General features: G+C 40.5%; 2 protein-coding genes and 1 non-coding gene across 4 annotated transcripts; 1 reads left to right on the top strand and 2 right to left on the bottom strand.

Annotated features, from left to right (window-relative positions):
- Window positions 1–12,265: 12,265 nt before the first annotated feature.
- Window positions 12,266–14,088, top strand: LOC131248426 (growth-regulating factor 10). Of its 2 annotated transcripts, none has more exons than XM_058248705.1 (3): window positions 12,266–12,544; window positions 12,677–12,913; window positions 13,458–14,088. In XM_058248705.1, exons 1-3 carry the CDS (start codon window positions 12,496–12,498, stop codon window positions 13,877–13,879), a joined length of 708 nt encoding a protein of 235 aa, XP_058104688.1. In that variant the 5' UTR covers window positions 12,266–12,495; the 3' UTR covers window positions 13,880–14,088. The 2 variants fall into 2 exon arrangements, with proteins under 2 accessions (XP_058104688.1, XP_058104689.1); XM_058248706.1 differs by having other exon boundaries at window positions 12,677–12,981; window positions 13,458–13,920.
- An 11,606-nt stretch (window positions 14,089–25,694) lies between these two features.
- Window positions 25,695–25,801, bottom strand: LOC131250225 (small nucleolar RNA R71). Its single transcript, XR_009173151.1, has one exon. It is a non-coding gene; the product is annotated as a small nucleolar RNA R71 (small nucleolar RNA).
- Window positions 25,802–51,403: 25,602 nt separating this feature from the next.
- On the bottom strand, window positions 51,404–60,782 carry LOC131248425 (protein TPX2). The gene is made up of 18 exons (XM_058248704.1): window positions 60,347–60,782; window positions 59,346–59,489; window positions 58,739–58,894; window positions 58,234–58,393; window positions 57,636–57,744; window positions 56,378–56,428; window positions 56,118–56,212; window positions 55,935–56,013; window positions 55,752–55,814; window positions 55,516–55,602; window positions 55,262–55,359; window positions 54,905–54,983; window positions 54,756–54,821; window positions 54,584–54,646; window positions 54,357–54,437; window positions 54,165–54,206; window positions 53,867–53,973; window positions 51,404–51,859 (listed from the first exon to the last, which is right to left on the bottom strand). The coding sequence occupies exons 1-18, from the start codon at window positions 60,519–60,521 to the stop codon at window positions 51,841–51,843; spliced, it is 1,674 nt and encodes a 557-aa protein (XP_058104687.1). The 5' UTR covers window positions 60,522–60,782; the 3' UTR covers window positions 51,404–51,840.
- Window positions 60,783–72,089: the final 11,307 nt, after the last annotated feature.

Below are 72,089 nucleotides of genomic sequence, written 5' to 3'. Positions count from 1 at the left end.
CCATATCATCCAGTTCCAACAAAAGATAAGACATGATTTTGGATAGATTTTGAAGTACACCGCATTGGTAAGCCCTAAGTTGGTGCATGTGTTTTATCCATGCCATCCACCCATTTGCATCCTTTAAAAGTAACAATTGAATTGCACGTGTGTACAGTTGATCAAGGCATCCGATCCATTGATTACAATTTCAAGGTCCAGTAGATGTAAGTTTAATCCCAAAGGTCGAATGGACGGCCAAAATACCATTGTATTTCCTGACATATAACCATTGTGTGATTGATGGTGTTCTTACCAACTATTCTTTAGAACCAGACACGGATCATAGAACCTTTAATAAATGGCTTTCAATCCACTCTGCAGGGCGAGTGGTACGGATAATAAAATAAAGGTCTGTACATGTGTAAAACCACGATCTAAATCTTTCGATTTAAGTCAATGGATAGACTGTTGAGAAAAGAAAAAGATAGCAATAGTGGTAAATAGGTCGAATTGGACGGCCAAAATACCATTGTGTTTCCTAACATATATCCATTGTGTGATTGATGGTGTTTTACCAACTATTCTTTAGAACCAGACACGAATCATAGCACCTTTAATAAATGGCTTTCAATCCACTCTGCAGGGCGAGTGGTACGGATAATAAAATAGAGGTCTGTACATGTGTAACACCACGATCTAAATCTTTCGATTTTAGTCAATGGATAGACTGTTGAGAAAAGAAAAAGATAGCAATAGTGGTAAATAGGACCTTTCAATGTAGGAGATGCTTCGGTCATACTCCATCCAAAATAGGATCCAACGAACCAACGGTCTGGATATCATTAAGCGGTCCACATTTTTGAGAATTAAAAATGCATGTGTACCGTACAAAGATGTGGAACACACACACATATACAACTACAGTAAGTATATGTGCGAGTCACATGCGATGTTACCCATAGGGGATCGTCCAAGCTGCATCTGCATCGGGGCTAGATATTTTCGCCCATTTTTTTATTATTTGGATTTTTTTTTTTTCAGAAATTTACTTTTTTTTTTCTTTTTAATAAAATAAAAGAAAATATCTGACAGTGATGGGGCGAGTACAGCGAGAGCGGCTACGGTGAAACAGACTGGGGCTTGTCAGAAGGGAATCTCGAATGCCGTGTGATATATAAAAAGCCGGTGATAGTTCTCCACCATTTATAAATAGTTATTATTCATTCTCTAAGACGACAGATATCAGAGCCGTTCAAATTTGTGGGGGCCACTGCTGATGGAGCATATCTCTAAAATTAGATTTATCAAAGTAGAAATTCTATGGTTATTATTAGTGAACGGATTAAATTCGATGAGTAAATTATTTTTTTTTGTTGCGTTACATGCGCGGTTGAATCTGCGACCTTTGACGGCGTGTAAATGATTTAAACTGTCCAGTGCGCGTGGGCAGAGCAGTAATCATACTTTAAATGGTGGAAAACTAATACTGGAATTTATGTCAAAAGCTGCTGCTTATTTTACTGACTCTCCATTGTTTGTCTGTTTGCTGAGGAAGCGGATTGGCTGGTGAATCACACACCACTGACCAGACTGGTGTGGGTACGTGTCGCGCGAAGATGAGTACTTACGCTCCGAGTTGTACGAACGGTTCAAAGGAGATCAAAGTTACATGGCCCCACAATTATATATTTATTATATCCATACCGTTCATCCATTTACGGCCCGTTTGGCCGTAATGATGGTGTTGTCATTATCTTGATATCCATGGGGTCGCTATATCCCTGGATTGCTATATCCAGTCTGTTTGGCACGCCGGGCCAATTCCGGGATTAAACCTTCCCATCCCTTCCAATCCTACGAACCAAATTTGAACGGATTAGAGTGGATTGATTTAAAGGTAATAATGGTACTGTCAGTGGGTTGTCTTAAGATCCATGGGTTTGGGATCAGATCACGGACTCTGTTTGGCACGCTCGGCTAATCCCAGGATTTAACTTCCAATCCCTTCCAAACCATCCAGTCCCTTCCAATCCGACCGGCCAAACGGGCCCTTAGCAAGATCATTATATAATATAATCCCAAAAATGAGTCATATCTAAAGCTCAAGTAGATCACAATACAAATAGTTGTGGGACATTGATTTTCGCTGTTAAAATATTCGTAGAGCCAACTATAAAGTTTATGTTCCTTCTGTTTATGAGGTCACAATGATTTAGATGAAGAGGAAAAAAATTTATCATATTAATCCAAAACGTTCGTGACTCCAAAACCATTTCAATGGTAGATGTTTAATCCTCACTGCATTTTTCATTGTGGTCCACTAGTATTATTTTTCGGCCTTATGACAAGGTCACTAAATGGACGGACGGTTTACATAGAATAAATACGTTATGAAGGAGCCCACAGAAGTTGGTGAGGTAAAGACACCTGTTAAGTCGGTGGTGTGTGATTCACCACCCAATCCGCTTCCGTTCGGTCAGGGAAGCTGATTGCCAGTCTCCCCGGGTAGAGATTTACCTGTCCCTGGGGCTGTGTGCGGCTGTGTACAGATGTTTTTGATGAATCAATTCCGTCCATCTATTTTGAAAGATTAAAATAGGAAGTTTTATAGAAAATCAGGCAGATGCGAAACTTAGGTGGACCACACCAATGAAACAGTGGGAACGGAAACGTCCACCGTTGAAACAGACCATGATGCATGCGGAAGCGGATTGGCTGGTGCACCACACACCAAATGGATGAACGGTGTGGATATAATAAATACATCATTTTGGGCCCATGTAACTGGAAACGGATTGGCTACTCCGCCAACACCACCCGGTGGCTGGTGGTCGGTGCTCAGTGGGCATGGTGTATTTGTTTCATCCATTTTTAAAGACCATTTTAGGGCTTTATAACGAAAATGATATGGATATAATCTCAGGCGGCCCACACCAAGGAAACAATAGTGACTGGATATCTATCATTTAAATCCTCCTAAAGCCTGTATTGTTTATTTGACATACAATCTTTTTATTAGGTCATAGATACCCAGATGTAGAGAAAAAGCAAAGATCAGCTTGATCCAATACTTTTATGGCCCCCAAAAAAGTTTTTAATGATTGACGTTCATTCAACACCGTTTCCTGCAATGTGGTCCACTTGAGAGTGTTATATTCACTATATTTTGCATAATAGTATAAGATGATCTAGAAAAATAGATGGACGGCATAGATGAAACACATACATCATGGTGGAGTCCACAGAGCACCGACCACCAGACATTGGCTGGTGGCAGGGGGAGTAGCCAATCTGTTTCCCACAACTTTGATCTCCTTTCCACTGCTCCGGTCGTCTTTGCACGTAATGTACCCACACCAGCGAGATCGGCAGTGTCTAATACACCAGCCAATCCGCTTCCTTTATATGCCATCCAAACCGTTCATAGAGTTATAAACACTCGAGTAAACACTAGGTACAAGTATCATCCTGATATAACACTTCCGTCATCCCCGGCGTTCAATCCCCACCGTTTATTGTGCTATGGCCCGCATGAGTTTTGGATCTGCTTAATTTCTAGAATTCTGTCTTACCGTGTTCTCGATAAAACATAGACATCACGTTGGGCCCACAGATTCTTGTCACCACGGTGGAAGTTGGTGAGCGCCTAACTATACAATCCGCGCCTATTTGATACATGGCTTTTATGGGATTGTCTCACGAGCGGCTGGTATATTGCACACGTGTTCATCACTTCCAATGTGCGTGCAGGGTCGGGATTTTCATAATTACGTGCCGTCAATGCATGTTTCCTGTTGATGTCAACATGGACTTCCCTCCACTCGATAGGGTAAACCTATAGAGAAATCTGGTCCTGCACAGAGAATAAACAAATGAGTCCTGGTCTAAGTTGGAAGACCCTCCGATGTCTAAGTCCAGATTTTGACGTCAACATTTTTCACCCTAAAATTTAAGAAGTGAATGATACACCTGTCTTTAATATAGGTAGTTAAATACAATTTATTTACTTGTCCATTTTCTAATACATGTGTGGCCCACCTGAAATTTCAGGCAGTGGTTCTTACTAAAAATACATTTCTAAGAACAGAGGTTGTAGGCAACAGCGTGCGGGCCGTGCCCCACCTGTCCCAAGTTCACCACAGCCTGGGGTTCCGAGGGGCCACCTTAAATGTACAGGGCCGTCCATTTGTCTATATCAAGGATATAATCCAAAATATGAGGCATATCTAAGTCTAAAGTGGACCACACACTGGTTACTTCTTTGGGAGAGTAGTAAGCAATGGACGAAAATACCTACAACAGTTATAGTAGGGCTGTAACAATAAGCGTTGTGAGGCCTACAGGAGCGACTGTAGCGGTGGAACATGAATTGCCTACTGTTGTTGTTACTTGGTGCTGTACATGAACCAAGTCAGCTTGAATTAAAATTTTGATTTGACTCCACGTGACTTACAATAGTGGCATTGGATGTCCACCGATGAATCCACACCCGTTGTTTGTGATACACCATGATGTTTTTAAGAATACAATCTGTCCAAAATTTAAGTGAGCTTGAAACAGTGTTAATAAACCCCGCAATGCTGACAGAGGAACTCAAAAAAACGGAAGTGTCTCATCACGATGGTTTTGAGAAATCCACCATTTTGATACCTCGTTTCAACTTGAGGTCTTACTGTCATCCCTAGTGGGGGTGGCTAACATGGAGTGTGTGAACTGACATGGGTGTGTTCTAACAAAATTAAAAAAATAATTTAAAAAAAAAGGTTAGTTGAGGTGACAAATGTATTTAGGACCTAACTTCATATATGTTTTGTATACTAATGCTTTTCTAACTATTTTGCCAACTCATTTTATGAAATTAGCCTAAAAACGAAATAGATTTAAATCTATTGAGACCACGCCACAAGAAATATGGTGACCATCAAAAACTTCTTGGGGGTAGAAAAGTTTTGGATTAATCAAGTATTTGTGTTTTCCTTCATCCTGGTCTATATGACTTTATCAAGAGGTTGGATGGCAAATAAACATTACATAGGGTGTTCTATCATAGTTGTTTTCCGTGGTGTGGTCCACCTTAGATGTTGATCTTATTCTTTATTTACCAAGCTAAAAAATGATACGACAAGTGGATGGACAAAGTAGATATTTGATTTTCAAAACTCCCACTAAATGGGGTATATATACATATATAGACACACGCTGCAGTGCTCACGATGCCTAATTTGGCACCTACTTTTTTACAGCTAGAAGGGAGGACAGTACAAAATATATGTGAGACCCACCATAATCTATGTGGCTTATCCACACCGTCCATTCATTATGCCAGCTGAATCTAGGACAAGAGCAAAAAAATGAGAAAGATCTAAATCTCAAGTGGACCACACCACAGGGAAAAGGAAATCAAACACCTATCGTTACAAACTTCTTGGAGCCACTATTTCCTTTGGTGTGGGCCACTTGAGTGTTGGATCTGCCTCATTTTTCGGCTCATGAGTGGAAATGTTCAGTTGAAACAGATGGACGGAGCGGGTATATCATATATATCATGGTGGGGCCACAAATTTAAACAAGTCCTTTTGGACCGGTTTTTGAAGCAGTACCTGCTTCCTTTGCATCGGGAGAAAAAGTAATAATTACTTATTTACTTCGTATTTACGGACGATTTTGAAAATCAAACGGCCCCTTGAGTAGGCCCCATGGTTACAGTGTCATCAGACCGGGGTAGGGCTCACAGAACTTTTCCACATCAACATTTAAGTAGGCCCATGATTGTGTGATGGTCCCTTGTTGATGTGGAAAAGTTCCGTAGGCCCCACAATTATGTATGTGCTATATTTACATTGTTCATCGATTTTGAAAGAACGTTACAGGGCATGAGCCCAAAAATGAGGTAGATCCAGGGTGCTAAAGCAGCAGGGATTGAATGCCTATCATTGAAAACGTCTTTGTTGCCACGGAAGTTTTTGATCAAGTTGATATATTAGATATTTGTGTTTTTCTTTCATCCAGGTTTGCGTGACGTTATTAATAGGTTGGATGACAAATAAACACTAAGGCGGGCACTAGGAAGTTTCAACAGTGAGCTTCATTGTCCCCACTTTATCCTATGGTTATGGCTCGCTCAAGCTTTGGGTCTGCTCATTTTTGAGCTCATGTTCCAAAATGATATTGCAAAATGGATAGACAGCGGCCACGTAACACATACATCATGGTGGGGCCATAGAACTTTACCACATCCACACACCACCCACGTGGACCATGTAATACCCGTCGTAGCTAGGGCTGTCAATGGGATGGCCTGGGCAGGTCTTTTTGAACCGTTTAGATCAGGCCATCAGCCCGGCCCATTGCCACCCCTAGTCCCGGGAAATAGGGGGCACCCTGAGGTGTGTGGGATCCCTGATCATCGGCCCCACCGTCATATATGTATCTCATATCCACCTTGTCCATTTGTTTTCAGACCTTATTTTAGTATACAATTTTAAAAATAAAACAAATCCAAATCTCACGTTAACCATAATATAAGAACAGTGGTAATTGGCCATTAAAACTTTCTTATGAGCCACATAAGTTTTCGATCAGGCTGACTTTTAGTTGGTCTCTTTGTCCAAGTCTCTGTGACCTTATTAACAGGTTGAATAGAAAATAAACACTTAGGTGAACCATGAAGTTTTTGACGGCGGGGAATCAATCAAAATTGTTTCTTATGGTTTGGTCTATCTAAGATTTGAATTACTTTATTTCTTGGACATTTATTTTTTAAATCACGACATAAAATGAGCTATCAAAATTGGTGGACCGTGTGTAACATACATCAAGAAGGACCCAAGGTTAGGGTCCACCCAAACCACGCACCTATAAGAGGGGCTACCCGCAACTCGCTTTCCCAGAGCGAGCCATTTTGAGCCCTTAGTACGTGGCGGCTTTCAACGTGTGTCACAATTCGGGCTGACAAGGATGCTCTGACCCGTTTGAACGCCTTTTCTAAGAATAAGAATAGGCTGATTTGGTCAGGACGTGGAACACGGGACGTTTGGCTAGTGACCCCAACACCTAACCAGCTAGCTGCTGTCAAAACCCTGCCGGCCCACCATGATGTATTTGTTTTATCACACCCTTCATCTATTTTGTCACGTCATTTTAGGGAATGGTTCCAAAAATGAGGCTGATCCAAACCTTAGGTGGTCACTAGCCAAACTGTGTCCGGTCTTAAAGGGGCGTGGTTTGGGTGGATCCTCGTATCCACATAGGTCAGTGGATTCCTAGCTATGGGCCACTGTGATGTATGTTCCTTACATCCACACCGTCCATCTATTTTGATAGCTTATTGTAGGCTGTGATCTAAAAAATGAAGCAAATCCAAATCTTAGGTGGACAATACTGCACAAAATAGCTGTGATTGAATCTATACCGTTAAAAACTTTGTGGGGCCACTGGAATGATTATTTGCTATCTAACCTCTTGATAAGGTTAAGAGGACCTAGATGAAGATACATACAAATATCAACTTGATCCAAAACTTTTTGTAGCTCATGAAAAGTTTTTAATGGTTGTTTATCCATGTTTCTTGATTTGCCATCAAATGCTCCAATAACTTGGATGCGGAGGCAACATAAATATCAGCTTTATTCAAAACTTTTATGGTTACAACGTTTGTAACGGTTGTTTACCATTGTTTTCTATATTACCATTTACTCGCGATTTGGATCTGCTTCATTTTTGAGATTTATAGACACCTTACTTTAAATGAGATTTAAACCTACTATTGCCCGTATATAGGTATCTAGTATGGGTATTACTAGATCCGATGAACTTCGGATCTGAGCCTCCACATTCCATCACTCGAATTAATTGAGCATACAATATTCTAAGTTTACAAAGACAAATGTTCCGTGACTTGCTGGGTATCTTGATCTTGTTACATTAGAAATCTAAGTAGATTCTAATCTTATATCTATCACTACGGTCCACACACATATACACATATCCATCATTCAACTTATGCAGCCATCAGACGGTCCAACCCGAACCCCTAATGGGCAATTCGGGGGAAAGTTTTACTGGACGTTTACAATATGTATAACTAAAACTGTTCCCTTGAAGACAACTATTGGGTTTGATTTTACCCTACCGAGACATATAGGTAGCATGCAGAGTGAATGCTTTTAATCTCTGGTACACCATGGGATGGCTGGTTTTATGTAAAATCAACCATCGACTGGTAGGCTTCGATTATAGTTGGTATGCTGGACCGATCATTTCATTTTGTTTCATTCAAACCTGATCTTTTTTCGAAGTTAGTAGGTTCGAGGCCTTACATGTTGCCTTTCACGTAATTTATTTCTTTTAAACCTAGTCTTATTTTTTTAATTTATTTACATTAGTAGGTTCGGAGCAGTCCGAAGCTATCAGTTTACCCTTACATGTCCCCCTACTAAATGCTTATTAAAAGGCACCCTTGTACTAAAAAAATAAAAAAAAGTAAAAGAAGAAGAAGAAGAATAGAGAGCAAAGAGGGCTAGAGGCATAGCATAAAGAAAAAATGAAAGAAAGAAAGAAAGAAAAGTTAAGGGAGAGACCAAGACGAGGAGAAAAAAGAAACATTTGGGTAGGGTAAGAGGCGGAAATCGAGAAAGTGCAAGAAGTAACTATGCCAATCTAGAGGCGGTAACAACAAGTCAAGGAAAACCAAGACACTGCAAGAAGATAATTTCAAGTCAACAGAGTAGGGTTATGATGGAGGATATGTGACTCTTCCTTTTGTAAAAAAAGGATGTTGGGTCTCTCATTTTTCTTCTCACGTGTCAATCAACTTGCATTTCAGTGTACATATTCACTTTTTTATTTCCATTTTACTTATACAATCCTCTTTCCTATATATTTTATTTTTATTTATGCAATAATGTTGAAATTTTGTCAAATCCCCTCAAAAACTGAAAAATCCCATAAAAAAGGTACCGTGTATTACATGAGCGCATTCACTTTTTTATTTTCATTTTACGTATGCGATCCACCTTCCTATATATTTTCTTTTTATTTATACAATAATGTTGAAATTATGTCGAATCTCCTGAAAAACTGTAAAATCCCGCAAAAGAGATACTGTGCATTACTTGAGTAAAAATGGTTTCCAACCCATTCATTTTCTGTAACTGAAGCCTTTACTCAGAATCCATAACACAAATCAACTCAGGAGTTACTGGAATCGAAAACTCTTCAAATTTCTCACTTTTCATATGATTTTACCGATTCTGCCCAACCGTAAATTATAAAGTCTTATTTTAACTAGCGGCAACTTTCAAAGTGCCCGAATACCGGTATAATCCATTATGTTAACATTGAGAAATGTATTGCACCGCATAAAGAAAACGAGCGGAGGTGCATGTAATGCTTTCCATCCGCAACCCATATTTGCTAGCTTTCCATTGGGTCTGGTATCAGTAATTTGCCAAGATTCCATATCCCGTAATTTAGATACTCCTTGAATGCATGTTACGTAACTCGCCGGTATTTCAAATCCTCTCACATCACGCCCAGCCACAAACAGTCTGATAGAGACATGTGGACACCTATTTTTCAACATTCATGGAATCTTATTCTAAAATGAGTTTTTCGAAATGATTGAATTGTCTGAATATAAGGCACATACATCATACTTGGCCTCAGGGTTAGGGATACCACTCACCTTGTTAGACTGGGTGTCCACTTAAGCCCCACGCGGTCCTGCAATCACAAATGCCGTTGTAACTGTGGCTTGGCTATTCCCACCGAGACCTAGCTAGAGACGGACGACCATGTCGTGATCTGTATGTTTCATCAATGCTGTCCATTTATTTTGATAGTATATTTAGGGCATGAGCCCAAAGGAGTCAGATCCAAGGCTCAAGCGGACCACACCACATGAGGCAGCTGATTGAAATCTCACGGTTGAAAACATTCAAGGCCCCACCCAGATGTTAACCTTCTATCCAACCTGTTCATAAGGTCACATGGACCTGTACAAAGGGCAAATATAAATATCAGCTTGATCCTAAACTTCTGTGGTCCCCAAGAAGTTTCCAACCGTAGGCTTAAAATCCCCCCTGCGTCATATGATGTGGTCCACTTGAGACTTCCATCTGCCTACTTTTAAGGCTCATCCCCTAAAATGATCCGGCAAAACAGATAAAGGGCGTGGATTAAACATATGGATCACTGTGGGCCCTACAGAGCCCCTGACATGACCATCCGACTCTAACTTCCTGGTGGAGGTAGTACCCAATCCGCGCCGGAAAGGGATTGGCTAGTGGTCGGTGCTCCTTGGGCCCCACTATGATGTATGTGTTTTATCCATGCCGTCCACTCATTCTTCCAGATAATTTTATGGTATGATCCGAAAAATGATGCTGATCCAAATCTAAAATGGACCACACAGTGTTAATTGAACGTTCACCATTAAAAACTTCTTGGTGGACACAAAAGTTTTAAATCAAGCTGATATACATTTTTTCCCTTCATCCAAGTCTGTATGACCTAATCAACAGGTTAGATGTCAAATAACCATTATAATGGGACCTAGGAGGTTTTTAATGGTGGAAATTCATTCACAACTGTTTTCCCATGGTGTGGTCCACCTGAGATTTAAATCTACCTCATTTTTGGCATTAAGCACTAGAATTATCTTTAAAACTGGATGGACGGCGTGGATATAACACATACATCATGGTGAGGTCCACATAGCACCGACCACTAGCCACCTGGATGGTGGCAGGCTGGCAGCCTCACTAGCCAAACCGCGTCCACGATCCCTCCATACGGTGGTTTCAGCCAACGAGCGGGTTATATCTCCCAAGCGTGCGAAAAACTGACAAGTACGAGGCAACTGAGACCTCTCATCAGTTTTACGAAATTTGAAAAGTCATAATGACTCATCCTTACAGTCATGTGACAGGCAATCCTGACCATCCAAATCTGAAAAAACGGAACATATCTTTAAAATCGAGCCTATCAAGCAATCCCACCCATCCAATTTACGGTCACAAAGTTACCGGTTAATACTAAAATACTAAGTAGCTCAGATTAAAAGTGAAAAATCAGATTGTGAATCCGATCTTCTCGATGCGCTTTACGTTGGCTTCATCTCCGGTTGGGTAGGCGATATGAACGGTCTGGATTGCTGCAAAATTTAGAACAATGCCAAGTGTACGGTTAAACAGTGTCTGTCATTTTAAATTGGTGTAAAACTAGCATTGGAGACCGGTCATGTTAATTTTTGTGGGTCCCATTACTAGACAGAGGAGTGACGTGTACCTCTAGTAAAATAGGCATTTTTCTCTGCATTCTCTGCCATGATAAAAAGCTGAGACATGTCAGATGACCCTTCCCCACTTAAATGCAACCCCCCACCACTGTACGAATGCTTTCTTCCTCTGGGGAAGATTGTAATGCAATACAGCCGGAGGAACTAGAGCGCAGTAGATTCGTCTCTGTTTTGTCGAAGTGGGATGGTGATTCGTTAATCTGAACCGTCCATTTATTGAAAAATTGTTTAGATGAAAGATTTCTTGAAAAATACATTGATTGGGTGATCTTAATGGATGGAAAAGTGGCCCTCAAAAAAACGGTTGAAAATGAATGTCTACGTCAGTGGAGTGAATTGAAAAAACTTCATACATGGGATTCTCTCTTTCATGTGATTTTCTGAAAAGTGAAACCATCTTTGAAAGGACCCATGGATGGACGGACCCGATCGATGTCCGTGACGTGTATATCACATATGGGGCTGTACCATACCTTCCACCGGCTTGCCAACGGACGCGATTTTTCTAAGCTACGAGTAGGGAGAACGTCTAACGGAAGCCTATGTGGGCCCACTGTAATGTTTACGTGACATCCACTCCATCCATCAGTCACGCCACTTAGTCAGGACTCAAGTCAAGACCCAAAAATCGTAGGTCTGGAGCTCAAGTGGGCCGCACAACATCAAACAATGAGGGTGTAGATGCTTACTATTGAAACCGTACTGAGGTCCGGAGATGTTTATATGTCATCCAAGCCGTTCAAAAGGTGGGTCCCACCACGAAGAAAAAACACGAATATCACCCAGTTTTAAGAATCCAATGGGCCCATGAAGGTTTCGATAGTGGGCGTCCCTGTCACGAGTTGGCCCCTTGAGTCAATGCATGGAACTGATTTTTGGGCTCAACAGCTAATAGACGGTGTGGATGTCACACAGAATCGCTGTGGACCCCACAGAGTTGTCAGGCGCACGGTTGCTAGAATCACAGGAGCTTGATTGAGTCAATGAAGCTAGGAAGCAAGAGAGACAGACGGACAGACAGACAGGCTGAAAAACGCGGTATCTGGTTTCATAGTCTGAGAGCGGTTTTGGTTCTGGCTTTTTCCGAAACTACCCTTTTAAAAATCTCTCCTTTCTCTCCTTCTTTCTGGTTTCGGATCTCTGGCCGCGTCGCAGCTGCAGCTGCTGCAGGTCTTTTACCGCCATTGGTTTTTATATCTTCAGACGCATGTAAGATGGAAACCCAAAGCCCACCTGCTAAAATCCCTCGTTCTTCAGATGCAGGTACTGTTTTCCACCTCTCTCTCTCTCTCTCTCTCTCTCTCTCTCTCTCTCTCGTGCGAATTTTGGTCCTTTTCTGATTTTCATCTTCTCATTGGATTTTGTTCTTCTTGGATTCTGTTGAATGTGTGGTAGAGACGGTGACGGTGGCAGCAACGCCAGCGCCTTCAGTTGGGCTTGGGCTTGGGCTTGGGTCTGTGTTTGGGAATGGGAAGGCTGCTTTTACCTTTCTCCAGTTGCAGGAGCTGGAGCACCAAGCTTTGATATTTAAGTATATGATGGCAGGCGTGCCAGTTCCTTTTCATCTCGTCCTTCCCATTTGGAAGAGTGTTGTAAGCTCTGCTGGTGGGGTTTATAGGCACCACCCTAGCTGTACGTTGAACTTCCATTTTTTCCTTGCTCTTTCTTCTTGGGTTTCTCTTAATTTTCTCCTTTCTGGGGTATCTCCTCTTCTTTTTTTTCCTCTCTTTGGTAGATTGATCTGAGTTGAAGTTTTTTTTTTTTTTTTTTCCTGAGTTGGGTTCTTTTGGATTTATTGGAGTGGTTTTTTTTTTTTTTTTTATTTTATTTATTTATAAATTTGTTTGATTGATTTTTAGTTGGGTTATTTTGGATTTCTTTTGAGTGGTTTGAGTTGCTTTTGGATTTCTTTGGGTGGTTTCAGTTGGGTTCCTTTTTATATCAGTTTGGTCTTTTTGAGTTTCTTTTAAGTGATCGAATGGGGTCTTTTCGGTTTTCTTCTTTAAATGGTGTGAGTTGTTTTTGTTTTTTTTTTTTTTTTTTGGTTTGCTTCTTGCTTGAGGGATCTGAGCTAGGTCTTTTCGGGGTTTCTCTAATGAGTAGTATTTATTTTTTATTTGTCATCTTGTCTTTGAATGATTTGTGTTTTTTTTTTTTCTTCTTTCTCCAATTTCAGGGCTTGGTTGCAGTAATCTGTGCTTTGACTATAGAAACAGCATGGAACCAGAGCCGGGAAGGTGCAGAAGAACAGATGGAAAGAAATGGCGATGCTCTAAGGATGTGGTGCCGGATCAAAAGTACTGTGAGCGCCACATGCATAGAGGCCGTCAACGTTCAAGAAAGCCTGTGGAAGGCAATACCACTGCCAACAACAACACCAACACCACCAAAAACACCGTCGATTCCAACACCAATCTCTCCATTTCAATCCCAGGCGGTCTCGAACTCATGACCTCCCCCAGCACCTCCACCATCGTCGCCCCTCCCATCACCACCAACGCCCACAACAACAACAACGTCTCTCCAGGGTTAGGCTTCTCTCCCACCAGCGTTCTTCAAACCAACACCAACTCCTGTAAAACGGAACCCTCCTTTTGATTCGAAGAGCTTCTTTGTTTTTTCAAAGAAAAAAAAGAAAATTTCCTGTTTTGGGTGTTTGTGTTTTTCGAAATGTAAGCAAGACAGCGGCTATAAACTGATGGGCCCCACCTTTAAATGAGCGTATGTAGGCTTATGAAGGTAGCACAAAAAACCAACCTCTAATCTTTATCTCCCTACTTGCTGTAGGTTATTTATTTCTTCTCTCTCTGTACTGACATGATTCTGTTCTAAGCTTGATTGCTGAAATTGCTGTGCATTTTGAAGAGAAACTTTGATACTCGGCAGTTAGATGTATGATACACCGGCACTTAGAAATTGCTTACGTGGCATATTAATTCAAATTAAACGGTCCAAACTATAGATCATGAACGAAGATTTAAGTCTGTTTGTTGTCTTAAAAATGAAAAATATTCAAATTTCCTACTTCAATAAACGTGGAGGTTAGGATTGTTAACCACGGTTGACAATTTAGTCGGTTTGATTTTATGCCACGTATACAGTCTCGGAGTCCATGAGTATCAAGCGTCCTTTATGTCGGAGTAGCAAATAAATACACGTGGAATGTGTGGGTTGCTGTAGGCTGTAGCTATCTCTATACTGTTTCCTCTGTGTTTTTTTTTCCTGGATGTGTCTGGAAGTTGCAACCGAGGGAGCAGCTTCCATGCATCTTGGGGCACAGAGTTTTCGTGCCTCGAGATTGTGTACTGTACACATGGCACATTTTGGTGATGATCCAATCCAGTAATCCTGTTGAGCTCTCTTCCTTTGAATGGCCACTTGTAAAAAAATGTCTTGGCTCAGACAATCGTAACCATTCAATGGAAGGATCTTCTTCCAATATACACCGAAAAGACAGTATCGTTCAAACGCTGATTTTTGGACCTAGCGTTGTTTACGGTAGAAAATACTGAATGAACGGTTCGATCTCGTCCATCTTTGACACGTGTGGAAATGAGCCATCACACCGAATCCTGCCCCCTGATTTCTAAGTGCATAGCGTGGTGGATGATACACATGCACTTAGAAATTAATTAGTTATTAGGCACGTGACATACTCATAATATAAGTTGAACTGTCCAGAATGTGGGTCCCAGTTTAGGTTTACCTGACAATCGGATTGGAGGACATTTATTGGACGGTTCTAGATGAAAAATATCCAATGTTCCCATTTCATCCAACAAAGAGTAAATGAATAGGTTAGGATTGTTCAACCAAACTGATATTCGAACTGTAACTTAGCAGCAGTGAGTTTCAAAATTTAATCAGTTGTATTTGGGTTCGAGTTAATTTATGCCACGTTTACAATTTCTGAGTGCCTGCTTATCAACTGTCATATACTGCCGGAGTATCAAATAAAATATATATTTTTATTTTTCTGCATGTCTCGGCTGGGGCGGCATGTAAACGTGCTTGGTGATTGTAACAGTCCAGTCTCTGGATGGTGGTATGATACAAGGATCCGGTCTAAATTTTGTTGGGTACACTGGCGTTTTATGTTGGTATAAGAGAGGGCAGTAATCCAAACCGTTGAAAATGTGGGCCTCATCTTTAGGGTTGGACGATCTCAGCTCCCGCGTATTTGGCTGTTGTTTCGGTTGGAATATGAACCGTTGCTGTTTTTCCTTTGTAGCCGTTTATTTTTGGGTCTGATGATTGAAGTGTTAGGTTTGTTTTTGTCCTTGGGTGCGTAGGCCATTAACATTGGGTCCATGTTATCAGATGGACCATCGCCCCACTTGTAAAGCCACGTGAGTCTCATTGATAATCTGGCATATTGATAGATGATACACAGGCTCTGAGAGATCGTACACGTGGCATAAATGCAATTCAAATTGAAGTGGTCCCACCTTGGAAGTATCATGAACAATATAAAAATTAGTATCCAGCGTATCTATTTCGTTAAAAAAATAATAATAAAATAAAATCTGAAGGATTTTGAGTTAATGTATGCCACGTATGCAGTTTCTGTGTTCCAGCGTATCAAATATCATACGCTGGAGCGTACGGTATCGATCAACTCACCTTCGTATACAATGTGCTGATTATAACAACCACTGATGCTGTGGGTCCCACCAGTGCAAGTGCGAGTATGGACGATATTATACAAACATCCTACTCATCTCGAGAAGTAAACGGTCACGATCAACCGCCATTGTTAGAATCGATGGTCCCACAGAATATTGACCGGAGATGGATGGTTCGTATTTTCCAACCATCTCTGCACGTGCGACAAGATATTGATCGTCCTGAATCCCACGTATGCAAAACGGACACCTTTTTTATACCACGAGAAGACACCACAGCCTTCAATTGCATTTTTATTTTTTATTTTTTGCGGCTGGATCCGACCCCTGCTTGGGCTGGACCAGGGCTTGAAATCTTGCCTGATGTCCAGGCCAGGCGTGGCTCAGGTCAATTTTCAATGGCCTGATTCAATAATCAAGTGGGCCGCTGCTAGATAAAAGAGATCCTGGGGAAAGCAGATTGGGTGGTGAACCAAACATCCCCAGCATCCCTGATGACTGGATTCTGTGGGGCCTGAAGTTACGTATGTGTATTATCCACACCGGCCATCCGTTTTCCCAGCTCATTTGAGTGCATGGCCCCAAAATTGAAGTATATCCAAGGCATTAGGTGGGCCACACCACATACATAGTGGGGATTGAACGCCTACCATTGCGCTACAGAAGTTTTGGATCAAGCTAATATTTGTATTTTCCCTTCATCCGGGTCAGTGGTGGACGTCATTATCACCACTGTTTTATGTGGTGTGGTCAACTTTAGCTTTGGATATGTTTCAAAATGAATGGACCGCATAGATAAAACACATACATAACAGTGGGCCTCACAGAGGCGATTCACGAGAGATATGGTGTTGAGGTCACCATCCAATCCGCTTCCGATCCTGGGTCATGTTTCAATGATCATGACCATTTATACAAAGGGACTCGTAATGGATGGTGGTGATATTATCTCTAGAAATTATTTAGATCTGATTATTTCAAACCGTTGATCGTTTCATTGTTGGACCGCCCGGCCCTACTGGCCAGGCCAAGTGTCATTGCCCTTTTAGCCTGACTACTGGATAGTTCACAGCCTATTGTACCATTTCTTACAATAGTTGTTCCAGAGAGCCCGTGAAAAAAAAAAAAACTGTAGGGCCCACCGTGATTTGACATCCACCCCGTCCGTTGGCGCGAGCTTATATTAGTTCCTGAGCCATGAATCATATCCGTTAAAATCTCAAGTGGGCCATACCACTGAAGCCTAACCATTGAAACCTTCCTCCTTAGTGCCTTTTTTATATTTCATCCATCCCGACTGTTCCCTGTGGTGTAGCCCGCTTCAGTTTCGGATCTGCCTGATGTCTGGGATCACCTCCTAACATGAGGTGATGCAGACGGACGGATAGGATGTCACACACACATCACGGTGGACCTGAGAAAATGCTTTTGAACAGCTGGAACCGGATACCATGCGATAGAGAGCGATTGCGTGCGTATTTAATAACTCAAGTACGACTAAACTGTTGGGCCCACCATGAATGTATGTGTTTTATCTACGCCATCCATGCGGTTTTTCAGCTCATTTTAGTTATTTAGCCTAAAATTGAAGCATATGAAAATCTAAATTGGATCACACCACAGGAAAGAGTGGGAAAAATGACATTCACCGTAGAAAACTTCCTAAGGTCCACAGGTACGCAGTGATGTTTATTTTTCATCCAACTTGTTCATGAGGTCACACAGGTATGGATGACGAGAAAACAACGGTTAGATTGATCTAAAACTTTTGTGGTCCCCAAGAATATTTCAACAGTAGGCGTTTAATTCATATTGATTCCTTTAAGTATGGTCCACTTGAGCTTTGGATATGCTTCAATTTTGGGCCCATCTTCTAAACTATGTTTTTAAAACGGATGGACGGCGTGGATAAGAAACGTAAATTACGGTGGTCCCCACAGAGTTTTCTCATCACGCGGTAGCGTATACGCAATCCGCTTCCCGTTGCGTCCACACTGCTCTGTTTTTTGAGTTTGACATTGGACGAGGATGTACTATTACAGATACCAAAATGGGAAATGGGTGTAGTAAATTCAAAGAAATGCGGGTGTGGATATCAATTCCGGGCAATGGTGATGAGTGCAGCCGTACGGCAAACGTAGTTGCACTGGTATAGATGCCTTTTTTTCTTGGTAAAAAAGGGAAGATTCCCTTCCTTCGTGATAGTGGTATCAATGGGCCGGGATCGGGCCTGAAGAATTAGAACATAACCCGGCCCGAAACAGTCCACTATCCGGGCCGAGAGCTCCCTAGTCCCGGCCCGTTCACAGCCCTACTTTGTGTGGAGCCCACTATATGTGTGAGTACGATCCTCCACGTCCATCATCTTCTTTCCCTAATGTTTACCGTAGAACTCAGAAAGCAGGCCGATTGAAAGTATAGGTAGACCACGGCACTGGGAACAATGTATAGCCATGCACAAAACCACTAAATTCACGTGGTTTGGCCCTTCATCCCTGGTGGGTCTTGTTTTTGAATGGATTTGATGGCATGTAAATAACCCGATGGGTCTCACAAGCTGTCTTCCCAACTGTCAGTGGTATGGCCCATCAAGATTTACTTTTGGGCTGATTTGGGGCTCGTGGACTGATATTGAAGTGAGCATGTAATGGACGGGAAGGATCTGGTTTACACATCGTGTAGGACGCAGAAGAGCGTGGCATCACCTTTAACAGTGGTGGTTGGTACATGTACCATGTCAGAGTGCCATGTACCAGACACCACCGACCTGGCTGGTGTGGGTACGTGTCGTGCGAAGACAAGCTCTGATGCTCCTCGTGATCGGACGATGATTGCGTCCCACCCCGGAAGCGGATGGGCTGATGTACCACACACCAGCTATATAGCTGCCGTAGGTACGTGTCGTTCCGAGTTGTAGGAGCGGTTCAAAGAGATCAAAGTTATATGGCCTCACGGTAATGTATTTATTATATCTACACTGTTTATCTATTTTAAGTGATCATTTTAGAGCATTATCTAAAAAATGAATTATATCAAAAACTTATATGAACTACAGCACAAATAGCAGTAGAGATAATAAAGCCCACCGTAATTATTGTTTTCCATCCAATTTGCTCATAAGGTCAAAAAGACCAAAATTAAGAGGAAGAACAAATTCCACATTATTCCAACTTTTGTGACCACAAAAAAGATTCCAATGATAGACGTTGAATTCCCCACCGCTTTTTTGCAGTGCGGTGCACTTGATAGTTTGGCTTATTTTATTTTTCATCTTAAAGCCTTAAGACAAACTCACCAAATAAATGAATGGTATTTTTAACACGTCCTATGATTAGACCCGTGGAACTTGTTGACATTATTACAGCAGTTATATAGTTGGTGTGATGTATAGAAGCAAATCCGGTTCCATCCTACCCGGCCCATATGAAGCAGATGAGTCCGGATCCTATGTTATCAGGTCAACAGAGAATTTCTGTTACCCTAATGGTTTGGCGTCCGAAGTTGTTTTTTATTTTTTTTATTTTTTTAGTGAGTGGTGACGTGGACCAATGGGAATTAGGGTATCAGGAATTCTCTGTTGACGTGATAACAGAGGATCCGGACTCGAAGCAGATTGGTTGATGTACCACACACTAGCTATCTATATATATACACACACACAGAGTATCTACACCCTCGACGAGCTCCGCATTGTACGAACAGTTCAAAGTAGATGAAAATTATATGGGCTGGACGGTGATGTATTTATTAGATATACACTGTTAATTTAATTTTAGAGATCATTTTAGAATATTATTTAAAAAATAAATTATATCTAAAGATCGCTTGGACCACACCACAAATAGCAGCAAATATTATGATTTTCACCTTTAAACAATTTGTAAGGCCCACCATAATGTTTATGTTTCATCCAATCTACTCATGAGGTCACGAATACCTACATTAAGAAGAAAAATAAACTTTATATTAACCTAGAACTTCTGCTCATGAGGTCAGCGAATACCTAAATTAAGAGGAAAAATAAATTTTATATTCACACAGAACTTCTGTAACTTAAAAAGGTTCCAATGGTAGACGTTCAATCCTATGTGATAGTTATTTCTCGCCGCCAAATGGGTAGACGGAAATTGCTGACATCAATACAACTGCTATGTAGTTCGCTTCCCGCCCGTCTCTGTCCACGAACCGGCAGTCTGTGCGCGGGCCCACCGTGACCGTCCATTCCTCCTCTCGGATCATTTTAAGGTATAAGCTAACAAATAAGACAGATCCAACGCTCCGGTCGACCACACGCGGGCGACTCTTGTATTTAGTGCAAGTGACATTTAATGATTTGTTTTTTCATGCAACCTAAGCTTTTTATTTGGTGTGGTTCACTTGAGCGTTAGATCTGACTCATTTTTGTGCGCGTATCTTAAGATAATCTGAGAGTAGGGATGGACGGAGTGGATAAACAGATGCATAACAGTGGGCCCGCCCACAGAACTGCCCGTTCGGGCCCAGAGAAGGGCGGGGAAGGACGCAATCCGGGTCCCTCGAGGTCCGATTTGTACGAACGGTTCAAAAGACATTAAAGTTACATGGGCGCTGCAATGATGTATTTATTATATCCACACCGTCCATTTATTTGGAGAGATCATTTTAGATCAAAATCCCAAAACTTAGTCATATCCGAAGCTCAAGTATACCATATCAAAAATATGAGTGTGACAGTGATTCTTACCGTTAAAACATTCATATGGCTCACTGTAACGTTTATTTTCCATCCAATCTGTTAATAACGTAACACAGATATGGATGAATATAAAAAACAAATATCATATTGATCTAAAACTTTTGTGACCCAAAAAAGGCTTCAATGGTCGATGTTCAATCGTCCACTGCTTTTTACAGTGTGATCCATTTCATCTTTGGATCTGTCATATTTTTTGGCTCGAACCTTACAATGAGCTCTTCAAATGGATGGACGGTCTGGATATAAAACATACATCGTGATGGACCCACAAAATTTGGTGACGTAAACATACATCAGCCAGGTCGGTGGTCTGTGGTACACCAGCCAATTTTTCCCCTTGTCTGGTATGGAAGGCAGTGTCGACTGTCAACTACAGCTGCTGCATGGGAATGTACAAAAGCATTGATTAGTTATTAATCTCGTCAGAGTCACGTGGAAGAGACAGAGAGACATGGTGAGGTGCGGATTAGGAGCGGCCCTTACCGTGGGGCCACCTTGATGTATTTATTCTTTATCCACACCGTTCATACGCTTTTTCATATCATTTTATGGCATGAGCCGAAAACCGAAGCAGATCCAATTCTCAGGTGGACCATATCATAGGAAACAGTGGTGATCGACCATTAACGTCCACATAAGTTTTAGATCAAGGTAATAGTTATTTATTTCCCCTTCATTCAGATTTATCTAAGTAAATAACCATTAAGGTAACACGATGCTGGGCCTTGGGAAGTTTTTAATGGCATAGCATTCAATCACCAATGTGTCCTCTGTAACCGTACACTTGATATTTGAATCTTCAACATTGTTAGGCTCATTGATGATCGACCAGCATGTTTCTTAAATGTCTTCAATGTTTTTTATATTTTTAATCCATGCATACAAAAGGTTCCATCCATACAACTCTTTAGCGATCAATCCTAATTATACATATGTACAGTCTAGACTTATCAAACTGTCAGAGCGTTTGATCCATTGGATTCAGAAATCCTCTAGACAATTTTAACCATGTTTGAGTGATCCAACATCTGGTGTTCAATTAATGGAGGATCACTCGATATGGATGGTTAGATCAATAGTGTACATAATTTTACATAATTCCACAATTAATTTCTTATTCTAGGTGTTATTGTATATATTGGGATGTAATTGTGGGATTATAATATTCTAATAGGGACTTCAATGTTTATAGGGTTTAGAGAGGAGAAAATGATAATCTTTTGAAATGTAAGTTCATACATTTATTGTACTTTTAATTTTCTTATTGGATCATTGCTTTGTATCATAATTTTTTTTCCCGCAAGATTTTTCTATGTAAATTCGTGTTCTCCATGATTGCTTTGTTTGTGTTTATCTATCATTTATGTGATTTAAATACAGGATTTACTTCCATGGCACTCAACAAGTGATATTAAATAATGTTGAATTTTGTTGAGGGTCAAATATTGCATATCAGACCCAGTTGTTTTATAAAATTACACGCATGATGCCGCTTAATGGCCTGATTAATCGTGTTTGTAATGCAGGGTGTATGTACGAGCCTGGACCGAAAAGGGTGCTTAAAGCATGGACTTAACGCTCTAAAGTCACCAAAGCATGGGACGGACTCCAGAGACCCAAGATCGACGGATACGCACGCCAGGAATCCAAGAAAATCGAGAAATTGAAGCTCAACTGGCCTGAAAAGTGTCCAGAATACAAGATCATAGGGTTCCCACCATATGATCAGTTCGAAACTCCATACGTGGCCTGAGGACCATAAATTAACCGTACACGTCGAATTTCATCTGTTCAGTCCTTGTGGAACTGTCCCAACGGATGGATTAGCCTCTTAAATCCTGATTTGGGGCCCGCCTGATACCTAGATATGCCCCAATTATGGTCCCAACTATTAAAATGATCTGAGAAAAGAGATGGATGGAACGGATTTCTCACAACCATCACAATGGAGCCACATGTACATCGCACGAACACAAGTGCATGCACACTCGCTGTGCACTGGAAGAACTGGACCGGTCAGCAGGCGCTGACCTGATCCATCTCCTCAACAGAGACAGCGCGCACCCGCTGTCCGTCCGTTTTTGGCCTGTGGGCCCCACCCATTGTTCATGTTGATGATCCAAACCGTCCAAGTACTTCAGGAGGTGGCCACGACCCTTACCTACATGATATTTCGAGACCATGCAAGATTTTGCAAGATCCTACCTGTTAAACGTCAGATGGACGGCAGTGAGAAAACTCTTGTGGGCCATGCATAAAACAATTCAAAACCATCCATTCCCTAATGAAATTTTGAAAGTATCATAATGGACGGAGTGGATTTCTCAAAAAGATGTCTAATTGGGGCCCACCATCATCTCAGCGCACGAAGAGCGAACGCTCTGTTCGCACGTCACCGGAAGATCGGGGCCGTTCTGCATTCGTGGCAAGGAACGGTTCAATGATCTGAACCGTTCAGAAGTCTCCAACGACCCAGCTCAAGCACACCTAGGAGAGCGAATTTGAAGAGAGCTGCATGATCAGTTCTTCATCGTTTAAACGCAACTCGGACGGTGGTCTAAAAAGATCAGGTGGGCCGCACCAAAATAGACGAAAAATGTCCATGTACGACCGGTTTTCCGTGTACAGTCCAATGAATGGACCTGATCTCGCGAGAAAATCCAAGATATGGGCCCACCATCATCCCAGCGCAGGCCGTGCGTCCAAGCAGAGCCCGGGCGATGCTGATTTTGGGGGCTGCGTAAACAGACTTGCGGAAGGAGTTTTCAGAGGGGGTTGCGGAGCATACAATCCGACTCCAGCCAGGTTTCTCCGCTACTGAGTAGACTTTATAAGCAAGAGAGAGAGAGAGAAGCCGGGGGGGAGGTTCTTTTTTGGAACGTGAAGGTGCTGGGCTGCACGTTTTGGGCTTGAGACGGGAACGTGAAGGTGCTGGGCTGCACGTTTTGGGCTTGAGACAGGGAGCAGCGTGGGAAAACGTGGAGAAGGAGGAAGATTTTGGAGGGCTGGCACGTCAGGGGGGTGCTCGTTCTGGCGCATGTGAAGGAAGGAAGGAAGGAAGGAAGGGAAGTGTTTGCCTGATTTTCTTTTTCTTATTTTTCTGGGTTGTTGATCTCTTCTATTCTTATGAACCCTAAGGATTTTTTTCTAATCATGGTTGGATAAACCTCTTAGCTAGGGCTAAGAGGTGAAGCCTGTAGCGAGATGGGAGACTACTTTATGCTTTAAATATGAATGCATGAGCTGAATTTGTTCTTTGATGATTATTATAAGGAATATTTTTATTAGTCTTTAATGGTCTGTTGTGACTGAAATTACAATGGGTTTGCAATGGCTTTGAATATTTCTTTCCCTTTCTATGTTTATGAAGTCAGGAAGCCCTGTTGTTCATCATTGCTCCATGGGCATGGTAGGATGACAGTACCCTTCCTGATCCTCATACATTGTTGATTGGTTGGTAATTAGTTTAATCCTGTTGTTTGCTTTATCTCCTGGGCATGGTTAGATGACGGAATCCATTCTAATTCATATACCTTTCATCTCTTGAAAACCAGATCAAGTAAGTTCAGTTTGAATTCCATAATCCTTGATGCAGGCATAAGATCTCCCTGATCTCTACAAGTGGATCCTCTGAATCCCTAGTTTTCCTTCCTCTGAATTCCTTAAGTTTTAGATAATTATTCCATAATTATTCTTTAAATTCTATTTGGTTTAGATCACATCTTAGTCTAATTCTATTTCTATCTAGTTTCAGGAAACGTACAGGTATCAGTCTCTGTGGATTCGACCTCGGTCTTACCGAGTTTATTACTACATCACAATCCTATACTTGGGGAGTGAACAAGTTTTTGGCGCCGTTGCCGGGGACTGACGGTTACGATTCTCTGAAATTAATTGGTTTTAGGATTAGTTTAAGATTAGGATTTCACTAACCTTAGTTTTATTTATTTATTTTTATTTAAGTTCAAAACTAACCTGTTTTCCTGTTTTGTAGGATCCTGACATAAGCTCTTAAATTGGTAATCCCTTCCTAAATTCTCTACTTTTTCTGTTTTTAGAATTAGGATTTAAATTTTAGAAATTTTCTAATTCTAACTCTCTTAGAATCTAATTTGTTTCCTAATTTATTTTTAGAATTCTTGTTTAGAAACTAACATTCCTATTTTGTAGGCCTTTAAGATAGAAATCTCTAATTCGGTACACTCCTTCCCTACTTTCTATTTTTCAATTCTCTTTTAGTAATTTACTTTCTAATATAGGACTTTCTTAATTTATTTTAGAAGTTTCCACTTTCTTTTAGAAATCAGTTTACTGTTATCTTTCTTTTAAAAGATTGTTTTTTCTCCTTTTTAGAAACTGACTTATTTTGTTTTATTTTGCAGGTCCTTAACTTAGGGGCTTCAATTTGGTAATTTCTTTCCAACTCTCTTTTTCTTTCTAGCTTTTCTTTTCCTTTCTTAGGGTTAAGTTTTTTAATTGAGGGCTGCGAGTGTTTTCATGCCCAAGTGGGCCCGTGACGACACTCGACGGCTCTTGACTGAAGGAGGATTGGTTGAGGGGTTGACTATCCATCGCAGGACTAGACACCGCTCGAAATCCCCTGAGTTAACTGAGGTTATGGCTGAAGACCAACCTCCTCCACTTCCACCCAGGGTGGAGGATACCCAAGATGAGAATGAGGTGCAACAGGTACCCCCGCCTCGTACTTTACGAGATTATCTACAACCGGCGGGAGTGAGTATGCCCTCATGCATGATTTTTCCTGAAAATACAGGACAAATGGACATCAAGCCAGGAGTTATCCAACTCCTTCCCAAATTTCATGGACTTGAATCAGAAAGTCCATATCTACCTGAAAGAGTTCGATGAGATTATAGCTACATTATGTTTTCCTAATGTATCCGAGGATACAATTAGGCTGAAACTCTTTCCTTTTTCCTTAAAAGAGAAAGCTAAGACGTGGTTACATTCACTGCGTCCTAAATCCATTGGCACATGGAACGATATGCAGAGGGAATTCATAAAAAAATTCTTCCCACATCATAAAACGATTACCCTCAGAAAAGCGATCATGAACTTTGCCCAAAAGGAAGACGAAACATTCTTCCAATGTTGGGAAAGGTTCAAAGATTTGGTCAGTTCATGCCCACAACACGGATTTGAAACGTTGCGCATTACAAATTTTTTCTACGATGGAGTGACATCTTCCATGCGCCAAATGGTCGAGACAATGTGTAATGGAGAGTTCATCAACAAAGATGTTGACGAGGTATGGGATTACCTCGATAGTCTCTCTGAAAAAACACAATCATGGGACTATTACCCAATGGCGAACACCACGCCTAGGCCGACTCAATTAAAGGAGAAAGGTGGATTATATCTCTTGAAAGAAGAGGATGATCTCAAGTGTAAAGTGACTACGCTCATAAGGAAAGTTGAGGCCATGGAAGGAAAGAAGGATAAGGTCAATGAAGTTGTTTGCGGCATCTGTGATTGCAACATTCACACAACTGAAAACTGTCCTACAATACCGCCTTTCGAGGAGTGTTGAATGAACAAGCCAATGCTGTAAATAATTATCAAAGACCTTTTACTGGACCCAACTCCAACACATACAATCCTGGCTGGAAAAATCATCCAAATTTTAGTTGGAGGAATGGACAAACGGCGACTCCTCCAGGTTTCTTCAATCAAAATCCAAATCAAGTGAAACCTCAAGAGGAACTGGTTCAAAATCCCATACAAGAGCTGGCTCGGGCAATGCCGGGAATTACAGATTTTATGCAAAAGATAGATTCTCGTATGACGGTTATAGAAAAGGGGATGCTTCTTGCACAACCTCTCCCCAATCCTAAACCGCAGTAACGAGAATAATGATCCCAGCTCTTCAAATCAGATGGGGCATGCTAAATCCATCACCACTCTTAGGAGTGGGAAGATCATTGATAAAACTCTTCCGGTTATGCCCGAAAAGCCTCAAGAACCAGAAGAGGACAACAATGATGGATCCAGTGATGCCCCACAAAAAGTAGAACCGGAACTTCTAGAGAAGCCAGTTGCTCCATTCCCCCAACGGTTGGTTTCACCAAAACCTCTCTCTAACTCTCAGGATATCCTAGAGGTGTTGAAACAGTGAAAGTCAACATTCCTCTACTTGATGTCGTTAAACGAGATACCTTCATATGCCAAATTCCTAAAAGACTTATGCACGACCAAGCGACGAAAAATTATTCAAAAGAAAATCTTCTTGACTGAGAAAGTGAGTGTCATCCTGAAGCAAGACGTGCCGCAGAAATTCAAGGATCCCGGTAGCCCAACCATATCATGTGTAATCGGGAACCATCGAATTGATCACGCACTTCTTGACTTAGGAGCGAGCGTCAATTTGATTCCCTACTCGGTATACAAACAGTTAGGTTTGGGTGAATTAAAACCCACCCTAACCACACTACAACTTGCTGATCGCTCTGTTCGTGTACCAAGAGGGATAATTGAGGATGTGTTAGTCCAGGTCGATAGATTTTACTACCTTGTAGACTTTATCATCCTGGACACCGAACCCATCAATAACATGAGCACTCAGATTCCCGTCATTCTTGGTCGCCCATTCCTTGCCACGTCAAATGCAATTATCAATTGCAGGAATGGTATCATGACTATGTCTTTTGGAAATTTGACATTGGAGTCAAACATCTTTTTCAATAACGGCAGCAACTCAAAGGATGATGGCGATTTCCACGACATTAACATGATTGACTCTTTCGTGGAAGATACGACACCTCTAACCTTATCCTCCGACCATCTAGAGACGTGCCTGGCCCACTTCCATGATTTTGATGATGACATGATTAGGGAGACGTGCGCCTTGCTTGATACTGCACCGGTACTTGAAGTTAACCGATGGAGGCCACAATTTGAAGAATTACCACAAACTGATGTAGTGCCTCTACCGTCTAACCTCAAGCCGCCGAAGCTTGACCTAAAACCTTTGCCCTCTGATTTGAAATATGCATATTTGGGTCAAGATGAGACATACCCGGTGGTGATCTCTGCCCACCTGGAGAAAGAACAGGAGAGTATGCTTATATCTACTCTCATTGAGCATAAAGGAGCCCTAGGATGGACGATCGCGGACCTCAAGGAAATCGATCCCTCGATTTGTACTCACCACATATATCTTGAGGATAATGCAAAAACCGCTCGGCAACCACAACGTAGACTAAATCCAAACATGAAGGAAGTGGTTAAAGCCGAGGTTCTTAAACTACTGGACGTGGGTATTATATACCCTATATCTGATAGTCAATGGGTGAGTCCAACTCAAGTGGTCCCTAAGAAGTCCGGAATCACCATCGTAGCCAATGCTAATAATGAACTCGTGCCAACTAGAGTCACTACTGGTTGGAGAATGTGCATTGACTACAGGAAGTTGAATACCGTCACGAGGAAAGACCACTTCCCTTTACCATTCATTGATCAGATCCTGGAAAGGTTAGCTGGTCATTCCTATTACTATTTTCTTGACGGGTATTCGGCTATAACCAGATAGAGATAGCCCCACGAAGACCAGGAAAAGACCACATTTACATGTCCCTACGGCACATTTGCTTACGAAGGATGCCATTCGGACTATGTAATGCCCCCGCCACCTTTGCGATGTATGCTTAGTATCTTTTACGATATGGTAGGGCAATATCTAGAGGTCTTCATGGATGATTTTTCTATTCCCGGTCCATCTTTCAGCAAGTGCTTGGAAAGTCTTAACTGTGTGCTGAAAAGATGTGAAGAAAAGAACCTGGTACTTAATTGGGAGAAGTGTCATTTCATGGTTCAGAAGGGAATTGTCCTTGGACATATCATCTCGTCCAAAGGAATCGAGGTAGATAAGGCAAAAATCGATCTTATCTCTAACCTACCTCCACCCAAGAACATCGAGACGTGCGATCCTTCTTAGGACACGCAGGATTTTACAGCGATTCATAAAGGACTTTAGTCTCCTCTCTCGTCCATTATGTAATCTTCTTCAAAAGGATGTTCCGTACGAGTGGTGAGCAATGCCCGGAAGCTTTCACCAAGCTTAAAGGCACATTAACCACTGCACCTATCATGCGGCCACCCATGGAACCTTCCTTTTGAGCTTATGTGCGACGCTTGATTATGCTCTTGGGGCGGTCTAGGCCGGAGAAAAGATAAGAAGCCCTACGTCATTCACTACGCAAGTAGGACTCTAAATCTGCCCAAGTGAACTACTCGACTACGAAAAAGGAGCTCTTAGCCATAGTGTTCGCTTTGGACAAATTGTGGTCCTACTTGATCGGATCCAAGATGATCATTTACACTGATCATGCGACCTTGAAGTATCTTCTTTCTAAGAATGATGCTAAGCCCCGCTTGATAAGATGGATCCTTCTACTCTAAGAATTTGACATAGAAATATGAGACAAAAAGGGAGTAGAGAATGTGGTGGCCGATCACCTTTCTCGCCTTAATACCTCGGAGTCCCTTGAGGCGACCCCTATCACTGAGATGTTCCCTAATGAACAATTGTTCGAGTCTCCCATTCACCTTGGTTCTTGATATTGCTAATTATCTTGCTACGGGTGCTATACACAGTGGACTGCGAAGATAAGAAGAAATTTTTCACCGAGGTGCGCAACTTTTTATGGGATGATCCTTATTTATTTAAATATTGCCCAGACCAAATTCTAAGGAGATGTGTACCAGACGATGAGCATCAGAGCGTCATCTCCTTCTGTCACTCAGAGGCCTGTGGTGGTCACTTTTCTGCTAAAAAGACCATGGCCAAGATCTGCAATATGGCTTTTAATGGCCCACTATGTTTAGGGACACTCATGAGTTTTGCAAAGCTTGTGAGCGTTGTCAGAAATTGGGAGCATTGTCCCGTTGAAATATGATGCCTTTGAATCTCATTCTTATCATTGAAGCATTTGATTGCTGGGGCATCGATTTCATGGGACCATTCCCCCAATCGTTTGGGAATCTGTATATTTTGCTCGCCGTGGATTATGTCACTAAATGGGTCGAAGCGATTCCGTGTCGAAAGAATGACCATCGCACGGTCATTAAATTCCTAAAAGAAAACATCCTTTCTCGATTCGGAACGCCTCGAGCCATCATTAGTGATGGGGGCTCACACTTCTGTAATAAACCATTTGAGAGCTTAATGAAGAAATACGGTATCTCTCATAAGGTGAGCACCCCATACCATCCTCAGACAAGTGGACAAGCTGAGATTTTCAATAAGGAGATCAAACACATTCTGGAGAAAACGGTTAACCCAGATCGTAAGGATTGGTCAATCCGATTGACCGATGCCTTATGGGCATACCGTACTGCATTTAAAACTCTTATTGGAATGTCTCCCTTTAGACTTGTCTATGGGAAGGCTTGTCACTTGCCTGTGGAGCTGGAACATAAAGCGTACTGGGCGATCAAAAATCTTAATTTCAATCTGGACGCTGGCTCGCTACGCAAACTTCAATTGAATGAACTTGAAGAAATCCGGAATGATGCGTACGATAATTCGAGAATTTACAAGGACAAGATGAAAGTATTTCATGACCAACACATTTTGCGAAAATCATTCACGCCTGGTCAGAAGGTCCTTTTGTACAATTCTCGATTACATCTCTTCCCGGGTAAGCTTTGATCTCGTTGGACCGGCCCTTACATTGTTGTTACTGTTTTTTCTCATGGGGCCGTTGAGATAAGAGATCCCGACAATGGTAAGGAGTTTAAAGTCAATGGACATCGATTGAAACCATTTGTCGAGAAATTTGATTCAGAGGACATGTCCATGCCTCTGACTGATCCTGTTTACCAGGATTAATCTCCTAGTTTGATGGAGGTATAGGTAAGTTTCCTGTTTTTCTTAGGACTAGGGTAGTTGCTTTATTTGTCTAGCTAAAGACGGTAAACTTAGCGCTCCTGGGAGGCAACCCAGTTCTTCATTTCATGTCATTTTTTTTCATTAGTCAGTTAAATGTTTGTGGGTAACATTACTGCAAACCCTCACGAGACTACAACTCGTCCACTAGGGGTAACCTAGGGGTTTAAAGGCTTGTTGCATACGCTAAATGCAATCGAGAGCACATACGAAAGTGGTATAGGTAGGATTTTATTTTGTGTTATTTTTGTTGCCTTTTCTCTCGTGCTGACCGACGCCCATGCCGTGATCTCTTGGAAAGTGTCTCTCTATGCATCATCCAGGTACTATCTTCCCATTACTTCTCATTTACTCATTTTGTCCCATGTGCATTGCATGCCTATTTCTTTTACATTGAGGACAATGTAGATTTTTAGTTGGGGGTGGGAGATTAGGTTTCCTAATCAGTATTTTCTTAGTCTTGAGCAGAAATTGTGAAAATTTTTAAATTTTTCTAGAATTTCATATGAATTCGAAGCGATTTTGACGGCCATCTTAGATTTAGAACTACAAGATGCGTGATGTTGGTACTTTATGACTCTTGGATTCAGTTATCTATTGAATTTCACAGTTAAGTTTGAATTGTTAATCCATTATTAAAAGTTGTAAACATTGATTGAGTCATGAATTTACAGGACACATCTCGCATGCATATTAAGGTTTCAGTTCGATATTGAAGGATTAACTTGGTAATCACTAAACATGAAAGGAACCAACTTGGAAAATTGAATGGATTGGGCGAACAGTCTTTACCATAGGTTTGCTCCCTATAGGTGTAGATTTAATTCCCCATGAATGATATGTGAAAAGTTGGGTGTACAGTCTTTACCTTAGGTTTGCTCCCTATAGGTGAGGATCTGATCCCTCTTCTTGGCATTACTTTTAATGGAAAAATCAAAAATTAAAAGAATAAAAAGATAATGTGTGAGGCAAGTTTGAGTTATCGTGAATTCTTTTATTGGTTACCAATGATATCCTTAAATATCGAGGTAAATCTTAATGGTGACAAGTCGAGATTAGACTATACATTCATAGATCTCGATGGTTAGAATTTTTCTAATTAATGGAATAATACTTTGAACTTGATTATGAAGTTTACCGTGCGCTGGAGTCTAGGAGAAAGCAATATCCAACAGTCATGAATCTAAAAAATTCTCATATCTGGATTAATCTTCAAAAGTCATTCGATTTTATCGAAATTATTCTGTAATTCTCAACTTATTTTTCGCATACTTTGCTCGGGACTAGCAAAATGATGGTTGGGGGTTGTGTTGAGGGTCAAATATTGCATATCAGACCCAGTTGTTGTATAAAATTACACGCATGATGCCGCTTAATGGCCTGATTAATCGTGTTTGTAATGCAGGGTGTATGTACGAGCCTGGACCGAAAAGGGTGCTTAAAGCATGGACTTAACGCTCTAAAGTCACCAAAGCATGGGACGGACTCCAGAGACCCAAGATCGACGGATACGCACGCCAGGAATCCAAGAAAATCGAGAAATTGAAGCTCAACTGGCCTGAAAAGTGTCCAGAATGCAAGATCATAGGGTTCCCACCATATGATCAGTTCGAAACTCCATACGTGGCCTGAGGACCATAAATTAACCGTACACGTCGAATTTCATCTGTTCAGTCCTTGTGGACTGTCCCAACGGATGGATTAGCCTCTTAAATCCTGATTTGGGGCCCGCCTGATACCTAGATATGCCCCAATTATGGTCCCAACTATTAAAATGATCTGAGAAAAGAGATGGATGGAACGGATTTCTCACAACCATCACAATGGAGCCACATGTACATCGCACGAACACAAGTGCATGCACACTCGCTGTGCACTGGAAGAACTGGACCGGTCAGCAGGCGCTGACCCGATCCATCTCCTCAACAGACAGCGCACTTTGTCCGTCCGTTTTGGCCTGTGGGCCCCACCCATTGTTCATGTTGATGATCCAAACCGTCCAAGTACTTCAGGAGGTGGCCACGACCCTTACCTACATGATATTTCGAGACCATGCAAGATTATCAGATTTCAATCGTCAAGACGGAAGATGGACGGCAGTGAGAAAACTCTTGTGGGCCACGCATAAAACAATTCAAAACCATCCATTCCCTAATGGATTTTTGAAAGGATCATAATGGACGGAGTGGATTTCTCAAATAGATGTCTAATTAGGGCCCACCATCATCTCAGCGCACGAAGAGCGAACGCTCTGTTCGCACGTGACCGGAAGATCGGGGCCGTTCTGCATTCATGGCAAGGAACGGTTCAATGATCTGAACCGTTCAGAAGTCTCCAACGACCCAGCTCAAGCACACCTAGGAGAGCGAATTTGAAGAGAGCTGCATGATCAGTTCTTCATCGTTTAAACGCAACTCGGACGGCGGTCTAAAAAGATCAGGTGGGCCACACCAAAACAGACGAAAAACGGCCATGTACGACCGGTTTTCCGTGTACAGTCCAATGAATGGACCCGATCTCGCGAGAAAATCCAAGATATGGGCCCACCATCATCCCAGCGCAGGCCGTGCGTCCAAGCAGAGCCCGGGCGATGCTGTTTTTGTGGCTGCGTAAACGGACTTGCGCAAGGAGTTTTAGAGGGGGTTGCGGAGCATACAATCCGACTCCAGCCAGGTTTCTCCGCTACTAAGCAGACTTTATAAGCAAGAGAGAGAGAGAAGTCGAGGGGAGTAGTTTTTTTTGGAACGCGAAGGTGCTGGGCTGCACGTTTTGGGCTTGAGACAGGGAGCAGCGTGGGAAAACGTGGAGGAGGAAGATTTTGGAGGGCTGGCACGTCAGGGGGGTGCTCGTTCTGGCGCATGTGAAGGAAGGAAGGAAGAAAGGGAAGTGTTTGCCTGATTTTCTTTTTCTTATTTTTCTGGGTTGTTGATCTCTTCTATTCTTATGAACCCTAAGGATTTTTTTCTAATCATGGTTGGATAAACCTCTTCGCTAGGGCTAAGAGGTGAAGCCTGTAGCGAGATGGGAGACTACTTTATGCTTTAAATATGAATGCATGAGCTGAATTTGTTCTTTGATGATTATTATAAGGAATATTTTTATTAGTCTTTAATAGTCTGTTGTGACTGAAATTACAATGGGTTTGCAATGGCTTTGAATATTTCTTTCCCTTTCTATGTTTATGAAGTCAGGAAGCCCTGTTGTTCATCATTGCTCCATGGGCATGGTAGGATGACAGTACCCTTCCTGATCCTCATACATTGTTGATTGGTTGGTAATTAGTTTAATCCTGTTGTTTGCTTTATCTCTTGGGCATGGTTAGATGACGGAATCCATTCTAATTCATATACCTTTCATCTCTTGAAAACCAGATCAAGTAAGTTCAGTTTGAATTCCATAATCCTTAATGCAGGCATAAGATCTCCCTGATCTCTACAAGTGGATCCTCTGAATCCCTAGTTTTCCTTCCTCTGAATTCCTTAAGTTTTAGATAATTATTCCATAATTATTCTTTAAATTCTATTTGGTTTAGATCACATCTTAGTCTAATTCTATTTTTATCTAGTTTCAGGAAACGTACAGGTATCAGTCCCTGTGGATTCGACCTCGGTCTTACCGAGTTTATTACTACATCACAACCCTATACTTGGGGAGTGAACAAATTTCAAGTGTGAATTTGAAATATGTTGTCAAAGACATAGTGGAGTATGAAACAAAGACGTTCATCAGAAAAAATAATTTTGAACTATGGAAGGCAAAGATGAGAGGCCTTCTAGTTAAGTATAGATTACAACAAGCACTCATTGGTAAAGGAAAGTGTCTTGAATTTATGAGCGATGGAGAGTAAGATGAACTTGATAAAAGAGCTACTACCTTAATCCAATTATCCTTAGCGGACAATGTTATTTATGTCCTTGATCAAAAGACTGTCCCAAGAGTTTAAACGAAACTAAGTAGTTTGTACATGAAGAAATTACTGGGCAATTGTCTATATCTTAAGAAAGGGTTATATAATTTTAAGATGACGGAAGTGTCTAGTATTAATGAACACATTAACATATTTAGTGAATTGCTTTACAAAGTAACGAATGGGGAGGTAAAGATTGAAGAGGAAGATCAAGCGTTAATCTTGTTGAACTCTTTTCTAATATCTTACAAAAATCTCATAAACACTATGTGTCACGATAAGGAAACCATAAACGTCTAAACTGTCATCTCAGCCCTTCATGTGAAGCAGATGAGAAAGAATGACATCAGTGATACGTCTTTTACGAAAGGAATTCTGATAAGGAAAAGGATAACTCACAATCGAAATCCAAGTCAATGGATAAATGCAAGATAAAGTGCTGGAATTGTGGCATTACTGGACAAATGAAGAACGATTGTCAGAATCCCAAAGCTCATAAGGGAGAGATATCAGATAATATATCAAAATCTAGTGAGGAAGTTGATGATGGTGATGTTCTAACCACATATAAATCTGAGTATCTTAACAATGAATAGAATTTAAATGTGGGCCTCATATCATATGACTTTTCACTGAGATTGGCTCACCAGTTCCAACAAGTGCGATGGTCGATTGGTGTTTATGGGCAATGAAATTGCCTATAAGGTTGTTAGTGTCGGATCAATGCGCATCAAGATGTTTGATGGGGTGGAGCTATCCTAATGGATATAAGACATGTTCTTAGGTGCACTCAAGGCACTTGGATGCAAGGTCACCTGATTTGATCGTGTCTTGAAAGTTTCAAAGTAAGCACTCATAGTGATGAAAGCGTAACGGAACGATAACATTTACAAGTTGATCAAGAATACTCTTTTGAGTAAAGCTGCAACATATGTAGAAGAGTCCAGGTCGGCACATTTGTAGCATATACGTCTAGGCCACATGAGCGAGCATAGCATGAATGTACTTTCTTATCGTTTCTTGATTTATGTATTTGAAAGTGTTGATTTTAATATATGTGAGTATTGCATATATGTTAAACAATTGCGATTATCTTTTAAGTCAGGAAAACATATAAAGGCGTGCTTGATTATGTACATTCGGATGTATGAGGATCGTCACCCATGATTTTTGGTGGAGAATCATCATTCTTCATCACTTTTATTGACGATTATTTCAGAAAAGTGTGTTTATTTTTTGAAAAATAAATTTGATGTTCTCGCCACTTTCAAGATGTGGAAGGCGATGATTAAAAAGCATTCAGAGGAAAAATTAAAAGTATTGAGGACAGACATGAGGTCAATTCACTTCTAAAGAATTTAACTAGTTTTGTAAGAATTGAGGGATAGTTTCGAATCAAGTTGATATTTGTGTTGGGTCATTGAGGTCTTTGTGACCTAATCAACAAGTTAAATGACAAATAAGCATTACAATGGGCCCTAGGAAGTTTTTAATGGTAGGAGTTTAATAACCATTGTTTTCCTATGCTATTGTCCACTTGATATTTGAATCTACCTCATTTTTTGTCTCATTCCTAAAAATAATTATCTAAAATGGATGGACCGTGTGGATAAAATACATATATCATTGCGGGGCCCACGGAGCACCATCCAGTAGTGAGGTTACTACTGTACAATGTCAGTAAGCTATCCGAGTCAAACAATGATATAAAGCTTAGGCTGTAGACCCTGTATTTTGGGTTCGTGTACAAGTCGACCATGAGTGAGAAACAGAGATAGCTGGGTTTTTATTTAAATCTTCATCTTGCCCCAATCTAATAATCAAGAGGGAATGAAATTGACTATTTTGGAACCTATTGTGGTTGGCCAGTGTTATTTGACGAGATGATCCTGTCCATTAATTTGTGATGATCAATGTGAACTGTAATTTTTCTAAATATCTATGGTCTAGCTTTAACTAAAAGTATCTGTTCAGTTGTGTCTTTTGGGCTGGCCCAAAATGGTTGGCTACAGAGAGATGTATAAGACCCGACCATTTAAAAGGTAGGAGCCCCGGTTGCTTCTAAAGACCCGACCATCGAGCACCCACCATTAAAAACTTCCTAGGGCTTACCGTTGTGTTTATTTGCTATCCAACCTATTGATAAGGTCACACACACACACACACACACACACACACACACACACACACATATAGATGAAGGAAAAACACAATTATGAGATTGATCCAAAAAACTTTTGTGGCCATTAAAAAGTTTTTAATGATGAGTGTTCAATCACCAATCTCCTATAGTGTGGTCTACCTGATATTTAGATCTGTCTCACCTTTTGGCTTATTCACTACAATGACCTGGCAAAATGGATGAATGGTGTGGATGAAACACATACATCATGGGGGGTCTAATAAAGCTTTTCCAACACCAACTCATATGGACAGTTTCCAAAGGAGTAAGCTACAAAATCCGAGTTACTTGAACAGGCATTCATGTCATTTTGTTTTCTATTAGCAATTTTATATTATACTTGTCAAATAATGTATTAAAGATTGAATGTATCACACACGAAAACATTAAAATAGTTGCGTTGTATATCTAGCATTTATGGCAGATATCATCCACCATTGACACGTTGTGCATATTAGATGCCTGAAGATTGATGGTGATGGTGACATATATAAGCATTTTTCAACGTAAATGATTTAAAGGGTTGTTTCTTACCAACTACAGTAAATTGTATGGGAATTGGTGATAAAGGCATAAAGTAGGTGCATTTTAAAGAGTAGTACAAAAGTGGTAAATGAATTTTATTTACTATCATTTTAGTCATTTCGTATTCCTTACCATGAGCTATGTTTTCAAATCTCATTACTACAGTTTACTATAGCAGAAGTCAACATCAAAATCAACGTTATGCTTGCTTCAAGAATTGGTGGATCCCACTATCATATTTACATGAAATCTGTCACGCCCCAAACCCGAAAATCGGATTCACAAGAATCCCGATCGCCGAATTTAGTACCGACAGCCTCTGTAGTACCCCATTCTTGGCTCCTAGCGTTGATTCCGATCCTGGGATCCTACAAGGAGGATTTATTTTTTTTGCCAATGTACATTTAACTCGTAATAAGCATAATCACAAGTATACCCAAATTACAAAGACAACATCATCATCACATATCCACTAATATAAACATTTGAATACAATACTGAAAGGGAAATACATAAATCGAAAGTCAAGCTCCAGAAGACTGCTGCACACTCCAGGCTCAACACTGCTACAACTTATCATCATCTGCATGCATCTATCGTGCATAAGCTTATAAAAAGCTTAGAGGGTGGTGTAAGTGTGTGCACAAGGTAAGTGTCAAGTATTTAATACAATGCCATCATCATACAATACCGGAAATACTGTTAATCCATAAATCGTACATTATCGGAATAAGCAGAAAGACTGACAAGATCATGAATTATCAGAGTAAGTAAAAATAATGACAAGATCATAAATCAAAAGATAACAGAGTAAGCAATATAGAACAACTATACAAATAAGGAGTCATAAAAAGCCAAATATCATATGCTGAGGATACGATGCAATATACAATTCCTAATGAGATCACGAATAACATCAGCTGTATCTAGACCATATAAATGCAGAAACGCAGTAACCTAAAATGTTGTATACCGCAAATGTCATACAATATACGGTGCGAATGGAATGACCATACTGGAGTGTGAAGTCAGGATGATAGTACGTAGTATCGCAGGCTATGGGGTCCATCACAATGGACTTCTATCCAAACTAGTCCCATAACTAAATTTGGATAGTCAGACTCAATGTGGTAAACCCCTGATCTCAGGTTAGTCGCGCGCCCCAATCGAAATCTTGTCCATTACGAAGGCACACGTAATAAATAGTTACGCACTACCAACCCGAGTGGATAGTGAATGAATGAATGCATGAATGAGTATGCAACTCCTGCTCACTAAATCCACATATCAGTACAGTTCATCTCTAGGATCATCACCGGGGTTTAGTACACTCCAAATGGCACTGCCGCTCTCCCAGCCACACAGTCCAAGTGAGCGTAAGAAACCTCACTATCCGCCTGGCCAATAGTCTGTCAATACTTATCTGGTACGTCGATAGTGGACCCATTCACGAGCTGGTCAAACTCAGCCTAGTATTGCCCCCTACGCTCGGGCGGGTAAGGCCACACCCCCTCCCAACCGACCACGACACAGTGGGAGATGCGGCCTCCTAGTATTCGGCACTCGGGCGCTCATGTATCCACTCGGTCTCGACGTTGGGGCGTCTCCTGGCCCGGAGGTTTAGGAATTTTCACCCAGGGACATCTATGGCGCCCGTATGCTAGAACCAAACATTTTCGGTGTCCCATCTAGCCATCCATGATATGCCTGTGGAGGCTACGACCCTGATGTTGCTAGGGTGTACAGTAATCACAACACACAATGCAAGATGCATGAGTCATACAATACAGGCATGCATCAATCTTGCGCATACCATATGCTCATGTGAGACAACCTCCGCCTATCAGGGAGTCTCATAACAACATGTTCAATGACATATGCAATGATCAACCACATCTCATAACAAACATGCAGATGATGCGTATGGGCATGTATCATGATGCTATGCTGTCACATACTCATAATCGGTATCAATAATCGACATCAACAATCGGCCTCGACAATGTGGACATTTAACCAACATTGCCCCAAGGAATGGCCCACATAGAGCCTAACATATAGTGGACTCATGGCTTCGCACAAGGGCTTAATATACAACATCATGGGTCTTACTCAAGAGCTCAATACTCATCACGATGGGCCTCTCACATGGGTCTAAGATACATCACAATGGGCTCCATCGCCTGGCCCTCAAATGCACCACAATGGGCCTCATCACATAGGCCTAATATACATCACATTAGGCCTTAAGCACATGCCAAATGTACATCACAATGGGCCTCAAATATGGGCCGCATATACATCACATTGGCCTCGACAATCGAAATCAGCAATCGGCCACAACAATCGAAATCGATCAATAATCGGCCTCGATGATCGAAATCGATAATCGGCCACAACAATCAGGATCGATCGATAATCGGAATCGGCAATCGGCCATGACAATCGGGATCGATCGATAATCAGAGTTGGTAAATCAGTCACAACAATCGGATCGATCGATAATCAGAATCGGCAAATCGGTCACGACAATCGGATCGATCGATAATCAGAGTCGGCAAATCGGTCACAATAATCGGATCGATCGATAATCAGAATCGGCAAATCGGTCACGACAATCGGGATCGATCGATAATCAGAGTCAACAAATCGGTCACGACAATCGGATCGATCGATAATCAGAATCGGCAAATCGGTCATGTCAATCGAAATCGACAATCGGCCACGACAATCAAGGTCGATCGATAATCAGAGTCGGCAAATCGGTCACGTCAATCGGAATCGGCAATCGGTCACGATAATTGGCAGAGCAAGGCCTAAGGAAAGGTCACAATGTGGACATTTAACCATCATTACCCATCAACGTGGACATTCAACCAACATTACTCCTAAGAAGTGGCCCACATAGGGCTGAACATAAAGTGGACCCACGATCTCATACATAGGTCTGATATACATCACCATGGGCCACGACCCATGGTCCTCAAATACATCATAATGGGCTATGACCCATGAGCCGCAATATACATCAAGTGGACCGCATTAATGGGTCTCATATACACGTCAGGTGGGCCCTGCACATGGGCATCAAACACACAGCATGCGGGCCCTATACATAGGTCTCATATACATCACATGGGCCACGTACCTGGGCCTCGAATACATCAAGTGGGCCACACATAATGGGCCTCACTAAAAGGTCATGAATACCTCACAGTGGGCCGCACTAATGGACCTCATACACATCAGGTGGGCTGCATCAATGGGCCTAATACCATGGGCTTAAAAAACACAACAAGTGGGCCTCATGGGTGGATCATAAATACATCAAGGTGGGCCTTATGGATGGGCTACAAATACATCAAGGTGGGCCTCACAGATGGGCCACAAGTACGTCAAGGTGGGCCTCATGGATGGGCCATAAACACATCAAAGGTGGGCCTCACGGATGGGTCGTAAACACATCAAAGGTGGGCCTCATGGATGAGCCACACCAATGGCCTTCAAGTGGGCTTGGGCCACACCAAAATCATTTCAATGGCTGCATGTGTAACATGTGTATCACTGTACCCTATCATCCCATAGGGCACATGGCCCACATAAAGGTGATCAACACTGTCCAAACACTTCCCATGTAAAACAGCACTATCCATCAGCATGGATAAAACACATATGTCAAGTGTGGGTCCACTAATCAGGGCAGAAGGCACAGGATGAAACACGTACATCACGTGGGCTCCACAGCCCTTGCTGACGTATAACAGCAGCTAATCAGCTGCGTGGGGTCCACATAGATGAATGGTTGGGATATGATCAAACCCACGGAGCTTGCTGACATCAGCAACTACAAAGCTGGTGAGGTACACTAGCCAGTCCGCTTCCATCCACGTCGTTGGATTGGACGGCATGGATAGTCACATATCAAGGTTGGCTCCACGTACACCGTTCAGAAATGGACGGTGTAGATATCAAATACATACATCCCTGTGGGCCCCACACGTGTGCCATGGTGGGGTCCATGTCCTCCAACGGACAGACGATTTGGATCATGGAAGGGCCCACCAGATATTTGAATCTGCTTTATTATTTTTATTTTTTTATTTTTTTCAAGCATTAAGAAGAGCTCGCCATTAGGTGGACGGTTTGGATGTAACAAATACATCATATGGTGGGTCCCATATATGGACAACGTGGATACAAATATACATCACGGCGGACTCCACCTTTCCAGCTTGCTGGAAGGCGTGGATACAAACATATATTAGTGGGTCCCACCACAACGTCTGTTTTCCATCCAATCTGATGGTAGGGTCACACGGACCTGGATGAAAAGGAAAAATAAATTTTATGATGAACCAAAACATCTGGTACCCAAGACAAGGTTTCAATGGCAGACGTCCAATCCACTGTTTCCTGTGACGTGGGCCACCTGAGTCACGTACATGGCTGATTTTTGGGGTGGCCCACAATCAGAATGAGTCCATCAAAATGCACGGTGTTGATGCTCTCACATATCATGGTAGGGCCCACGGCTGGGACCCGTGGTCCCTGCCCACCCAGCGTCCAGGACGCTGTTGCGTCATTTGTGTCAGCGGCAGCAGCAGGCACTGCTGCCTATTGTTAATTTTTTACCTTAAAAATAGATTTTTGAGGTTTTTATTAGGTGGGGCCTGCATCAGGAGAATCCACTCCATCCACCGGCTCCTATGACTCAAGACAAGGCAGACAAGTCTAATATTGATATGTTTAGGTGTGTAGAAAGGTCAGAGTGAATTTTTAATGGTGAAACTCGCTATTTTCTATACCATAGCCCGCCAGGGGATCAGATTGGCTTCATTTTTCGGCTCAACGCCTAAAATGATCTAGGGAATGGAATGGACGGCATGGATTTGATCAATACATCTAGGTGGTACCTGCATAAGTGGCCCACCCATTCCGTTCATACATTTATAAAGATCATTCCAAAAAATGTAGTCCTAAATCTTAGGTGGACCACATGACAGAAAAGGAAAAAATTGGATATCTACCATTAAAAATTTAAAATCCTTCTAAGGTCCATCTGTTTATTTGACATCCAATCTTGATTAGGTCATAAAATGGATGGAAAATAAATATCCTAGATCCAAAACTTTTAAGCCCAAAACGTTTTTAATGGTCAACGTTTATTCAAATGTTTCCTTTAATGTGATCCACTTGAGATTTAGATATATCTCATTTTTCATATTTTAAAATGATCTATAAAAATAGATGGAAGGCATGGATGAAACACATACACAGTGGTGGCAGGCGGCGGGGAGTAGCCAATCCGTTCTGCCTAGGACCACCTGATGAGTAGATCAAAGTTACATGGCCTCAGATGTATTTATTATATTACACTATTCATATATTTTTAGAGATCATCTTAGTGTATTATCTAAAATTATTAATATCCAAAGATCATGTGGACCACACCACAAGTAGATCGAATGATTTTCACCATTAAATATTTCTTGGTCCACTTGATAGTTATATCGCTTATTTTTCATCGTAAGCCTTATAACGAGCTTACCAAATAGATGAACGATTTAGATATAACACATACCCCATGATAAGACCCACATAACTTCTAAGTTCATTACAAGTCCCACTCCGTATATATAAAAGAAGTGAGTGCTTTTGTGTGTCACGTTATTATACATGTTCGGTAAAAACATAAACACAGTAACGGATAGTTTTTGTGTAATCATGTGGGGCCCACCTTGATGTATATGTTTCATCTAAACCGTTTATCCATTTTGACATATCAATTAAGGCGTTGAGAAAAAAAATAACATATATTAAAGGTTGAAGTGGGCCACATTATATGAAAAATTAAATTAAATTCATACGGATCCGAATCGTACCCAACTCGATCACGGTGTTGATGCTCTCACATATCATGGTAGGGCCCACGGCTGGGACCCATGGTCCCTGCCCGCCCAGCGTCCAGGACGCTGTTGCGTCATTTGTGTCAGCGGCAGCAGCAGGCACTACTACCTATTGTTAATTTTTTTCTTTAAAAATAGATTTTTGAGGTTTTTCCTAAGTGGGGCCCGCATCAGGAGAATCCACTCCATCCACTGGCTCCTATGGCTCAAGATAAGCCAGACAAGTCCAATATTGATATGTTTCGGTGTGTAGAAAGGTCAGAGTGAATTTTTAACGGTGAAACTCACTATTTTCTATGCCATGGCTCGCTAGGGGATCAGATTGGCTTTATTTTTCGGCTCAACGCCTAAAATGATCTAAGGAATGGGATGGACGGCGTGGATTTGATCAATACATCTAGGTGGTGCCTGCATAACTGGCCCACCCAAAAAGGGCTAAAGTAATGACAGTTTTTTTTCTATTGCAGAGGGTATCTGTTCACGCTTCAGGCCACGTCCAGCGTCCCTGGACGCTGGACTATACATTTCATCAAGATGGGTCCCACGTGTGGGGACCACGGCTGGTGGGTCCCACGTGGCCCACTTGACTTGTATCAATTTGATATTTATGTTTTCCCATCACCAAAGGGTTTGGTCCACATGACTTGGACGGTTTGGTTAAGACATACATCAAGGTGGGGTCCATCTGAGTAGGCCACACATCACACAAAAATGAAAGAGAAAGAGAGAGAAGCACCCACCTTAGATCTTGGACTTCTTCTTCCACCAATGTGATCTAGAGCTCCAAGGGAACAAGATTCAATGGTTGGGATTGATTTCAGAGGGTTGGACTTAGGGGTGGAGAGCTTGCAAAAGGGTTGGAAATGGAGAGCTCTAATGGACGTTGGGAGCTCTCTCTTTCTAGGAAATAAGAAAGAAAGAAAGATGGAGAGAGATAAGAGAGAAAAAGATGTAATACATGCATGTCATAATGAATGTAAGAGAGGGGCTAGGGGTCTAAACTAGCTACAGGTGGCTAGGGGTCTAGACTAGCTATAAGTGGCTAGGGGTCTAGACTAGCCATAGGTGGCTAGAAAATTATAAAGATGATGATGTCATACACGCATAGGGTAGCGTGCCATGCCATAGGTGGGTCCCACAAATGCGATCAAGGTCCAAATAAAGCGCAGCATACATCTTTTGATGTACAACTCGGATTGTCATACAAGACGCGGCGTTGGAACCGCAGCGACGATGCGGTCGCAATGACATAGGTCTTATGTCAAGCCGATTCGGAATTAGAAGATGACACTCAAGGTTGCGCGCAAATGCTATCTACGGGTCGCAAGTCGCTGGAATTTGACCGGGAGGACCGTGGGAGCCTATGGAACGGTACGGGCTAGGATACGAATCTCACAAAATCTACCCCTATCAATAAGTGTCCCATTCATTTAACCTTACAGCCCAAAAATTAGTTTGGTGTATAACTAGGGTGGGCCATACTAAGGGAAAAGTCGAGACAGACACCCCTTTGAATGTTTTTAAGGCCCACCATGATGATTATATAAAATCCACTACAACCATTAGATACAAAACTAAAATGCAGCGATATATACAAAAAATTAGGCGCATCCCCGATTCATTTGGGCCACATGAAAGGAAATAGTTTGGAAGGTTAGGGTTATTGTTTTCCTGATGCTTAGGCCCTATGGCTCAAATTAAGTGACACACTTGGTAGTCAGGGTGAATTTTACACAAGCATTATGATGACTGTCCCACAATATCTTTAAGCACTAGGTGGGCTTACTCAAGACTTTCTGCATGAAAATGACTTTGTTAGCTTCAAGAATTGATATACTCCACCTTAATGTTTATGTGTAATTCACATTGATCATTAGGTGTGCCACTCCATTTTAGCTGTAGAGCTCAAAAATTAGTTTGGTTCATGATTTAGGTGGGCCATTAAAAGGGAAATAGATGGAAAAGGTGCCCCTTGTATATTATGTCCAAGCGTATGGTCCACTTGATTCATGAACCGAGTTAAGTTTTAGGCCATACGGGTAATATGGAGTGACACACTTGATGATTGGGGTAGATTTCACATAAATCTTACAATGGGCTACTATTAAGAATACAGTGAAATGCATGTCATGCATGAAAAAATATGTGCACCATTAAATATTTCGTGTGGTCCACTTGATAGTTAGATCTATCTTATTTTTCATCGTAAGCCTTATGACGAGCTTACCAAATAGATGAACAGTTTAGATATAACACATACCCTATTATAAGACCCACATAACTTGCTAAGTTCATTACAGCAAGTCCCACTCACTGTATATATAAAAAAAAGAAGTCATGGAGCTTTCGTGCAATGCACGTTATTATACATGTTCGGTAAAAACATAAACACAGTAACAGATAGTTTTTGTATAGCCATGTGGGGCCCACCTTGATGTATATGTTTTATCTAAACCGTTTATCCATTTTGACATATCAATTAAGGCATTGAGAAAAAAAAATAACATATGTTAAAGGTTGAAGTGGGCCGCATTATATGAAAAATTAAATTAAATTCATACGAATCTGAATCATACCCAACTCGATCAGACTCGGTTTCTCTGACCGAGTTGGACCCTGTCGGGTCGACGAATTATGTAGGATCTGTCGGGTTAAATGACCGGATTTGATTACGGATCACGATCGAGGCTGGGACCATTGGTCCCTGCCCGCCCAGTGTCCAGGGCGTTGTTGCGTCATTTGTGTCAGCGATAGCAGCAAGCACTGCTGCCTATGGTAAAAAAAAAAATTAAATAGATTTTTGAGGTTTTTCCTAGCTGGGGCCCACATCAGGAGAATCCACTCCATCCACTGGCTCCTATGGCTCAAGACAAGCTAGACAAGCCCAATATTGATATGTTTCGGTGTGTAGAAAGGTCAGAGTGAATTTTTTAACGGTGAAACTCACTATTTTCTATGCCATGGCCTGCCAGGGGATCAGATTGGCTTCATTTTTTGGCTCAATGCCTAAAATGATCTAAAGAATGGGATGGACGGCGTGGATTTGATCAATATATCTAGGTGGTGCCTGCATGAGTGGCCCACCCAAAAAGGGGCTAAAGTAATGAAAGTTTTTTTTTTTTTTTCCCTATTGCAGAGGTTACCTGCGCTTCAGGCCACATTCAGCGTCACTGGACGTTGGACTATACATTTCATCAAGATGGGTCCCATGTGTGGGGACCACGGCTGGTGGGTCCCACGTGGACGTAGCCCACTTGACTTGGATTAATTTGATATTTGTGTTTTCTCATCACCAAATGGTATGATCCACATGACTTGGACGGTTTGGTTAAGACATACATCAAGGTGGGGTTCATCCGAGTAGGTCACACATCACACAAAAATAAAAGAGAGAGAGAGAGAGAAGCACCCACTTTAGATCTTGGACTTCTTCTTCCACTAATGTGATCTAGAGCTCAAAGGGAACAAGATTCAATGGTTGGGATTGATTTTGGAGGGTTGGATTTAGGGGTGAAGAGCTTACAAAAGGATTGGAAATGGAGAGCTCTAATGGACGTTGGGAGCTCTCTCTTGCTAGGAAATAAGAAAGAAAGAGGGAGGGAGAGAGATAAGAGAGAAAAAGATGTAATAAATGCATGTCATAATGAATGTAAGGGAGGGGCTAGGGGTCTAGACTAGCTATAGGTGGCTAGGGGTCTAGACTAGCCATAGGTGGCTAGAAAATTATGAAGATGATGATGTCATGCACGCATAGGGTGGCGTGCCATGCCATAGGTGGGTCCCACAAATGCGATCAAGGTCCAAATAAAGCGCGGCCTACATCTTTTGATGTACAACTCGGATTGTCATACGAGACGCGGCGTTGGAACCGCAGCAACGATGCGGTCGCAATGACATAGGTATTATGTCAAGCGACTTGAAATTACAGGATGACACTCAAGGTTGCGCACAAATGCTATCTACGGGTCGCAGGTCGCCGGAATTCGACCGGGAGGACCGTGGGAGCCTATGGAACGGTACATGATAGGATATGAGTCTCACAAAATCTACCCCTATCAATAAGTGTCCCATTCATTTAACCTTACAGCCCAGAAATTAGTTTGGTGTATGACTCGGGTGGGCCATACTAAGGGAAAAGTCGAGACAGACACCCCTTTGAATGTTTTTAAGGCCCACCATGATTATTATATAAAATCTACTACAACCATTAGATACAAAACTAAAATGCAGTGATATATACAAAAAATTAGGCGCATTCCCGATTCATTTGGGCCACATGAAAGGAAATAGTTTGGAAGGTTAGGGTTATTGTTTTCCTGATGGTTAGGCCCTATGGCTCAAATTAAGTGACACACTTGGTAGTCAGGGTAAATTTTACGCAAACATTATCATGACTGTCCCACAATATCTTTAAGCACTAGGTGGGCTTACTCAAGACTTTCTGCATGAGAATGACTTTGTTAGCTTCAAGAATTGATATACTCCACCTTAATGTTTATGTGTAATTCACATTGATCATTAGGTGTGCCACTCCATTTTAGCTGTAGAGCTCAAAAATCAATTTGGTTCATGATTTAGGTGGGCCATTAAAAGGGAAATAGATGGAAAAGGTGCCCCTTGTATATTATGTCCAAGCATATGGTCCACTTGATTCATGAACCGAGTTAAGTTTTGGGCCATACGGGTAATATGGAGTGACACACTTGATGATTGGGGTAGATTTCACATAAATCTTACAATGGGCTACTATTAAAAATACAGTGAAATGCATGTCATGCATGAAAAAATAGGTGCGAAAGGAAATTTTGGATTCACATGCATAGCGTCAAACATCACCTAAGATTCTAATTTACATAGATTCCATGATAATTGAGACTGGTTGTTTGGTAGCATAAAGTAACTAGGTGTTTCAAATCCCCCAGTTGTTTGGTGGCATAAAATAACTGGGGGGCTCCAAATCCCCTCAAAGAGGGTTTGAAATCCACAGTGAGAGCTTGGATTACACCTAAAATCATTTCAATAGTTGCATGTGTAACATGTGTGTCACCATGCTATTTTTCTACTGGGCACATGGCCCACTAATGATATCAAAAAACAATTAGATTATGAATGACATCATCATTAATTACTTTAATATGATGATCAGCACCGTCTAAACATTGTCCATGTAAATCAACGGTTAAAATCGTTGGTTAGTCACTTGGACATGATCTTCTACTTGTGGCCCATCTAAGACTTGGAATTTCATCATTTTCTGGCAAAACATATATTTCAGCGGGCTTATTACAACCATTGTGTCAAACACTACATGCGTCATTAATTAAAGCTATTAAAGTTAATCTAGTAATTAAAATTCAAACCCCCATAAATATATCATGCATAGCAACGTTTGGATTAAAGTTGATTCCCAAACCAGGGTGCCAAACACGATAGAAGGATATCAAATCCAGGGGATTCTGAATCCACACTCCCAAACAGACCCTTAGATCCCAGTTCACTTAAAATCCATGCTGCCAAACGACCCCAACATGGTGTCCCATGAGCCAGGGTGTGGATTCCCTCCACTTATGTGTTGGTATGGATCTTCCTTTTCCTCCGTTCTTTTCTTTTCTTTTTCCCAGACTCAGGTGGGAGTCTTTTCATTCTTTTTATTTTCCTTTTTTTATAGGGACTTGTTTGTATTCCTTTTAGACGAGTCCGGTCTTGACCGGACCTAAGCTGGTTCAAAACCATGGTCCACCCCAACTGGGCACAGTCGGGCAGATTCACACCTGGCTCAACTCAAGACCAGACGAATCAGTTAGAGTCAAGGAGTCTTTGAACTGTGATCAACAGTGAGAACCATCATTTTGATGGACCATGTGGTGGGCCCACATGGAATAAACGTATAAATATCACATCAGTGTAGATAATCCTACTCCCGTTCGAAATTCATCCTTGCATCATCTTGGATTGTTGTGTAGAGATGGCCCACCAAAGGAGCAGTTCAGATCATAGGCCAGTGTCTGGTGGACACTGTTTACAAACGGATCTATCATGTGACAAAGGAATACCGGGTGGTGAGAGTCATATGTTTGACGGCCCACATCTCACTTAGGTTTTCAGTTCTGACAAGTGGAGCCCACATTTTTGTAATCCTGACCATTGGTCCTAAAAAATCTTCCTAATGAGATAATCTTGACCGTTGCATTTGTGGCCTAGAGATAAACAGCTAAGAAGAGAAATGCACCAACGGTTTCAACTGAAACAGTCCTAGTACTGGTGTTTATGATCTGTGTGGAACTCAACGGACTAATACTCCAGATCAGAAACCGTGGGCACCACTTTTCAGAACTTAAAATAATGGTATTTTTCACCAAAGAGAAAATTTTTGATTTTCTGAACGTCATGAACCAAAAATTCCTGTGAGTTGATTTTCTGACCATTGGGTTGGGTAATATTTATATTGGACCGTTAGAAATGAAAAATATCCCAAGGTATCATTTCATTAGACAAATTTCCACATGTTCTTCAATCTTATTTTGGTTGGTTTAATTTGAGTTAATACATGATATTTGTACAATTTCTTAGTGCCAGAGTATCAAGCGTCATATAATGTAGGAGTACTGAATAATTCTCTCCTCATAGTGCACGTGTCAAATAGATCCGGGCGACCTGGACCACTGCTCTGGTGGGCCACCCTGCAATAGGCCAGATCTCAAAAGCAAAGGAAATGGATTCTCGTGGCCTGTAGATGGAATGTTTCCAGCAGTAGCTCACGTTTAACCAGTAAAATTCACAGCTGGACTTTCAGAATTGTCTAATCACTGTGTATTTTTGTCTCTACCCCAGCAATACCTGTCTTAAGCAGCAGCGACCTACCTTGTTTGGTGTGACATTTACTCCATCTATTGGATGTGCCATGTGGGGGAAAACATCAACCCAATCTACAACTTAGGCGGGCCACACCAAAGGAAATGATATGAGAACTGAAAAATCTAAAATCTTTTTCTTCTTCTTTTTTTTTGCTTTTTTTAAAAAGTGCTGTTAAGACGCCACTTATCCTTTTCTAATTACTATCTTATATATAAGGTTAGGCGAGCTCTAAAATCACTCAAAAGACATCCATTCATCCAATGCCTCCTAAGGCACGGAATTTTAGTGAATCCATGTTGTTCCTTGGGGGTCGTTTGACTGCCTCTAAGATCCTTAAGCTGTAAAGGGATTCAGGTAATTGGATTACAAGGGTTGTTTGTATACTTGCATTTGTCTGTAAATGCTTTACAAGTTGTAAACAATAATCTAAAACCTAGAAAAATTAGGTTTTCAATTACAGCTTAAAAGACATTATATATGATAGAATATAATGGTTGATATACACTCGTGATGTGTGGAGCCCACTATATTGTGTACATACATCCAATTTGTCCACATGCAATTCCTTTATGCTCTCCAACACTTCGCATTTGCTTGTAAAGGCTTCTAAGGTAGTAAACGATAATCTAAAACCTGGTAAAAAGCTATATTTCATATTACAGTTAAAAAGACATTATATATAATAGAACATAATGATTGATATACACTCATGATGTGTGGAGCCCACTACAATGTGTGCATACATCCAATTTGTGCACATGTGCCTACCTCGATGCTCTCCAACGCTTCGCATTTGCCTTTACAAGCTTTACAGGTTGTAAACTTTGAAACCTGGTAAAAAGCTTGTAAACTTTGAAACCTGGTAAAAAGCTATGTTTCAAATTACAACTAAAAAGACATTATATGTAATAGAATAGAATGGTTGAAATGCTCGTGATGTGTGGAGCCTACTATAATGTATACACACATCCAACTTATCCAACGCCCGCCTTGATTGATCATCAAAATGATGACAAAAGGGGGAAGATAGGATGTGCACCATTAAAAACTTTCGGATTGCAATTAGGGCCTACTATGATGATGCGAAAACCATGAATCCCGCACAATCAATCATTGATTGGCCTTTGATCATCTAGTAACCAAAATTTGTATTGACTGAAACACCCAAATTATGTACTAAATGATCTTTTTCTCATGGAATGGCAGAGCATTTCTGATTTTTGCCTTCTTTGCGTGCATGGATTCAAGGGTCATGATCATTCAAGACAATGCGAGCTTTTATCTATGGCCCATCCACTGTTTGACCTACTCAATGAGTGGTGCTGATCTCGATCATTGTATCTCACGCAAACTCAAGCAGGTAAAGATCATTTGATCAATGTGAAATTTAAACGGTATGGATCGCGCGGTGGATGAGAAAAATGGTGGTGATCAATCTCAGTAGTCCAGCCCATAAACAGCTATACTAGTTCAGAGAAAGGGAAAGAACAGGAGATAATTTTTACTCGTTTCTTTATAAACTTACATGTACTGCAGCATGTTTCAGCAACTATTAAAATGAATGCTTTAGGATTTAAGCACTGATACCTTTACAACTATGACCTGTTACACTTTTATTGAGATTTGTATGGTTCTGTTTTGGGGCGACCCACCATGCTTGCTTTCGAGCAATGCCCCAGCAATTTGAAGCTGTCAAGAAACCAGGCTAGATCAATGCATGCAGCAAGCGGCTCCATCTTGCATTTCCTGTACCAAGTATGGGCTGCCTGCCCAAAGATCTCGTGTTCTAGTAAAGGAAGAGTTTCAAAGCACTGAGGATGGCTGAGTATGCAACGATCAGATTGACTTCCATGCAAAATCAGAAACTCGAGATGTTGTCATGTGTAAAGCAAATTCCAATCTCTTCATTCCTTGCCATCAACGGATGCCCGAGCTCCTGCTCCAATTTGCAATGAAAGTTCGATGAGTCCTAGGATAATCATCTCAAAAGACTAATAGTGCTCCATGGATATCTGTGGGAATAATCCACAGGAGAATCCATTCCAACACTTACTCTGGGAGTAATAAAGTGATTTTTTCTAGCATTGCTCACTATTTCTTGCTCACTCTTGTGATTAAAAAATAACCATGGTGTGGATGAGTCGCATGGAAAAAAGTCCCACACAACGGGAAATCCTCGCCTTCCAAACAAAGGTGTTGAAACACCGACCATTATTCCTTAACCCATCCTTTGTAAAAGCGAAGATCTCTGATCAATGAGATCCCTGCAATGTGACATGTCCACATTGCAACCTGCTAGATGAACAGTCTGGATAACCATGTGGCAAACAACAGTGAGAGAGCAAACATGGGCCACAAATACAGGCAAACCTCTGATGGAAAACCAAAGGGTGATAAAAGAATGGAACCATCAATAAACCCCAAAGATTCTCTCCTTTTGTTATCTTATGGCAAGTTTATGGAAGAGCAAATATAGGTGGAGTGGAATCCTCTACAACACCTACAACAATCAAGCTATGTGGGCCCACCATGTTTTATTTGTGAAATCCACTCTGTCCATCAGGTTAGATCCTTGGTTCTAGGACCCAAGGCCAAAAAACACCCAGATATACAACCCCCACTACAGGGAACAATGGTGCAAAACCATAGGTTTGTGTGGTGGGCCACTGTGGTGTGTATCTTTCATCAAACCCATTCATCAGGTATGAATCACAAGGATGAAGTGAATGTACAAAAGTTAGCCAGATCCAAAACTCGGGCACGCCACCACACTGTGTGATCTCAAAGGTTCTAGGCACAGTTTTACATTGTTCCCGCTGATGTAGCTTATCCGAGATTTTCATCCAGACGATATTTCGTATGAATGGTTAAAATAATGGTTATCACCTGATGGACAAAGTGGATTTTACATATAAAACATGGTGGGCCCCCCACAAAGCTCGAGTGTTTTGGAGGATTCAGGTCCAATATAGGTTATGACCAAAAATAACTTACCACTGGATTCACAATTCAATTGACATCACCTTGTTCATAAGGTAAGTAGCCCATAGAATAGCCATGTTTACCTGGGTTTGTAATGGGTAAGTACAAAGTAGCCCACAAATTGCAATTGTGTTCCTTTCAAGTCCAATTTGGAAGCAACAAAACTGTAATTTGAAATAACAAAACTGTAACAAACTACAAAGCAATTTGATGTTGGTTTCAGAAACACCCTTAGGGCACCATCAAAGTTCTATTCAAACAAAGCCGTTATGAAACATCTATGCAGCTAAGGCTTGTCTGAATAGGCTTGCATGGATAGGCAATTCTGTTTTATTGACTGTTGTTTGTCAAAAACCTTGTCCAAACATGCATGTGTGGCTTCAGCACACATTTGGCACATTGGCGCATGTGGCAGACCTGTAGATTACTACTGGCACATGTAGCATATGTGGGTCACTTGTAGATGCATGGTTGGACCTATCGGTTGTTAAAATATGGATGGTGATACATGTGGCGCATGCACACATGGGCATTAGCTCATGCAGAACACTTGAAGGTTAGATATAGCACATGGGGTGCTTGAAGAAAAGTGGGCTCACTTGTGGCACATTGACACGTGGTACGTGTACAAAAAATAGCTACTCAGTCACGCATTTAATGAAAAACAAGCTAAACCCAACTTTCTATTCAGATTGCCTTGTACCAGGAAACGGCTGGTTTTTTGGACAACTTTCTATCTTTTATTGGAATTGGTGCTAGTATCAGGATAATGGTGGTGGATAAACCATGGATAGTGCCTCTATCTGGGTAAAGGCCGCCTGAACAAAACTTCTGCAGTAACCAAATGGAACCTTAGTCTTCAAGTGTTGTTTAAGTTTCTAATGGTGTTAGCTCGAAATTGAGATGAGTAAATTCCCAGAATTTCAAGTATTTATCTTCCAATTCTCAAATCATTCATTACCTGCACATATTTGCTCGAGATCTGATTTCAGGCACTCGCCCATCACTCCCATACTGAGTCTGCTTTGCCCCATGCCTTTGCAGTTTTTCTGTACTCATGTCTGAGATCTACAGATTGGAGTTCGCATAAACAAGGAAATTACCATTCAAGAGACATAATACAGGAAGACCAGAATAGAGCTTATAAAAATAAAATAAAAATGGCTCCACTTTAAAAGAGCTGAAAGACTAAAGAGAACCAATTAATTTGAGAACGATGAAGGTTACCATATTTTCTTGGCATTGCTTTTGCAAGTTACCTTGTTTTGTTGTTGTAAAGAATATCTATTCTCCTTTGAGCCCTGACAATAATAACACATGCCCCCGTGAAATACTAGGAAGAAAATGAAAATCATAGAAATAATGCTTATAACAGAGCAACAAACTGTTCACTTAGAGAAAATTTAACAAAAAGAAAAAGAAGAAAGAAAAGAAAAGAAAGAGACCAAAACCTTAATCAATATACAAGTGTTCCGAGACAATGCCGACTCAGCTATGGTATTCTGCTGCTGAAGTTCAGACTTCAGCGAGAGCTAGCATTTTACCATTAGAAAGGAAGGATAAGTTGGTAACATATATGGATAGAAGAAGTATAAAAGGTTGGAACATGAGAGCTCCTCCTAGTTTACAACAAGCAATTTCATCATAGCAGCCACATAATCAGACATTTCACATCTACCTTCTTGAACAGTTCTATTGGTGGATTCTGCTGAAGGCGCTTGTCTGTCTGGAAATCAAATTCCTGTCGGGAAGTTTTAAATGATAATGGTAAGGAAACACTTGCAAAAAAAAAAAAAAACTCAAAAAAAAGTGCAAATCATGCACCCCCTTAAATGAGAACAATGGCATACCATGGGTACTGTGGTTTCTCTCTTGCTACTTATAAAGACTCCCATATCCCCCTTACTCGACAGTATCTAGGTTTCAACATTAGATAGAGATTGTTAAGATATGACTATATACAAGAGCAAGATCCAGATACAGTAATAATTAATGATACCTTCTTATTTAGAGGCCGAGCTTTGAATTTGGACAATTCTTCATTTCTTTCCCCTTTTAGCTCACCTATAACTTCTGACCTGCACAAATCAACATAATGTAGACGACATCAACTTAGCCAAAAGCATATGAGCTTTGAGAATTTTTAAGTTTGAATTAAATCTCATCCCTAATACTAACTACTCTTTCATAAGCAAACAAGTGCAATGGATCTAATCAATACATTCACTCTGGCCTCCATGAACGATAATAAGATGCAACAATAAGGTATAAACACTTTTAACAAGCCTTTTCATTATTTCTATATGTTTAAATACAACGCTTTTTTTTCTATGGCAACAAGTCTTAGTGAACTTACTTTTGAGGTTGAGAAGGGATTAAAGCCTGATGTTGTAAATTTTTAGAGTCTTTGGCACCAAGATGTATTGACGAAGCAGTTTTACAGTTATGTGAGACCTGCACCACAAATTACTGGTTTATGATGAGAATGAAAAGACAATTTATGATCCACTCAATGTCAGCCACAAACAAAACATTGTTTATTGACTCATAAAAGAAAATTCATGCATTATATAAAGAAATGTCCAAATCAAAATAAATTTGGGAAGTTACTTTGTCTGAATTATTGGAACGCTGCAATGATAATGAAGCAGTAAATGAGGGTTGCATGGCCCTCTGGGATGTCTTCAAGTGGAATTCCTAAGAAGCAACAAGATCAAAAGAAAAGGTCAGCAGCTGAATTATGCAAGGACCAATTTTGTAAGATGTAACTGTGTGCTATGAGAAAGTGACAAAAACAGCATGGAAAACAGAATGAAGAGAGCAGAGAATCAATGCTAACCACTTACTTGAAACTCAGGCAACCCTGGCGTGCTCTTCTGCAGGAGGGGCATTGAAGGAGCTGCAAGAATCTGTAAAATAGAAAAGCATGCTATCTCAAAATAGAAAAAATATAAACCTGCTGAGTAGTTTGCTCAAAGACCTAATATAATAATCTCAAAGATACTCCCTTGTAGATAGTAGGTACCAACTTTTCTATTCAAAGGACGTGCTTTAAACGAGGCAACAGCTGAAAGAATGTGTCCTACAACCTCTGTACTATGCTTGGGCCTGAAATCAATAAAAAACCATGTGCCTGCAGCTCCTTAAACAAAATTATGCTTTCCCTCTCAGAGCGCACAGTACACAATCAACATCAGTTTTGATAAGTATACCTGATCCTTTGCGCCCTTTGTGATGTTTCAAGTTCAGGCTCTCTTGGGATGGTGAGTCTCAACCTAGACTGATTAGAGCCATCAAGAAGTCCATTCTGCAAGATCATGCACAAACATTGACAGAATAACCCCCCAGAAGTAATCACTAAGAATATACCAAACATAGAATATGCACAGATTAAAATTGTAGAAGTACATAAAGAATCAAAAGGACATCCTATGGTGGGAACAGTGCATGTTTCTCGGGAAAGGCAGATTACCTTTTTCAAGACCTTATGTATCAGATTGGTTTGTTGCTTTATGCCAAGTACCTGATTGCAAATTGTTTGATATTCTTAGTGTAACAAAATACTATCAAATTCAGTAACAATACTGTTGTTTCAAAGGCAAATGTTAAAATAGCACTGCAGGAAATGCATTGTAAGAGATGCAGTACACACATGAAACTCTCATTTCAATGGCTTTTTTTTTAATGGTAAATAGAAATTCAAGAGCCAACTGAAAGGTCCATTTCACGTGAGATTCTGCCTTTGAAAGGTAGGTTCAAAGGTCCTTGATCAAGTTCAGGGTTGGAGCTATAATCAATGGGCCAAGACTGGGCTAAGCCAACTAGATATTTTGAATAGAAACAGCCTGGCAGGCCCACCAACATGTTAAAAACCCATGCCCAGGCTAAAGCTAAAGCAGGACCAGCCGATTAACATCCCAATCAATGTGTAATTCAACTTACAAACAGTAAATATCTCATTGCCATCGAATACATATCCTCCATAAATACATCCATCACTAAAAACATAGCTGCATGTCATCATCATCTAAGCTTTATACCAATTAATTGGGTTCTGCTGCATGAATCCTGTTCCGCCATTCCACTCTATCAAGGGCCAGACTCCCCAACCTGTTCTTATGAGAACACATGGGAACCCTTCAAGAACTTATCCCATGTAATGTGGCATGACATCCAATCTGTCAATCAGATGCCTCACCTCGTGAAACCCATAGGGCCCAAAAATCAGCACGATCCAAAACTCAGGTGGACCACAACAAAGGGAACAAAATGGGATGGGGCACCCACCCTAGATTGTCATCAGGTCTCACCTGAGTTGCGAAACAGCCTGATTTTTTGCATGATAATTTATCCAAGCCAGATGAAGGATATATGTGGCCTAGAATGCATATATGTAACACGTGGGATGACTTCTCACAGTTATTTATTAATAGTGTGAGCGCACGCACAGGTACACAAAGTTATTTATTAATCTTGGACACACGCGCACACATATACATTTGGTTATTTATTTATCGTGTTAATCGATAAAGGTGGTTTTGGGAAACTGTGATAATTGATTCATGGTAGAAGCATGAAGTGTTATGAAAGTGTGGAACAACACCTTGTCAATATATCCATGCAACTGTATCATTAGATAGTCTCAATTCATCCAACTTTACCAACACAACCACATGTCCCAATATCTCCAAAACATAAATTAAATAAGTAAACCTGTTGCAATATTGCACCTTGCGCAAGTGACCACCCTCTAGTTTTTGCCTCTTGGCAGCTTGACTTTCATTCACGGATGAATTCTCTAAGCTTTTCTCACTTTTATGCTCCAATGGCTTATGAAATCTGACAATTGAAGTAAAAAAGGAAACAAATTGTATATTAGGAAGAAAAAGAAAAGGGAAAAGGAAAGAAGAAAGCACGGACCGAAGGATTAAAAAGCAAAAAAGACTTCAAAGACTTGGCAATAAGGAAAATGCAGGGAAAAAGAAAAAGAAAATGTAGAAAAAAAAAAAAAGAAGAAGAAGAAGGAAATATGATATGACAATAATAAGTTGAAGTGCAAAGGATAGAATGTCATTTAGAAATACATAATATGAGATGAACCTCGAGGCAACAGTTAGAATGTCATTTACAAAACATAATATGAATAACAGCAACATTTGTAAGAAAAACATGATTGCCAAAAACATGCAAGCATTGAAATGGAACCAAGGTCCACAATCAGTAAAATATGAAAAGAAACTTTTATAACCAGAGACAAAATGCCAGATGATTATGCAGGAAGATCACCATGCTACATGACAAAGATAAAGAAATTGAACTTAAAGCAACCTTTGCACAAATCGGCTGGAACCTTTAATGTCCCATGGTTGTTTTTGCTTGGCCAACTGACTTGCTGTAGGTTTCATCAAAGTCGAGACCCTCGCCTTGATGGCAGACTTTGTTTTAACTTTAGTAATATCTTGGTTCATGTGACTATAACACGTCCATCCTGCAAACAAATTATAGAGTAAATATGTTTTAAATGGCTTGAAATAATATTAAGCTATATAGATTTAAAAAAGAAAAAGAAACAGAAAATGACTAAAATATGGTTAACAAAAGTTCTCTGAAGGGTCATCCAATGTCTTTCAACAAAATTACAAAATGGTGAACAGAGTTACAAAGCACATTCATTTTGGGATGTGAAATAGTACAGAGTTTTGAAATAAGAAGAAACACGTGTGGCATGCAAGACATTTAAAAATGCTGAATAATTCAATCAAATATGTTCTACTACCATCAAATGTTAACAGAATTGACCATTGGAATATTCCATCAATAGTAAAAGTGATACCTTTTGTAACACTATTCCCCGCATGAGAGTCGACATCAGTAGATGGAGCACAATCATTAAGGAAACGATCCAATACGCTTGAGGCAAATGCTTGCTGTGAAGTTTGACCATTTTTAGGAACATTGAAGAAGCTTCTATCCTTAACCTCCTCGCAGTCTTGCAACAAAACATAGAAACATTATGCCAGCAACAAGCCAAGACCATATCTGGATGAAGGTTCTTAAAAGGCCTCTTTGAAACCATCCTTGCCCAAATACCCATCAAGGACAGGATTTAGCTTAAGATTAGCCCTGTAGCAAGCTAAATACATGCACATGTCAAGGTTTTAAGTATTGTCCGTAACGGGTACGTACTGCCCACGAACAATATGGGTGTGTTGGCCCCATATTGGCCCAAAACAGCCAGATACAGGACGATACATAATGGTATCAATGGTGATTGGTGAATGATATGCTACCTAACACACTCCATCTAAAACCTTGGCCCCTGTAGCTAAAATAGTAAAAATAATGATAAGAGAAAACACAATGATCTAAATAAAGTTCACTGAGCAGTGAAGCATTGATGCACTAATAACACAATAGTTTACAGAGAGAGTAAGAGATACCTCTGCAATTCTCAATGAGCACAGAAACATCAGGACCTGAATGAGTGCTGATAGAATTTGTGTGTTCTGCAGCTTCGGATTTTGCAAGGGTATTTAAATCTTCCACATGGACATCTTCCCACATAATCAACTTTGATATATAAGCTGGAAACAAGAATAGAAAAGAAGAAGTATGATTTGAATTAGTTATCCCGAACTGACAAATAAATTCCGAACAGTGCAGAATTTCACTAGACAGTATCAAGTGTTTTGCAACATAGTGGTACAAAAGTATTATACTTATATGATGCTTGGCTGAGAGGGCCCCACCTGTCCATAACCTAAGCTGTTGATATTGCAAGCATCATCAATGGATGGGCAACATCATAATATCTCCCCCATCAGATGATCTTATCAATCCAATAAAAGCAAGCAATTACTACCAATGGTCCATAACTAACAGGGACAATCAGACATCAGAACCATAATATGGGGTCAGTTGTGGGGTTATCTCACATTCACTATGGGGCCCACCATGTGTTAAATGTCAACCACCCGAGGTTGGCCCACTTCAGTTTTTTGAGCCGAATGAAAGGTCAATCAAGCAGTGTGCATTTGATATTTTCCCAATTCTACCATACTATGATAATGGCAGTTCGAGGGGGAGATAAGCAAAAAATCAGAGCTACATTACGTGCTGTGCAATTCATCTATCAATCACACAAATGAAATATTCAAAAAAACAAAAAACAAAAACAAAAACAAAAACGAAAAAGGACAGCAAACAAAATTGCTTGACTTCTACAATAACAAAAGATCTAAATCACGCCATTATCACATATAGTCACCAAACCTAGTTCTAACCCACTATAACCAAAGTAACGAACATGCGCAATGCAGCAGCTCTTGATTGGGTCCATACAGAAATCTGCATTCTCAGAAAGAAGAGAAGAAGACTGACGACGAAGAAAACAAAACACAGTTGCAAAGAAAGATGAGAAATTTCTAGGGTTTGCTCTTACGAGAAGGAGGATAGCTGCCTGCCGTCTCGAACCATAGCTCAGCTTCTCGCGCTTCGGAGAGAGATTCCATACGACTGAAATCGAAGTAACGCGAGGCGTCAAACTCATAGTCGAGATCGATTTCGAAGAGCTGGAACCCTTCCGTATCGAAGGAATCCTCCATTTTCTCGTCCATTTTCCAGAAATCCCGTTGGTATTTCAGGGGAAGAGATGAGATGAGAAGGAAGCCATGGATTTTCTAGCTCTCTTTCTTCTCTTCTGCAAGAAATACAGCTGCTGCTTTGAAAATCAATAGCTAAAACGAGAGAGAGAGAGAGAGAGAGAGAGAGAGAGAGAGAGAGAGAGATTAAAGGGAGGGAATGGCGGAGATTTCTTTGAATGCGATGAAACGGGCAAGAAAAGGTATGAACGGAGGTGGAATACGGAGTTAAGTAGCGCTGAGGTATATCGATACGAAATTTGAATGGAGATCTGACGGTATTAAAATAATGGTTGTGTGAAAAGACAAATATATCCCTATCATTCGGTGACGATAGGAACATTTCACTAGGCCAGTAGATAGGGATATGTTTGTCATGTAGAAAAGATTCAAATGTGTTTGTCGTTACCGAAAAATAGGTTGGGATTTGTTGGCAATGGACCCGACGAGTCCAACCCGACTTTGGATTCCATGGGCCGGGCTTAAGTCATTTTGGCCCGAACCAACTTCATAGTACCTGTTAAACATGTACTATGAGTAGGGGTGCACACGGTTCAATTCGATCCGGTTTTGGGGTGAAATTGGAACTGAACCGTTCCCAACGTTTATGGGAAAACCAACATCAGAACTGAACTATTTGCACCCTAGAACTGAATCGGAACCGGACGATAAAAAACTATTTCAGTTCTGATTGAGTTGTGCAATTCCAAGCTTTTTATAATCCAGTTCAATTGCATAGTTTGTTTTTATAATCTATTTTAATTGCATGGTTCTTGAGAGAGAGAAGCCGCAAACAAGAGGGAGAATAAAGAAAGATTAGAGTTTTATTTTTAATAAAGAAAGATTAGAGTTTTATTTTTAATTAAAAAAATTAAAATTAAAATGTTTATGGACTAAGGGTCCAGTTCTACGTTCAGTTCAGTTCAATTTTACTTAACTCTAAATTGAGAATTGAATCGTACTAAGCGGTTCTTTGATTTTCGAAACTAGAAACAAAACCGATGCACTTCATAACTGGATCAAACAATGCAGCCTGGTCGGTTCCAGTCCGATTTACCGGTTCCACCGATTCCATATGCACCCCAAACATATTATGTCTTTCATCCATTAGGTAACACATGCATCATAGACTATTAGTTATTTGTGCATGTGTGGCCCACTTGATAAATGGTGAGATTAGGATCACTCAAGAAAGAAATTGGGGTTTTATCAATTTTCAAGATGGGCTGGTTTGGGCCCATGCCCAACCAATTTCCTGAGAGCTCTAAGCCAGGCTCGGGCCTTGGGCGGCCACTTGATCAATATTGATTCGTGGCCACGTGCTCACTTGCGGGATCCAAGCCGCTCATAAGATGGGCCGGATTGTGTAGATTCAATGGGGCAGAATTCACTACTTCTTCATAGACTTATGATGGATGGTAAGTATATTGAGTGGGCTGGTTTTATTTAACCGTTTATTTTTGTATTCTATGGCCCGCAAGATGAGTGGATTCGTCTCTTTTTGGCTCTAAACAATGGGGCCCATCTGATGTGTGGACCAGGGATTTTTGTATCTTCTCTTCATCCTGGTGAATCACACCTGATGAACGGTTTTGATGAAAGATACACACCATGGTGACCTTGTACACAAACCTAATGGGTGGCATCCCCTCCCCATTGTTCCCTGTGTTGTGGCCCAGCTGAGTTGTGGATCTGACTGATTTTATTTCCCCAATGTCTAGAATCTAGGATATCACCGGATGGACGGAGTGGATTCCATATATACAACATGGTGGGCTGCTAAGAGTTTGGGAGGATGATTTCGGTCCTAACAAATGTACTCACCAGGTTCGAACGTGTGCTGCGGGAAGGGTTGAAAATTAACGGACCTAGTTGAGTTTGGGCCTGGATTTGAACTATTGGGCTGGACGTGTCAAAACCTCATCCGTTGGGCTTCGGATGACGTTGCTGTTATAATAATATATAATTCGTGGTCCAAATCTCTCGGGAGGTTTTTCAATTTGCATATGGCTTGATAATCCAGACCGTTGGTTTGTTGTGCCCCACCCTAGATGGCCTATGCCTTGAAATAATCCTGGAAATGACAATCCTAACATCTTGATCTGTGGCCTTCACAAAGACCGTTAAGAAATGAGAGCATGATCACATACCTTCCAACACATGATATTGACCATAAGTATAAGCTACGTGGGACCCACACGTGATTTATATGTGAAACGTAGCCAATCCATCCAACGGTTCAAACCAATACTAAGGGAGGCCGTTGGATAAGGGCAGGCCCTGTTTTAACTTAGGTGACAGTAATGCCCTCGGTTCAGTTGCATCCAAAGGTTATGAAAGATTGAAATTGAAACCATCCACAGGGAGTTTCCAGTCATTTTGAGTACCCTGTGTGTGCGCACGTGCGTGTACACACGCACGAATATAGATATATGTTTGGCTGAACGTAACTAGATTTTATTAAAAATGCAATAAGATCGTTTTGGCTATGGTTTCTAAAGCAGGGAGATTGACATGGTTCTTGAATATAGATTGGAATGGGCAAGATGAGGGTGGGCCTATGAGAGGAGGTCATGAGTTTCAGACTGCCAGGGAAAATGGAAAACTTGAGAAATGAAAACGATTTCCGTGGAATCCTATTTTAAATTTGGTCCACATAAAGCCGTGAAATGCGTTGACCTTTTTCAAGGTTTTTTAATAAAATCATGGAAATTGTTGTGGTTCAAAAATTATTTTTTCAAGCCACCAGAGGAAGTGAACTAACTATTTGGGCTTCCCTTTGTGAGTATTCCACATATGAAAAACCATTAACCTTTTAGGGCTTATTTGGAAGGGGGGACTAAAAGATATCGAATTGCATTTGGTGGAGTTTACACTGAACACTGTACTAAGTGAAATTTGCATTCGGTGGGCCGTGGAATTTGACGTAGGATGTGGCATAAATACACTCCTAATATGGTTGGATTAAAAGAAGGTCATATGAATGTGAAAGTAGTTTATTAGATCCAAGTTTAATCCTATACATGGCATGATGTAATTGAACCTTAGTTGCATCTAGAATAAAGAAATTTATTCCAGATAGGAAGAAAGAAATATAAATCATAAATCAGCCTTATCAAAATGAGTATTGTTATGGGATAAATGACCTATAATATTTTTACTACAATAGGTCATTCAGGGCAATCGACCTGCATAGCAAGTCGTGTCGGTTTGTTTTGCGAGAAAACACTTGCTTCCCATTCAAAATTGCAATTTTAAAAGAAAAAATATTTACTAATTTTAGTTTAGATGCATTTCTTTCATTTTAGAGTTTTAATGTATATAATCTTTTTAGAAATTACTTCTAATCATATCAAAAATCATTCGACACGATTAATTTATGACTTTTTATTTTTAATAAATTTTAATTTAGTTGAATTAGGACTTTTAATTAGAATTATTTATTTTTCTTTATAATTGATGTAATTAGAAAGTTTGAGCATTATTAATTAATTTTATTTTTTTATTTTGTGGATTCAAAGTTTTGCATACTTGAGGTAGACAACGATCTTCCTCTTCACGTCCTTGCTACATCAAAATTATAATCAATGAACCAAATTTTACAACTAATAAAGATCACATTTAGAGGAGACATGGATGGACAGAGTGAATAAAATGCATGCATTATGTTAGGTCCTTGGATGTAGTGGATTTCAAAATCCACCAAACATCCCATTGTGTTTCCAGTTAAGATTGGATGATATGAACCTTGGGAATTTATTCAATCCTTCGCATTGTTTTAAACACTCTGGATGACATTGGACCAAATGCAACTTTATATTACCTAATTCTAGGTTCCAAGGAGGCCTTAAAACCATCTTTGATTCATAATTAGGATGGTGAATATTATTTTATTTTAAATTTGAGAAACTTTTATAACTTTGGTATAAAGTGGTCGTTTTCTTTCCCATTATGAAAATAATGACAGCATCACTCAATAAATGTCCGCATCTTTCAATCTCTTCTTCTTCAGGGCCTGTTTAATTTTCCAAATTCAGTGTAAATGCCCCAGAAATAGCTAATTATTACAATTTCAGCTGTTTGAAATTACGATGTTCTTGCTTTGAAAATCGATCAAGAATGACTAACGTAAATTTCTGGGCCCCATCGTCATGTATATAACATATCCGCATCGTCCATCCATTTTACTAAAACATTTTAACGCATGAGCCAAAGAATGAGACAAATCTAACATTTAAGTGGCCCACACCAAAGTAAACAGTGGGCCGAAGAAGTTTTTAACGGTGAGTGTTCGAATCCATTTTTACTATAATGTTTTTTGAATCTACTTCATTTTTTAGCTCATGCCCTAAATTCATTAGGCATGATGGATGAACGATGTGGATAATCTACGTACATCACGGCGGGCCCCACATATATTTGGCAACATCCTTGGTTTTAGCATTAGAAAAAGTAAGAGTCAAATCAACTGCAAGGAACGGTGCGATAATTACACGGGAAAATAATAATTGCCTATTTCCCATGCATAGAGCGGATTGGATACTTAACACTTCGGGCCCGTTTGGCCAGGTGGATTGGAAGGGATTGAATGGTATTAGGGTGGATGGCAAGAATTTCAAGGTAATGATGGTGTTGTCAGTGGATTGTCTTAAGATCCTTGGGATTGATATATCCCGGATTGCTATATCGAGTTTGTTTGGCAAGCCCGGCCAATCCCGGGATTAAACCTTCCCATCCCTTCCAATCCCTCGATCCAAACATGTCACAGGCAAATTTAAATGGATTAGGGTGGATTAGATGGGATTTAAAGGTAATGATGGTGTTATCCGTGGAGTGTCTTAAGATCCATGGGATTGCTATATCCATCACCCAGTCTGTTTGCCACGCCCGGCTAATCCTAATTATTGCCTATTTCCCATGCAATTACCTATACTCTAAAAAATCAAACATGCCCTTAATTTAGGAATGTTTGGATTGCCTGAAGGTAAATGTAGAAACTATCTTGGAAAATCAAGAATATAAAACTATATCGAAAAGAATGCATTATAAGCCATTTGTTTGTTGGACAAGTGATTTTGGTTAAAGTGTTAAAAACTCAATAATTTGTTCTTAAAAATGATGTCTTAAATCTGAAAAGTTCTAGAAAAAGTTCAATTAGTCGAAGCAAGTTCGACTCGAAGTCCAGCAATAATGTATCTGAAATTCTCGAGGTCTGCGACCAGTCGAGGAACAGCTCGACCAGTAGAAGGTTACGCAAATTGTACGTAGATTCTGCGCGGATTGCATAAATTTGAGGCGGTTTCAAAGAGGTGTGTAAGAGGCATTTCTTAAACTATAAATAGGAATTCTTAGGGCCACTCTAGGAGATGTTAAAGCTTTTTAAAGGTATTCTAAAGGTTTCTAGAAAGGACTCTAGGGTTTCAAAGGGTTTAACAAGGGTGAGATTCGAGGTTGTTCAAATCCGGTAAGTCCTTTATCTTTATAATTTATGCTTTCATAATGGATTTTTGTCGCTTTATGCTGTGATTTTTCTCCGGAAAGATTTTATTAAATATTTGTGTTCTCTTGTATTTGCTTAGCGCTATTGAATTGTTATCCTCGATTCATATCTGTGTGATTCCGCAACACAAATTTCGAAAAAGTTTCCATTTTCACCTTTTTTTTACACAAGTAGTCACACACCACACACACTCACACCAGTGTCCGATTTTGCAGCAATGGGCACTTGAACCCATAACCTCCTTTTAAAACTCAATTGTTAAATGATGAGAGCTATTTCAAAAATGATCAGGGAAATATCTATATTAAATCCTTTGCTTGTAACCAATAGGGGGTTTTTATTTTCCTGCATTGTAATTTGTCCTAGTCATTGTAGACTTTCTCAGCACTGCTATATTATATGCAATTGTCATGATGCAGACCAATTACTGTATAAAATGCACTTGTCATGTCGTAGAACAATCACATTATCAAAAATTGAAAATAAATTGAAAATTGGAGCTTGTGGTAAAGAAAGGATCCCAACGCCTAGGTTTAACCATTTTTTCATAAAATAATTTTACTTATTTTAAAAGAAAAGACAAGGGAAAATAAAATTAAATTCCCCATGCAAAATCCCCCTGCAGGTTTAACTCTCAAGCAAAGAAAACTGTTATTAGGAGAATGGAAATCCATTTATATTTCTAGGTTTTCCACCACTCCCAATGGCATCAAGAGAATTAAATTTCCAGGTTTGGCCACCACTTCAAAATTCCGAGTACGTTTATTGATTTATACATCTCCGTTTTGCGAGTTTTATTTTTAGGAGAACCGGTCAGCGACACGCAACGGCATCATGCATCACAGCTTACGGGCTATGGCGCCGGACCATCTTTCTAGTACCATGCCACTTCCGCGGAGAAGTGGATTGGCTGGTGTGGGTCCCACCATGCTGTATGTATTTTATCACACCGTCCATGCATTTTTTCCAGCTCATTTTAGGCATTATACCAAAAATGAGACATATCCAAAGCTGAAGTGGGCCACACAATAGAAAAAGTCAGGGATTGAATGGCTACCGTTGAAAACATATTGTGGGCCACAGAAATTTTGTATCAATCTTATGTTTTCACTTCATTTAGGATTACATGAATTTATTAACAGGTTAGATGGCAAATAAAAATCGTAGTGGGCACTAAAAAGGTTTTAATGGTCGGCATCACTAGCCCCACTACTTCTTGTGGTGTGGTTCACTTGAGTTTTGGGTCTGCCTTATTTTTGGTCTCATATATTAAAATGAGATCGCAACATAAATGAACGGTGTAGATAAAACATATAGATTATGGTGGGGCCATGGAACTTTCCTACTACCGAACAATTCCGAGTGGAATCCAGGTCCCCGTGAGTGATCAGTTCTGTCTTCTTCAGATGTTCAATCGTACCACCACCGCGTCTTAGAGTTCAAAAGGGCACTCATTCATCTGGATTTTCATACGTAGGATCCAGCGCAGCGGTTTGGCTGGTTACCCAACACCAACCAGGTAGCTGGTGTCAAACCTCTGTGGCCCCACTAATGATATATGTGTTTTATCCGTGCTGTTTATATATTTTGTCAGCGGCAAATTCAAATCTAGAGTAATCCACGCCACGGGAAATAGCGAGGATTAAATGCTTACCATTGAAAACTTCAAACAGGGAATGAACGGCTACCATTGAAAACTTAAACTTATTGAGGCCACAAAAGTTTTAGATCAAGCTGATATGTTTGTTTTTGCTTCATACAGGGTTATGTGACTTTATGAACAGATTCGATAACAAATAAACATTGCAGTGGGCCTAACAAGTTTTCAATGGCAACCGTTCAATCTCCATTGTTTCCTATATTGTGGTCCCCTTGGGCTTTGGATCCGTCTCATTTTTGACCTCATGCTAATAAATGAGCTGATAAAATAGATGGACAGTGTGGATAAAATACAAACGTCATGATGGGGCCACAGATCTTTGACATTAGCTATCTTGCTAGTGCTAGGGTCACCAGCCAAACCGCTTCCCAGCGCAACGCACCGATTTGGGATGGACTTGAACAAAGTGGACACCGATTGGTTGGTTAGGATTGTCTGATGGGTGTGATTTCTCCCATAATCCATGCATGGTGAGTAGTGGTGGGTATCGAGTCAAGTCAAATTAGGATTGAGTCCAACTCGACTCGATTCGATTTTTCAAGAATCTGATTTGAACTCTATCCAATCCGGGACCAAGTCCAGTAGGGCCAACTCGATTCGATCTGAATCCTTGCAAGCCTGATTCGAATCAAGTCCGACTTGGTCTGGAAAACCAAATCGAGTCGGATCGAGTTGAGTCTAAGGAGAGAGAGGGAGAGAAAGAAGGAGATCTGGGAAACCGAGAGAGAAATAAGGAGAGGAACGAGAGGAGGGAAATCATGAGAGAAAGATGGAGAGAAAGGAGGAGAGATGGGTGGGTGTGGCGCCTTCTTCGGATAGAGAAAGAGGGATTACGGTTTGTTTGGATTTCACATCAGATCGGTCTGAATTGACCACAATCCAAACTTGATCCAATGTATGATCGAATCTGAGTAATCTTACTCGATCCACACCGATCCAAGCCTTCGGTTCGGTTTGGATCAAGTCGAATCTATCGGATTAGGTTGGATTCTACCTGGCTCTAATGGTGAGCCCCATCGGCTAACATGGGTTGGGTAACCCATCAAAGATCCAAGGACATCAATTAGGTCACAAATTAGAGTAGTTGGACGGCTCACCTAACTGGTATCCCATACGCATTTACCATGCAATAAGCTTTATTATATTAACATTGTTGTTAACGCTATTTATACCCAAAATACCCCTATTTTTCATATTCGAAAGCAACTACAAAATACTTCAAACCTTGTTATGGTGTCCCAACTTTCAAGTGGGTCCATCTAAGATCTTCACCGTACGGGTAACCACAGGCATTCCTTAAATGGCTGTGATCATCTGATCATGGTGGTATTGGGGTCAGGTGTAGTTCACGGTGGGCCACATATAAATTGGCACTTTAATATGGTAAAACTAATTGGCACGTGTAAAGGCTAGGGATGGCTCTGGTATGGGTGGCTTGAACCTGTAGATCTATGGTCAGGGTCAAGCCCGGACCGGGCTTGAAATTTAGTCACAGCATCTGGGCTTAGTTTGGCCCAGGCCAACAATGAATGACCTGGGCCAATCTTCACCTAGACTACTGTTATATATAAAAATAAAATAAAAATAAATGGACATATGAAATATACCAGTAACCAGTTTTCACACAATAACTATGCATAACTTAAGAGACATTAGTTGGATATAGGGTAATATTTCAGTGATCCAAGCTGTTTGTGTGGTCGATTAGTCCTGAGCAAAAGATACCCACATAAATTTTTTTATTGAAGTACTTCAAACATTTGATCATTTAATTCTTTTCTTTATATTGTTCGCATTTGTAGGTATATTGCCTTTTCAGCTCACCTTTATGGACGGTTACTTATCTTGTAAGTTGAAATGTATTCTTCTAAAAAAGAGAGTGGGTGCCACTAAATGAAAATTAGGGTTATTTCATTGGAAATTTGATTCATTCATTTTATTTGCGGCATCACGAGACCTCAGAAGTTGTTCATTTCATCTTGATCTGAGTCTTGTTTGGCCTCCAAATAGAGATAACGGTGGCCTTTCTTTTCGAAATGTTTTTTTTTTTTTTAATATGGTCTACTTGTAGTGTTTTCTTTCTTCATTCTTGGAGTCATGCTCTAAAATAAAATCCACATTTGAATGATCATATAGTTTCCTTGATCTTCAGATGTACCTCATTTATTTTGCTTATCCTCTAAAATTATCTTTAAAAAATGATGGTCGGTGTGGATCTGGAGAAGTTCCACACATTAAAAGCAATGTTGTGTATCACATAATCTATTCGGGAGAGAAATTTGGCATATTTTGTGAGTTAGAGCCATCAAAAATGATGTGGTCCAATGAAAAGTGTAGGCCCTGGAATTTCATGTTCTTTCAACACGCACTCAAAACGAAGTGAGTAAGGGAAGAAGGAGAAATTTCTCATATTTGATATGTTTTTTAGTTGGTAAATATTTTTTAGTTATCCTATTCACCCCCTCTCTTTTTTTAAGAATTAGCCATAATTTTAAACTCTAAAAAGCTTTCAGGCATTGTGATAGATAATCCACACAATTTCATATTTGACGCAGGCCATCATTTATCATAAGCATTGCATTATCACACCACATTGCACACATGTTTGTATCATTAATATGTAAGAGCTAATCCTAATTCTTGAAAATTTTTCTAGTTTTATAAAATATAGATCGTACGCTTATACAAGTAGAGAGTGTGCCTAACACATTCTTTCTTTGTAATCGTAATTCATTACCTAATTTTTTTAATCATAAATCAAGAGTCATTTTAAAACAAATGATTTTTTCATTCCCTCTATTAAAATTTCTACCGGTAAAAATCTAAGCAACTGACTAATGATAAATCTAGTTAAATATAATAAACAGGCCTTAAACACACCAACAAAAGCCCTTAAAAAAGGCACCCATAAGTGTGATCCACCATCAATTCAGTACCCACAAGCTCACAAGGCTGGCTGATGCTCCTAAAATTAGACTGTTTCACTCTTCAGGTGGCCCACAACGTACGCACTAGATTTGCTTTGATTCATTTGTTTGATATGCCGTGGCCCACCTAAAGTGTAAAGTTGACCGCTTTTAAGCTACAAAGATCCAAACCGTACATGTTGCTCACTCAATGTAAAGCTTCGATGTCACAAACATGTCATATCAAGACACGTGAGCCGGTGTGTGGACGTAGCACCTGTGAAGTATCCAGGACTTAATACGAATGGAAAATGAACCAGCATGGATGTGAGAACCTTACAGGTTAACTCAGGCTCATGTGTGAAACATTCGACATATGATCCACTCAACTAGTCATCTATGTAATGTTGGTGTTTTGTCTAAACAAATCTAGCTAAAATGTTTGAACCATATAACAATGAACGTTGATCAATTTTCGATCACAGATCAGGACTAATTATATTGAACATGTGTGGTCCACCTGATATTTTTCAATCGATTTTTTAGACAATGGCACCTACATGGTGCGGACGCATAGCCGTTGCCATGTGCTCGGCCAGTTCATTTACAAAGTGTGGGCCCATGTCCGATGCGACTCGCCACGCATTAGGAACTAGAAGTTCCCCGTGTTGGAATATACTAGCTGGAGAATATTTGGCCTTTTTGTGTTGACTGGGACTGTTGATGACTTGATGTACCTTCTTTCCTTATCAGTTCTTAATCAAGGTTTAAAATTACCATATCAGCTCTTATATTGTTCATCACTAATATCGCTCCATGTCACCATATTTCACACCATATGGGGTGAATACACTTCGAACATTCATTTTTGATATGTATCAAGCGATTCATACATGTTTTGTATTATACGTCGAGCCTCTTATGGCCTGTTTGGGAGCGTAGATTTGAAACCCCCCTGGATTTGGAATCCTCCCGTTGTATTTGACACTCTGATTTAGAATTCCATGTAATCCAAAAGTTGCCATGCGTAGTATATTTATGGGAGTTTGAATTTAATTAATAAATTAATTTTAATATCTCTAATTAGTGTATGCATGTAACGTTGGACACAATGGTTGTAATTAGCCTGTTGAAATATATACTTTACCTGAAAATAATGAAATTACAAGTCTCAAATGGGCCACTAGCATAAGATCACATCTGAGTGACTAACCAACGATTTTTAACCGTTGATTTACATGGACAATGTTTGGATAGTGCATATTATCCTATTAAAGTAATTATAGTGATGCAATTAATAATCTAATTGTTTTAAGATATCATTAGTGGGCCATGTGTCCAATTGATTAGTAGCATAGTGAGACACGTTATATTTGTGAACTCTTAAAAAAAATTTAGATGGAATCCAAGCTTGCTTTTTTCTTTTTCTTTTTTTAGGGTTAGCTTGTTAGTACACACCCATGTCAGTACACACAGTC

The sequence above is a fragment of the Magnolia sinica genome, chromosome 6, assembly GCF_029962835.1.
Source record: "Magnolia sinica isolate HGM2019 chromosome 6, MsV1, whole genome shotgun sequence".
NCBI lineage: Eukaryota > Viridiplantae > Streptophyta > Magnoliopsida > Magnoliales > Magnoliaceae > Magnolia > Magnolia sinica.
Note: the sequence above shows the minus strand (reverse complement) of the source record. Positions and strands in the feature narration are given on the sequence as shown.

What these genes read in the sequence shown, in the direction of transcription:
- LOC131248426 (XM_058248705.1), top strand. Translation starts at nt 12,496, where the DNA reads ATGGAAACCCAAAGCCCACCTGCTAAAATCCCTCGTTCTTCAGATGCA. An exon ending in CCCTCGTTCTTCAGATGCAG is followed by an intron (nt 12,545 to 12,676) that starts GTACTGTTTTCC and finishes AATGTGTGGTAG; the next exon opens with AGACGGTGACGGTGGCAGCA. An exon ending in TTATAGGCACCACCCTAGCT is followed by an intron (nt 12,914 to 13,457) that starts GTACGTTGAACT and finishes CTCCAATTTCAG; the next exon opens with GGCTTGGTTGCAGTAATCTG.
- LOC131248425 (XM_058248704.1), bottom strand. Translation starts at nt 60,521, where the DNA reads ATGGACGAGAAAATGGAGGATTCCTTCGATACGGAAGGGTTCCAGCTC. An exon ending in AGGGTGGTCACTTGCGCAAG is followed by an intron (nt 56,429 to 57,635) that starts GTGCAATATTGC and finishes ATTTGCAATCAG; the next exon opens with GTACTTGGCATAAAGCAACA. An exon ending in GTTCCAATAATTCAGACAAA is followed by an intron (nt 55,360 to 55,515) that starts GTAACTTCCCAA and finishes TTTGTGGTGCAG; the next exon opens with GTCTCACATAACTGTAAAAC.